This window comes from Rattus norvegicus, chromosome 4 (genome assembly GCF_021556685.1).
Source record: "Rattus norvegicus strain SHRSP/BbbUtx chromosome 4, alternate assembly SHRSP_T2T, whole genome shotgun sequence".
In the NCBI taxonomy this organism is placed as follows: Eukaryota; Metazoa; Chordata; class Mammalia; order Rodentia; family Muridae; genus Rattus; species Rattus norvegicus.
The window spans coordinates 11,773,816-11,843,417 of NC_141537.1; the positions used below are offsets into that span (position 1 = coordinate 11,773,816).

A 69,602-nucleotide genomic window follows, 5' to 3' on the forward strand; every position below is an offset into this window, starting at 1 on the left:
GCAGTTAAGAGGCATTCCAAGGAGACAGGAGCTTGCTCCAGTGTCTTGGTTTTTAACAGCACAATGCCATCTTAAAACATTTTATTTTTTAATTAGCTTATAAGGTACCAGGTTTCCTTATGACATTCTTTTTTTTTTTTTTTTTTTTTTGGTTCTTTTTTTCGGAGCTGGGGATCGAACCCAGGGCCTTGCGCTTCCTAGGCAAGCGCTCTACCACTGAGCTAAATCCCCAACCCCTCCTTATGACGTTCTTATGCATACTTCATTTTGGTTGACACTGAATCCTAACTCTTCCTCTCTCCATCTGCACCTGAAGCCTTCCACAGCCCGTCTGTCTTCCCTTCCACTCACCTCACATGTACTCCGCTGCCCTCCCCAGCTTGATGACTCTCCCCCGCACGGTAACTTTGCCTTTGTATCATCCTCTGAATGAACAGCTCATAGCAACCTCTGGTGGATTCCAACATTGTCTCAGCAGTAATTAGGAAAGGGCTGGGGGAGGACCAGGGTCATTTAGAGGGCAGGGATGTGAGGGTAAGCCTGCCATTAGGAAAGGTATTTCTAAAGGAGATGAGCAAAAGATGAGGAGGAGGCGTTAGAGTGCTAGGTAGGCTGTGGTGAACAGAAGCTTTCACTGACAAACTATTCCGACGAGTCTGTGAGTCCTGAAGGTTCTGTTCACCGCTCCCTAGGATGAAGACGGCCTGCGCTGTGAGGCAGAAGCAGACTCTGCTTTCCCGGACAGTGTCTGTTCTTGGGCTAAATCTGTCTTCTTGCAACTTTTCTTTGTGTTCATTCCTCCTTTTTCTGCTGCCATCAGCCCTGTAAGCCCAGCCCTGGCAGTGACTCAGAAATGTCGGGTCAGGCACATTCTTCAGGAAGAACACCCCCAGCACCCCAGTCTTACCCTGAAGGAGATAATTCTGAGATGCTGACAAGGAACCGCCCAGCAGCCCTGGCAGTGTCCTGAGGTCGCTGGCCTCAATGAGTCTGCGGAGTTGAAGCCATGAGCCACCCTGCGAGGAGGAAATGAGAACCCCACAGGACTTGGGGTGCTTGAGCATGAGACTTAGTACAAATGCTAAGAGACGGGTGCCTTCTGGGCTAGACATGAGTCAAGGAGATGACCCTGAGAAAGAGAAATGTGACAAGACTTGGGGACAGAGTTCCTGGGAAATGGACATCAGAGAGATGAAAGCTGACAGTGTCCACCCAGGACAAGTCAGAGAGCTCGACACTGAATTTTAGTGATGTGAGCAGTCAGGTCACCAAATGTGCTGACCAGTTGGCAGGGAGGGCCACGGGGTCTCATGATAGCTGGGGGAAATGCCCTTCAATATTAGCCACTTCCCTGCATTGCATCCTGGGCTGACCACACAGTAACAGAGGAGAGATGTGTTGGTGCCAGTGTGAGGATCGCAGAGACTGGAAAGGGAACACAATGCTGGTGGGCTGGGCTGCTCGCCTGTCAGTCTAAATAGGTTGAGAAATGTCAGCTGTTGCCCACTTGGTTACCCATGGTGCTATGCACTACGGAGAGGTGCCACTCCTGTCTGTTTTCTGTCCTTGCTTGTTAGTGCAACCCCATGGACTAGATTCTCTTGCAGCTAAGGTCACTTCCGGCCACAGTTCGGGCCAATGCAACGTAGGTCAAAGTCCTTGGGAACAGTTGTTTTGGGACAACAAAACTAAGTCTTGCTAGAGAAAGTGATATTGGCTTTGTGTGCTGGCACGTGCCTTTAATCCCTGTACTGGAAAGCTGGTGAATCTCTGTGAGTTCAAGGCCAGCCTAGTCTATACTGCTAGCTCCAGAATCACAGAGAGCAGAGCATGGAGGAGAAGATGGGAAGTGACCATCTGTGACAATAGTGAAAGCTATGAAAAGGCTGCCTGCGGAAGGAGGTGAGGGGTCTGGCTCCCTGCCTGTCACGAGAGCTGCCCCACCCTGGGCTGCCTCTCACGAACACTGCAGACAGCTAAGCCGTTATCCTTGCAGTCCAGGGCAGGCAGGCTTTTGACTTTTGCAACAGCCAATTCTTCGTGCACACAGGTACCATGTGGGGCTTTTGAGCTAGAAAAGTTGAGAGAGCCTAGACGTTGGTTAGCTCAGGAACACACCCACAGGGTTCTTTGACAGCCTTCTGTGGCGACACAGTTCCATTTTCTCCTGGTCTTGAATATAGCTTGTATACTTTGTGACAAACGAGATGGAACAATGACATTTAAAGAACAAAGGGAAAACACTTAAGCCATTTAGCTGGGACTCCCCATCACTGCTGCCGTGAATAGCCTCAGAGGTTTGTCAGGCAGGTGACGCTGCCTTTCTCACACAAACAGGATTGCATTGTGGGCCTTCCCAGTGACGGCCAGGGGAACTTTGTTGTCAGATCTCATAGGGTCTGCATTGTTAATTGATATCATTACTTCATTGGTTTTAGCAGTCAGTCGTGTCTCCATTTTGTCAATGCACATAGCCTGGTGGTGGGTTATGGGAAACATCTTGGAGAGCTTTGAGGTTCTCACCTATTGGTCAAACTCTGGGTGTGGGATTATTGGCTCAGGGAGAGGTGTGCCGGGTCTCACATTTGCACCAACTGGTGCTGCTCCCTGGCCTGTGTGCCTGTGTCCTGAACTGTGGGTATTTCCAGAGACTGTCTCGTCCTTCTGACTTGGCCTTCTACAAGTCAGACTTTGGGATTCCAAGTGGACCCTGATGACAACACAGCAGAGCTCAGTCTCACTTCCCTCTGTGCTCAAATAGGACTATAGGCATGCACCAATATGATCTTTTGCACTTTTAAAGATAGTCTTTCTTGTGGCTGAGGCTGATCTTGAACTTGCCATATACCTGAGGATGACTTCAAACTCCTGATTTCTCTTGCATTTACATGCAGAATTCTGGGGTTACCAGCATGTGCCACCACAACCACAAATAACATGGTGTGGAGCAGCGTAGCATAGCGGCCCACAGTTTATGCTGGACTGGGGTTGGGACCAGAATTTCCTAGGCCAGCACTCCAGACCTGGGTTAGGTCACAGCTTCCCATTCCTTGTGCCCACAATTCTAACTTCTGGAACCACAAGTCAAGGGAGACTTTCTCCTCTAGGGACTCAAACTCAGTTTCCCATTTGGGTTTTGATTAAGGCAGACTACAAAATGCCCAGTTTTCTCAACAATTTCCTTTTACTTTCCAACCAAGCTGCCGGTGTCCAGACCTCCACAAGTGCTCCTCCAGATATCCTCCTCCCGTGGAGAACACTCTGAAAAGCCGAGAGGCTCTGGTCAGTGCCGCCCTACTCCAGCATTAAGGATATGTTGCTGTGGGGAACTGAGGTCACCCAGGCACTGATTTGCCTTTGGTCTAAGTAAGCTGTGCCCCTTTTTTTCTGCCCAACTTGATTGACAGGGAGGACAATGGATTTCAATGTCCCTGCCTTCATTAGGGGAACTGGAGCTGCTCTCTTTGTTCCCCAATGCGCCAGCAGTAAAGTTCTCCACTGCAACATTGTGATTCAGAACAAAGGACCTCCTGTCCTGTTCTTCTCCCTGGGATACTTACTACCATTTAGTATCTCACCGACTAGGGCATCCTACACTGTGAGGGGCCGGGCTGTCTTAGTGATGGTTATAATCCATATATTGACAGGTGGAGTCACCATTTCATTAGTTTATGGCTGAGAAGGCTGCCAGCTCACCGTTTGCAGTTTCCTTGATGACCCTGCACGCCAGCTCTTCCCCCACAAGAAGAAAGGGAGGGCTGACTTTAAATCTTCCCTCATCCACCAGTACAGGACGCACTGTACCTTTGAAAGACAAATTCTTCCCTATGCAGTGACAAAATGCCTTACCAGGGGATGTGCTCAGCCTCCAGGCCAGCCCTCCTCCATGGTTCCCAAGGACTCCATCTCTCTCTCTCTCTCTCTCTCTCTCTCTCTCTCTCTCTCTCTCTCTCTCTCTCCCACAAACATTACTGCTACCTGTTTCCATCTGCTGTTGACATTTCCAGTTACTGCCATAAAATTAGAGCCTCCTTGGGCTTCTAAGGTGACACCCGTTGGGTCTCAGATTTGTCTCTGCCCACTGCTATCAGCATCCTTTGGTGGCTTTCATTTCTCCTCCTGCAGTGGGTCCATTGTTAATTTTTTTTCAAAACCTATTTTTAATGATGCTTCTTAAGCACTTTAACCTCCCTTGTTGCCCACCACCCACCAGGGGAAGTGAAAAAGAAAGGATATGGGGGGAAGTGGACCTGTTTAGAAATGGTTTTTTGGAGCAACTCCTGTCTGCATTGTCTGGAAATTGGCAGTTCAGCTCACAGGTCAGCAGTGGCAGCTCGATCCATTCGCAAACACCTCACGGATACACCAGCAACCCAGTCTGGTAGAGTCAGGACAGCAAACAGGAATCAGCAGCCACTACCTAGCAGAGACAGCCAGGCCTCAGCCTCAGCTTGAGTCAGTAGGAGGGACCAGCGCCAACAGGAATGCCAGGGGGTGTTCTCAGCCGTGCCTCTTTGAGGGAAGTGGAAGTCAGGAGACCCACAAGCACTGCACAAGTAGCTCTATCTGCAAGCCTCGCTCAGCCTCTGTCACTTTCCGTGGAGTGCTATTCGTACCCTCCAAACATCATGTGTCCTCCATGGGTCTTGGCTCGGCACGCGCATCTGTCCCTTTCACTTCTTTCTTTAGCAGAACATCCTCTCTCCTGTGTCTGCTTCAGCAAAACATTCCCGTGAGTCTGCCTTAGTCTTTCACACCTGTATCCACTTCAGGAAAACACTCCTTCGAGTGTTTGCCCCAGCAAAACAACATGCAACGAACACAACCTGCTTTCCACAGAGCCCTTAGGTTTCCATTTCAGTCCATGGTTCCCTCCAGGTCAGCTGTGGTGAGGGCGGTTCTGTCTCTGGTTTAAGAGCTCAGTTTGCTGCATGACTCCAAGGCGTCTTCATGAGGACAGTCCCTGACCCCACAGCAGGTGGCAGAGAGTGCGTGCCACAGGTGAACATGTGTACATACATGTATGTACTCACATGTGCTGGGGTCTCATGTGATTAGGAGCCAGACTGGTGTGGCTCTCTAACTGTACAGGCTGTCTTACTGTTTGAGAAACTACAAACCTCCATTCACCTCAGAACCTTAGTGCTTTGAGTCCCTCAGGGGACTAAAGGTCCCCTTGTCGAAGGGACCTCGGGACCCACTTGCATCAAGGAGCAGCTGAGTTTACCTTTGGCATTTCCTCTCTCTTTTACCACAACTTAACCTACGGACAGTTCTAAACCTTTATCTCTCTGTCTAAACCAGTCTCCCCTGCCCCCATTTATTTCTTTGTCTCCACAAACTAAGGCTTTTCTCAGATGACAGGCAGTTTGTCTATCTAGTAGGTGTCCAGTAGTTGGTTGCTGACTAAACAAATCCTTCTTAATATCCATCAGGAGCAAATGTATCGATCAGCGTTGTTAGTTGAAGAATATCTTCAACCAAGATCAAGAGGAAAATGATTTATTTAGGAGTCAGGCAAGTCAGGAAGGTGGGAGGAAGCAGATTCAAGCTGCAACTTCTGGAGATGTCTGCCAGCATAGCATGGCTCTAGCCTCTGGGGCAGTCCGGAGGCTGCTAACACAACCACCGGCCCCCAAGTCAGCTCCACTCACCAAAGGTGTGCTAAGCCTGTTACCATCCTCTATGGCAGCTTTGCGTTTTTCTTCTTCCCCAAGGGGCTCGGAAACCTAGACGTGAGGATGTACATGGAGCAGAGCCGAAATCTACTGTCTGTTCCATAACGAGAACACGGGTTGGAAATGGTCTCCACCAACACTCATTTTCCGAAAGGCAATATTCATACTATTGTCTGAGCCTAGGCTCTGTGACAAACAAAAACCAGAGATGGGGTGTTTTACAATGAACAGTACTCAGGAACATGGTTTTGGAGGCTGGGACGCCTAAGAGCATGGCACAGACGTCTGATTGGCTAAAAGCATGGCACAGATGTCTGATTGGTTAAAGAGCATGGTACAGACGTCTTGTTTCTCCATCCTCCTTTCCTGTGACACATGTCCATCGTCATGTCGTCCCCGCCCCCCCCTACCCCCGGCTTTCCCCCTTTTCTTTGTGTTCTATTGATGCCTGGGCAGTGGTAGAAAAGATGGACGCATCCTTTCTTATACCGGCATTGGTTGCATGTTTTTAGACAGGGTCTAGCTACGGAATCCAGGCTGGTCTTAAACTTAATTTTCTTGCCTCAGTCTCATGAGTGATGGGAACACAGATGTGTACACCACACCACACCCAACTCTGAACTGAAGTTCTTAAGCGAAAACATTGATTTTTGTCAGGTAGCTCAAGCCTTGTACTCGTTATTTATGAAATCTCATCCAAATTAATTTCCAGCTATCAAATATATCATTGTGTTTCTGTTGGCTGAATATTATCTTTCACCTCAGGTCCATCGCTCACCTGGAGTCCACCAGAGCATGTGATAGGGCTAACACATTTCTACCCAAATAAAGAACATGTTTCCCCAGCAACCATCTGCTAAATATTGCCCTCCTAAGCTGATGTATGGGACTTGTCCTGTTGGAACACAAGTTTCTGGACATGCACAGGCCTTATGTCTGTTTTGACTTGTGGTACCAGCAATAATAATATTTATGGCAAGGTGCTTATTACTATGACTTTGGGACACACTGATGGTCTAGTGAGGAAAGTTCCTCTTTGCTCGCTTTTTTTTTTGGTTCTTTTTTTTCGGAGCTGGGGACCAAACCCAGGGCCTTGCGCTTCCTAGGTAAGCGCTCTACCACTGAGCTAAATCCCCAGCCCCTCTTTGCTCGTTTTTAATGATCAAATAGTCATCAAATAGTCATGTAGAAATTTTCATTAATCTTTACAAAATTTGGAATAAATAAATATACTGAGTTCCAGATTCTTTGCTTCCACCCTTCAGTGCCAGGCCCAGCTGGAAATAATAGTTCTATCATTGCCTCACATGGTCAAGTATATGAAATGATATAAAAATATAACCACGCGGATGATTTCATTAATTTAGACTCCTTTATCACCTTTAATAGAGGGTAATGGTGTCTTTCATAGAATACTAACTGTATCTTATTTTTTGCTGTCATTAAGAATGGTACCAATAGGGGCTGGGGATTTAGCTCAGTGGTAGAGCGCTTACCTAAGAAGCGCAAGGCCCTGGGTTCAGTCCCCAGCTCCGAAAAAAAGAACCAAAAAAAAAAAAAGAATGGTACCATTAATCTATCTATTTACTTATTTTTGGTTTTTAAAGACAGCATGTTTCTGTGTAGCCCTAGCTACACAACTTTGTAGACCAGGCAGGCCTTGAACTCAGAGATCTGTCCCTGCTTCCTGAGTGCTAGGATCAAAGGCATACACCACCACCACCCAGCAGGAATGATATCTTTTAAAAGCATTTATTTTTAGTTATTCTTTAGATTTTATAAACACACACACACACGTGTGTGTGTGTGTGTGTGTGTGTGTGTGTGTGTGTGTGTTTTGCCTGCATGTGTGTCTGTGTACCACATGTATGGTTGGTACCCAGGGAGGTCAGAAGAGACACTGGTTTTCCCAGAACTGGAGTCGTGGATAGCTATGAGCCACCATGCAGGTGGTAGGAACCGAACCTGGGTCTTCTGTAAGAACAGCAACTGTTAGTAACTTCTGAGACATCTCTCCAGTCCCTATTCTTATTTAATATGCATGAATGTTTTGTCTGAATGTACGTATGTGCACCATGTGCATGCCTAGGGCTTTCAAAGGCCAGAAGAGGGTGTGGAATCTCCTGGAACTAGAGTTAGGATGGCTGAGTATAAATATTAATTTTAATATAAATTTATGTAGTAAGTTAATATTTTTTATCCTGTTTTTCTTTATCCTAGCTAGTTCCTCAATAACGACACAGAGACCAAGATTGATTTTCAAGCTTCTCTTTAATACCTGGGCAGTCGATCGATCTATCTTAGTCCCCTAAGTAGTTTGGCTCCCTCCCAGCCAAAATCTCCACCATGCTTGCACTTAGGGCCTTTCCGGCTTCAGCGAGCTCTTATGAACTTCTTTTGTCCTTCCTTGTGGCTCAATCTGCATCCCTGCCCCAACCCCTCTTTTGCTTGGCTGTTGGAAGTCCCGCTCCATCCATCCTCTCTTCTGTCCAGCCATTTAATGATCAACTTTTATTGACAAGGCAGAGAATAAATGGTAAGGACTATTTATACAAGTCTGAGTCAGGAGACATAACAACGCCATGTCTGGATGGAAACAAGATACGAGGACAGATAAATCAGCATTTAAATAACATAGGGATAACCTTTACACAGTGCACAAAACCATTATTCTACCTACAGCTGAGACCTGCCATGTGAGTGTTGGGAATTGGTCCCAAGTCCTCTGTGAAAGCAGCAAGTGCTCTTAAGGACTGGACCACTCCTCCAGCCACAGCAATAGCATAGTTTCTTTCTGTTCAGTTTTATGGATGCTTATTGTAGTGTGGGGGGAGTGCTATTGACTTTATAAGTTGATGCTACATATATCCAGCAACCTTCTTAGAATTCTAATAGCTCAAATTTCTGTGTCAATTTCCATGTTGTTTACAAACGACACTTTAAATCTCTTCCCCTCAATTCCTAGACCTCTACTTTTGTTTTCTTGCTATGTAGCTTTGGCTGCCATCACCGGTCCTCTGTTACATAGTAGCAATGTAAACAGGCATCTCTATCTGCTGCCTATCTTTCAGTGTTTTGTGCTGTGGGTGGAACTCAGGGCTTCCCAGGTGCTGCCCAAGCATTCTGTCACTAACCTGCACCTGCAGCCCAGCACTGCCAAGCGTCACAACTGTTCCCGCGTATCCTGGCAACTGTGCTCTCTTGATAGTTCTGGTTCTGGTGGGTCATTGGAACTAGCGCTAATTTATCTCAGTGGCTCACGCTGCTCCACTGTCTAACTCAGCACCCTGTCAGGCCACCCTGCACTCATTCACAGCTCCCTCAGCAGGTTGTTACCATGCCAGGGATACACATCCCAATTCCGTGGCAGGCCTGGTGTGTCCTGCCACCACATACTCTCTTGAACTCAGCTAAGTCTCCACATGAAAGAACACGTCACACAACACCCTCTGATCCAATTGATATAATTTGCCCATCTAGATAACACAAAATCTTATACACACTCATCCATTAAGAGTAGTCATAACAACCTGTAATATTTGCAGAGGAATCTTTCTTTTCTGGAGCTGAGGACAGAACCCAGGGCCTCGCGCTTGCTAGGCAAGTGCTCTACCACTGAGCTAAATCCCCAACCCCTCGCAGAGGAACCTTAACGTCTGCCGCCATGTTCTCTCAGCTCCCTCCCTCACTCTGGCCTCCTCAGCCTCTCTAAAACTTTTCTCCTGGGCTGGAGAGATGGCTCAGTGGTTAAGAGCACCGACTGCTCTTCCAGAGGTCCTGAGTTCAATTCCCAGCAACCACATGGTGGCTCACAACCATCCGTAATGGGATCTGATGTCCCCTTCTGGTGTGTCTGAAGACAGCTACAGTGTACTCATATACAAAATAAATAAATAAAAAAAAAAAAAAACTTTTCTCCTGCCCATCCTTCCCTCTCTTCCAATGGCAGGCCTCATTCTACCCTGCACCTGCATAATGACAACAACCTACAGGTTTTTGACTTTCATTCTGAGATGGGGTCTCACTATTGTGAGATTTCCAGAGTAGCAGGAACTAAGACTGTGTGTCACTGTGCCCAGGTCCAATGCTGTTGGCCCTGGTGAGGACGACTCTGAAGTTCCTTTGTTAGGTGTGATTTGTGCTGGAGGGTTTTGGTGTACAGTCTTGTCAATGAGGTGGTTCTGGTCATGTTCTAGTTTTCTGAATATTTTGTGGTTCTTTGTGTTGTAAAGGGATGCCCTTATCCCAGACCCCAGCCTACAGAGAACCGGTATTTCAGTACTCAAACAGCACTGTAGCCTAAATACTGCTATTTAGCAAAGAGGTTGCTATAGGAAGCCCCTTTCTGCCATGGAGGAAGGTCATAGCTCAGTCTAGGCAGAAGGTTGCCACCCCTGTATTGTGCACATATCACATGATGTACGGGTAGGAGTGTGGCATGTAGAAGTCATTTTCTATGATTCAGGATGTTTTGGAGTTTGAATTAGGACCTGGCCCCTACTCGCTGTATGACCATGAATAAGTTATCCAATTTCCTTAACCCTTGCTGTCCTCATCTGCAAAGTGTGGAAAGTGATGGTCCCCAGGGAAGCCTCACATTGGTTAGTGACACAATCCTCAGAAGAAGCACGATGGTGACTCTCAGTATCAGGGGGACACAAAAGGAACAGAGCCATCAGTGTGGTGAGAGCAGACTTTCCGGGGCCATGAAAATGCTCAGATAATGGGTGAAGGGAACCATACATGCAGATGAGGACAACATTTGTGGTAAAAAATGTTTTAAAGCTTACAAAATGAGAGACTTAGGGGAGATAAATGAATATGAGGATTCTTAGTGATTTTTTTAAAAAAAGAGCTCTTTTATACTTTTTCTATGTTTCCAAATTTTCCTGCAATGAATGTATTACTTCCATAAATCTTTAAAACATGTTTTATAGAAACAAAAATCTCACCGTGACTCATCAGGGACAAGGCTGCCACGTGTCTGGCTGTAGTGGCAGAAATGTGTGCCCCTAACGGGCCTGTGTGTCTGGCAGGGGCCCGGCCCCTCGGAACCAGTGTTTTGTTTGTCTCTGGGCATGGGTAGCCATGGGGATCTTAAGTGCCACAGTGGAACAAACTTTAGCCACAGGATTGCAGGAAAGACAAAGGTGAGGAAGGAGGAGGGTGATGTGGAAGGGAGCACTATCAGCACAGAGGAAGAATGGGATGAGAGAGGCAGGACGGGAAGCTGAAGAGAGATGTCAGTCCGAGACAAAGACGGGGTTTGGCAGAGATGAGGCAAGAAAAAGAGACACACTGAGACACAAGGAAATGGAGAAGACGGAGAGGCAGACACAGCGTCAAGGCAGACAAGGGAGACAAGGAGATTGAGAAGGTGAGAGACACATCGATGCCCACGGAGAGGTAAAGTGTAGAGACAATGTGGAGGCCAGGAGAGAAGAGGCCAGGAGGGGTGTGTGCAGCTTTGGGGAGAGGCTTCTACTGCTTCTCTGCTGGGGCTCCGTGGCATGCCGTCCTAGCACAGCCTTCCTGCTTATCCTGAGGTTCAAATGCGAGTCTGTTGTCCTTACAAACCCGCCCACTGACTTCCTTCCATTCTAGGACCTAGGTGAGCCACCTGTCCTTCCAAGGCAGTCAGTCTCCTGGGGCTTTGACCTGCAGTGTCTCAGGGGCTCCAAGCAAGGAGATAGACCTTGTCCAGATGTGAACGAAACCAATGTGCCCAGGCGAAGGGTGGATGGAGGCCCAAGCCAGCCCCGCCTCATCGCTCATGGATTCTAGCCCTTTGGCAGGATCTCGGGTCTGATCTTTAATCATTGGGACATGTCCGCAAGGCTTCCCAGCTCTCGTGTCACAGCCTCACTCAGGCTGCAGCTTTTAGTCACGGCCACCTAAAAGCTACCGAGTATCAGAGGGACCTACACGGGGTGAACAGGAGGCAAACTTGAGGCTTTAGGTGAAAGGTGCAGTGAGGGAACAGCCTATCGTAGCCTGGGTCTTCCTCTAGCTCTTCCTCTGGCTGTGGAAACTTAAAAAAAAAAAAAAAAGCAGTTTAGGGAAGTGTCTCTAAACCTGAAATCCCTCAGTCTTCAGAGCTGCATGTCCAGGGAGAAGGCTGGAATGGAGCAGAACGGGAGGCCAGCAGTCCCTTGGGCTCCATGTGTCAGGACATGGAGGAGGAGAGACCAAAAGGAGTCCTAGACCCGAGTCTGCAGTCTTGGAGGGAGGGGCAAACCTGGGGAAAGACAAGAGCACACCCAGGAGGGTCATGAGGATCACAGAGCTAAACTCAGTCTCGAGGAGGCACAGAGACTGGGAGAAGTGTGACTTAAACCATCACAGATGATGACAATGAGGATGTGCACAGCCCTGGGGTGAGGCCACTGCGGGCAAAGACTGTAGCAGAGGTGACAGCTGCACGGTTACAATTTCAGTGTTCCCACCGGCCCGTGGATGGGATGTTTCCTTCCTGACTTTTGAAGCTGATTCCATGGGAGGCTGTGGAACTTTTAAAAGATACCTTAGCTGGTGAGAGCAGCGGATGACTCCAAACCCTGGCTGTGCTTTCCCTTCTGGGCTCGGCAGACCCATTTCCTGTCTCATGCTCCCCGCTGCCGCTGTGCAGATCTGAGCCTGGAGGGCACAGGCTGAGAAGTCCAGGTTCTCCTGCCTCTGTAACAGTGCATTGGACAGAGGCAGGGGGGTAGCATCGGGAAAGAAGGTTTAGTAAAACGAGCTTAGAAATGGGTCAGAGCTGGACCCGGGTGGAGGCTTCAAGAGGTCAAAATGGGACCCTATGACCTTTGATAGGCCATTTACTTATTATACTCTCTCTCTCTCTGTCTCTGTCTCTGTCTCTGTCTCTGTCTCTCTCTATCTCTCTCTCTGTCTCTGTCTGTCTCTCTCTGTCTCTCACTTACTCTCCTTCCTTCTCCCTCTCTCTCTTTCTATGTGTGTGTGTGTGCGTGTGTGTGTACAAGTTCTGTCTTGTCACATGACAAACTCAGGGTCCAGGCAGTGTCCAGTCTTTCTCTGCTATTGCTTCCCCCCATGAGGTACCTAAAGCAGTGCCACCAATGTTAGGGGCCAAATGTCCAAACCTATGCGCCTGTGGGGCACATTCCACATTCAAACAGTAGGAGCACTGAAGCTTTCAGGTTGGGGGCATTTTTGAAGAAGAACAGGATGTGTTTGACATTGTCAGATGGCCCATGATCCTTTTGGGCAGTGGTTCTCAATCTCCCTAATGCTTTGAGCTTTTAATACAGTTCCTTGCGTGCCGACTCCAACAATAAAATTATTTTCACTGTTATAGCATAACCGTAATTTTGCTGCTGTTTTGAATAGTAATCTTAATACTTTCGGAGATAGAGGTTTTCCAAAGGGGTTGCAACCCACGGGCTAAGAACCGCTGCTTTTGGGGGTGCGGGGTGTGATTTTGACTGTTAAATGTTCTCCGTAAGCTCATGGTCGGGCCCTGTGTTTTTCATGCTGGGGATGTTGTTTTGGAAGGTTATGAGGCTTTTAGAAATTAGGGCCGAGCTGGCAGAGTTGAACAGATGTCTTTTGCCACGTTTTTCTGCCACCATGATGTTCTACATGGGGCAAACAAGAACTGAGCCACAGTGGTACAATCACAACTCACACAGATTAAAGAAATGTTGTAAACTCCACACTGGGTACAAAACATTATGCTTATAGGCCAATGACTCTCTGGATAAAGTACTTCTCACCCTGGCTTTGTGGAGAATGAGCACAGAGGTAAGCGTCAAAGGTCAAATATTTCTGCCTGCGTTTTGCACTATCTCCCAATCTGGCGGTGAAAGCTCACTGTCAAGCAGGTGTTAAAGATGAAGGAGAGCGAATACAGGCTACAAGCCCAGCCGTCACTCACTGCTGCTGTAGGCTACTGGGGCTGTAGTCGAGGCGCTTGTGGAAACCAGTTCCCATACGGCATGGCTTTTAGGAGCATGTAAGGAGAGGTCCTCTCCTGCAGAGCTTGATAAGTCTTGGTAAAGGATTTAGATTGCATTATTCCCTGAGAATGGTGGGAGCCCTGGGGAGGGTGGCATAGATTGATCCCTTACAATCAAGTGAGACTGGTCTGGTGGAGGTAAGCCTGTGCTGTCTTCAGACCTGGGATGAGGAGCAGCAGGCCACTGTGGAAAGGAATGATGTCATAGACCCCAGGGACATCCCAGGGACACCCCAGGGACACAAAGGAAGGCTCAAACTCAGGAGGAGTTGCTAAGAAATGAGGCCACTCCCACAGCTTTGGGATTTTGGATGGGTAAGCATTTCCGATGTGTGCACAGGCGTGATGTATGCTGCTTAGCACCGTCCCACATGGACATGGTGTCACACGCATCCCTGCGCTCCTACACCTTTGCCTTTGTGTTGTTTCAGTTTCTCACGATGCACTTATTACCTCCTAAGGTGTAGTGTAGAGGACAAAGGTGGAAGAGGACACAGGAATGAAGACAGGGGTCAGCTTTCGCTCCTATGCTTGGCAAACAGGGACATTTTGATGGTTTGTTTTGTCCAGCTGACACAATCTAGGATCCTTTGGGAAAGAATGTCTTAATGAAGTATTATCACAAAGAGTAGCATGTGTTTGGGGGAATTACCTTGGTTACATTCACTGATGTCAGCCTGCCAGCATGGGTGGCAACATCCCCTCAACAGGAGACTCTCATCTCTGTGGTGGACAAGCCACAGCAAGCCAAGCACAGGCACGCATGCCTTTTACTCTTGACTGTGGCTGCGACTAGCTAGATGTCTCCGGTTTTTGTACCTTGACTTCCTTGATGCTATGGGTTGTAGCCTGGAATTGTGGGCTGAAATATACCCAGTTCTCCCATAAATTGTTTTCGCATTAAAAAAAAAAGTCTATGGCAGCATGCAATGAAACTGAGAAACAATTATGGCTTTTCCATTCAGGGAGCACAGAACTGGTATGTGGCTGAGAGCTGGCTTAGACACATTGGAGGTGAGATTCTCATGGGACACGGAGACAGATGGTGACGTTCAAGTCTGGAAGAAGCATCAGAACACAGGCAGGCAGGGGAGCGGGGCCTCAGACGTGGGGAGCTATAGGGCTCAGGAAAACTGGCGGCAGGCACAGGCGTTCAGTGACCTCAACAGTGAGGTGGATGTTGGTGCTTTCCCAAAAACTGAACCCTGAAATTACTTGGGGGCGTACTTTAGATATCATATATATGATATCTATATCTCTATCTATCTATCTATCTATCTATCTATCTATCTATAAATTTTGACTAGGAGACGTGTCTGCTTCTGACAGCACCCCCTCACACTTCAGAGAAGATATTGAGCATCATTACCTCCGATAGGAGTCACTTCAATTGTGGCAAGCAAGCCACTGGGTAAGAAATACCCTCATTCATTCTGCAGACAAATGCTGTCCAGAAAAGGGCAAATCGGATGCCGGGTAGTTTACTGTTAAGCTCTGCCAAGACAGGGTAAGCTGAACTTTCTTAATTCCTGCTTCAGTTAAGGTCTGTCAGATGTTCTGGGCCAGAGGCTGAAGACCAATGCTCCAACATTATAAGGGATACTGGGGACTGTCCAGGCAGCTCTGGAATCTATGCTTTTGTGCTTCCTACATAGTCAGTTAATATTTAATTCCTTCTCAGATCTCTGACGGGATTGAAGACTAGTTATAGTCTCATAATTGAACTTAAGTTATCTAACATTAGAGAAGAGGTTCTAGATTTGAAAGGATAGTTTTCAGATGGTATTACAATTAAACAGATTAAAATTAAACAGAATTCAGGTACAGAATTTTAAACTCTTTAAGTTAGGATAGATGATAGATAGATAGATAGATAGATAGATAGATAGATAGATAGATAGATAGAATACTTTATCTAAATTGCCAAAGATGATGGACTGGATGTTATAAGCGTATACATACTTTATAATGTGCACAATTGTTATAATCGTGTCCAATTTATGTCCGAGAGAAAGGAGTGTTTTTAATTGGAGAGAACGGGAGAAATGTAGTGGGTTTGGCCTATGCTGCTTGCATTCTAATGTTAATTTGGGCCCCCAAATTGTTTGCACGATCGATCGTCTGCATGTCCGCAGTTAAGATGCTGAGGAACCCTGTCCCCAGTTGGTTCTGGTTGGTAAATAAAGATGTCAGCAGCCAATGACTGGGCAGGGCAGACAGAACCGGGACTTTTAGAATTTCCCAGGCTTTGGGCTAAGAGGAAGAAGGAGAGGGAAGATCTGCCATGACAGGAGAGTGTGGAGAGGAGAAATGCCATGTCTGAGAAGAGTGAAGGACAGAGAGGCATGGCCACCATGTGAAGGAGCTGGGAGAGCGCGGCCCAGAGCAAGGCCCAGTTGGGTAGCTCTCTGACTCCAGAGCAGCCAAGACAGAACACAGAATTTAGTTAAGTTGTGACTTGGAATTATCAGTAAGAGGTAGACTCTATCAGTGGAGGTTAAGCAGTAGCCCAGCTATTGTGGTGACTAAGACATGTGTCTTTCCTTTGGGAACACAGACCATTGAAGTGGATAGAGAACCCGTAGCCGGGACTTAATTATTAATTATTTAATTCAGCAATGTTTGTGCATAGGACTCCAGTTCCCAGAGGCCTCATGTGGCTGGGTTACAATTCATGATTTATAGGTACAGATGATGTCTGTGGACCTCCTTGCTTGGTTTTTGAAATAGGGTCACAGTTGTAGCTTCGGCTCACCTTGAATTTGTGGTGATCCTCCTGCCTCAGTCTCCCAAGTGCTGAGATTATAGGTATGTGATGCCTTCCCAAGAGGTGCTTGAAAAGTCTTGAAGTGGGGGCCTTGCCGTCCTTTGTCCTCTCAGATATGGTGTGTGTGCTCAGATGTTGGTCTGGGAGGCTGTGAGGGAAACCTATACCAGCCAGATCTGAGTTTTACATAGAAGTAAAACTCCCCCGTGGAATTCGTTGTTAATTTAGTTTCTCGTGACATTCACATGAACTTGGTCTAAATGAATGCAGGATAATTCTGCGACATTTGGTCATGCTTCTGCCTCCCACCTGGGGGCATAACATCTCGGCACTAATCTGTGAGAGATTAACAGGGCTCCAGCCTGGCCCGGTGATGTTAGCAGTTTGAAGCGCTGGGCGCCACCTGGTGGCCACATGGCACAAAGCCCTACCCTCTGGAAGTCTGTTTCCTGTCGTTTGCGTCTCTGCCCCAGCCCATCCTTTAGTCAGCACCCCAAGTCTTGAACGTCAGCGGCCCGACATGGAGTCCAGGAATTTAAGACACCATCGAGCTTCCTAGCTGCTGTGGGCTCCGGAAATTGAAAGGGAGCTGTTTCTAGGAAGTGTCTGGCTGTCCTTCCCCTCCTGCCAGTTGGGAACCGGCTACTAAATAAAGACGCCATGTGACCTCGCTTCTGCAGACTCTCGGGTCTCAGAGCCACAGTTAAAGTGGAGAGGAGGAGGCAGATGACTCACTGATACTCCGGAGCAGGAAATCAACACCCAGGGAGCCTGACCTGGCAGCGGCTCGTACAGAATTGATTGGCGGTGGTTTGAGCCGTGGGTGGAGTGGCTTTAATGTAGCTTATTAATACTTCCTTCTGCCGACCTTGGGTACAACCCTGAAACCGGACTGGGTATGGTGGCTCAGGCCTGTAATCCCAGCTCTCAGGAAATTGAGGCAAGAAGCGCTGCCATGAGGTCCAGTGAAGCTTGAGTTCTAGAACAAAACAAATGTCCCAAAGAAACTCTGAAATGGCCGATAACGGCTCCCACCGGCATTCTTCAAGGTTTAGAGGATGGCAGAGAGTCTCACCACACTGGGCACACACGCTGCCACCCACACTGGCCACTGCAAGTGATGGGCTGTTTTCTCTCTAGGGGACCCTTTGCTAATGGCTCCCTGGGTTCTGGGACCCCTCGGCCCTCAGTGTAACCACCCTTCGGACTAAGTGCGGCTCCAAGCCTCAGAGACAAGATGGCAGAGACCCTCAGAGAAGCTGCAGCTGAAAGTAACAAGGAGGCAACTTCTTATCTTCCAGTCAGGAGCAAAAGCTGAAATCCGAGATGCCAGTGGTCTGCAGGCCTCTTCATGAGTGTGTGGGAGGAAGGCAAGGGTTTGCAGGAAGGGCTGGTCTGAGAACTGCCATGCTAGGCTTTGCCTTGCTAGGGGGTCAAGGAAGTAGGTGAGGTGGGGAGGCGGTGGCCAAGCGGACGAACACCTGAGGACAGACAGGGTGGCCATGGGATCATGGTCTGAGCTGACACCGAGAAGCCAGGCCAGGGACACGAGGAACTACTTGCTGGCAAACCTGGAAAGAGCAGGCTTGAAAGTCAGCTAGACGTCTTCCTGCTATAGAGAGTGGGGCCTCAGAGGTCATGTGGCTCCTACGTGACTATGCAGAGCTAGGTGGCGCCAGACTCCTACCCTAGCAGGGACTCCTTCCACAAGGCTCGGGGTCCAGGTCCTCCTTCATGGAGTTAGGTCCCAGACAATCCCCAGCCTCTGCTCCAGAATGCTCCATCTTGTTCTGTCCTTCAGACAACCAAGTTTGTGTTTGTCTGTCTCATGTCTTGGGATAGATCTCCATGTTCCTCCCTCTGGGAAAGGTCCGTAGAGAGCCCCTCTGACCCTGGGCCAGGGCTTTTGTCTGGGAGAACAGAGGACAGGTGGTCACAACCTCCTTCCCTTCCCTCTCCCAGAGGCCTCTAAAGCAACAGGCTCTCATGCCCACATGGCTTCCTCTTCCTTATGTAAAGCAGCTTTCGTATTTGCATCCCCACCTGGCATCGGAGGAGCCACAAACAAAATCACACTCTGCTTTACATGGGGCTGGGATGGATCAGGGCGGCAGAGAGGCAGGTGGGCGGGACACACCCTTGCTCATGTCCTCTGCTCTGTCTTCTGGCTGGGACGTCTGTGGATCTTTGCAAACATGGCTCAGGGCAGGCAGGGGGAGCTCTCCTCAGACCCCACGTTCCCTTCAGTTTGTATTCCCACGCTTTTGGGGCTCATGCCGGAGTGTCTGTGCAGGGGCAGAGCGTCTCTGTTCCTGGTGAGGCACAGGTGGGTGGTTGGTTGAGCAAGGCTCTTCCTCCTGGGAATGTCTTCTGGTCTATAAACACACACACACTCATACACACACATACATACAGACATACACACACATACACACACACATACACAAGCACACAGACACATACAGAGACACACACATACATATACATATATAGACACAGACACATACAGACACACATGTATTCACACACAGACACACACAGACACACACAGACTACATACACACATACATATACACACACATATACACACACAGACACACACACATATACACACACAGACACACACATACACACAGACACACACACATACACAAGCACACATACACACACAGAAACATACAGAGACACACACATACACACATATACATATACAGACACAGACACATACAGACACACATGTATTCACACACATATACACACACAGACACACACACAGACTACATATACACACATACACACAGACACACACAGACTATATACACACATACATATACACACACATATACACACACACACACACACACACACACACACACACACACACACGTGTCCCAGGTAACCCAGGTCTCTCCCCTGCTCATCCACACTCTGCAGCCTGGGAGCTGTCAATTCAGGACCATCATCAAACCAAGTCTGCCACCCCAAAGGACTTGGCCAGAAGCACACCCCGACCCCCATCCCCAGAGCCTTTACCCATGGGTGTGACTTTGTTTCCAGACGGATGTTGTGTCTGTCTGAGCCCAGTTGGTCTGGGGGCAGATGGCCCTGAAACTGCTTAAGGAGCAGTAGTGCCTGTGGTCAGAGGGGACAGAGGCGTCACCTTTCCCTGACCTTCCACCAGGGTTACTGGGTCTGTTTACTAAAATGATCCAGGAGGACCTCTGGGGTCATCTGTGGCATGGTGCCCAGGTCCTTTGTGTCTGGAACAAGGACCTAAGCAAAACACAGAGTGGCAGCGGTGGACTTACTAAGAGGGAGGACAGGGTGTACTTTACGCGGCAGGGGGTGTCAGGTGCGGCACGGTTATGAACACGGCTGCAGCAGAGGGCGTGAGCAAGCTTGTGGCTGCATAGGTCTGGGACTTTCCTTTATACACAGGAGGGGCAGGCGAGTATCCCTGGTAGGAGTGGGTGGACCTTTACTTGCAGTAAGTGATTGATTTTTCTTTTCTGTTTGCACACTCCCTAGAGGTACAGGGCAGTCCAAGGAAAGGTTTCTCCGTCTCTCTCGGTTGCTGGGTACCGAGTTAACCTTCACAGTCACGTGTGCTTGACTGTACCTTCAGAACTCTGGACTCTAGGACCCCACCCCTCGCGTCCCCTCGTTCTGTTTCGGGGACAGACTTCTGCAGGTCATGTCTCTCCAATTCCAGGGTCTACAGCAGGATGGAAGCTGGTTCCTCTCGTCCCCTTCCAGTTGTGGCAGCCTGGACCGCAAGACAAGGTTCCAACTTCCCTCGGTGGCCCACCACTGGCCTTGGGGCACCTCCCCCTCTTTCCATCCCTTGCTCTGTTCCTCAGCCGTGATGTCAGTTCTGGGATGCAGTCTGTCCCTGACTCCTTCTTCTCCTGAGCTACCAGTTTCCCTAAGGTCACATGTCTGCATTAAACACTTGGCAGCTTCTTTTCTCCAGACCCACGCATGCTCACACTCCTGAGGAAGACCTTGGGCGTCTCACTGTTGATACTTCATTCCCTTGGGATAAAGTCTCTCACTGAATCTAGGCCAGCAGCCATCAACACCAGCCACACAGGCCTCATCTCCACACCCACACAGTACAGAGGTCACAGACATAAGCGGCCAGCCGGATCTCTATGGGGATGCTTGGCGACAAGAGAACTCAGGCCCTCAAGCGTGTGTGGCAATTGCCGCTACCCACTGGGCCATCCCTCCAGCTCCCCCTGGCCCCTCCTTTTTGACTATGAACCTGTCGAACTCACAGAACCCTCTTCGTGTTTGACATCCACTTCAGTTTTACTTTGCTTCCTATGTAGCCTGACCTGGGCTCCAGGGTTCTGCGGGTCAGTCCCTTCCTTCCCTACAATTGCCAATGCCCCTGGGACCGACAGGTATGGGGCGGTTTGGAGGGGGTATCTGTTTTTGTTCACACTGCTCTCAGCTCTACTTGATTCTTGCAGGGCATCATGGGACCTGGAACTGCATGGCACCCAAGGACCTTGACACCTGCCTCTTGCCATCCACTCTGCAGCCCCTAACCACACAGCCTCTGTCCCTGCCAACCACTAATATGATGTAACGTATTAGCACCCTGTGGCCACCATTACAGGGTGCCCAAACTGGGTGTCTTGTAAAAACAGGAATTCATTCTGTCAGAGTCCTAGTGTTGGTAGGGCCTTGCTCTTGCCAGAGCTTTGAGGGGAAGACCTGTCATTGTGCCCACTGGTTCCTTCATCTCCAGTTTAACTTTCATTTTTCTTTTTAGATAATCGCTCAGTAGGTAGCTGGCGTTGGGATCCTGCCTCAGCCTTCTGAGTGTTGGGATCATAGGGCATTCGCCACCACACTTGGCTGTCGCTATCTTTAAACACGTTTTTTTATATTTATTTCATTTGCATGTGTGTTACCTGCATGTATGTGTGTACACCGAGTGTGTTCCTGGTACTGTGGACCTTGCGTTACAGGCACTTGTGACGTCTGTGGGTGCGGGAATGGAACCTGGGTCCTTCTGCAAGAGCAGCCAGTGCTCCTAACTACCGAGCCATCTCTTTACCCCCTTTACATGGACTTCTTTTGTATATGTTTCTCTCTGTGTCCTTTCCTATTGGAAGAAAGGAAGGAAAAGAGGGAGGGAGGGAGGAGAAAAGGAAGAAGAGATAAAGACGGGGGATGAGATCAGAGGGAGAAGTTACTGCAGTCGTGGGTGGCCCCCAGGAGGCCTGGCAGGCCAGGCCACTGTAGGAGCGATTTATAGCCAAGAAGTAATTGAACAGATTCATACTTGACCACAAGCCCAAACAGAGTCCTGGATTCTTGCTGTTAGGGAAGCTCATTAAAAAGAGGAATGAGAAAAAGACAGCAGACCGGGGAATGGAGCTCTCTTCAGAATCCGGGGATTTTCCTAAAACCCAAAGTCAAGGGTGTCCAGCATTTCACCCTGTGAACTGCGGTAAGTGAGCATCTGGGCTGTTGTCAGACATGAACCCACCGGGTAGAAACTCCGCCCACGTCTTTCCTGATCAACAACAGAACCTGCCTCATCGGGTCTCAGGCCTGACTCACCTTGTCTGGAAACCATTTAGAGGAGCCAATCCCAGTTCTCCTGTTTGACTCGGAGGCCCACCCCCTTGCCGCTGACCAGCCTATTGTCTCCCAAGGTTGCTGGCTCGCTCTGTTTCCAGCGAGACCCCACCACCACTCAGACCCTCCCACAGAGCGTTAACTAGCTGTGTTTGGTGGCCATTGCTGTGTGAACTTTGTGCTTGTACTAGTTAGTGTTGGGGATTCTGTCCTCACGGGGTGAGAAGGACGCTCTTTGGACATCCCACATTCTTTTTTTTTTTTTTTTTTCCGGAGCTGGGGACCGAACCCAGGGCCTTGCGCTTGCTAGGCAAGCGCTCTACCACTGAGCTAAATCCCCAACCCCAGACATCCCACATTCTAAGCAGCACACTAGGGAGCAGTTTTAGCGTTCGGGTTTTATTATGAAGTGACCTAGGATCCCAGTCCCCCTCTAATCTCTTGGAGCAGCAAGAGTTCGCTGATGTGAGGGAAGAGGTCACTGCATGCCCTAATTCCTCTCTCCAAGGTTAGCTAGGGACGGCCATCTAGGCCGTGACCCTGAGAGCCTGCATGTGCCCGCTAGAGTTACGAATGAGGAAGATCCTAAACCCTGGAACTTGCAGGGTTATGAAGCCTACCTGATCTTGAGAATTGAAGACTATGTTTGTCAGAAATTTGAATCAACTGGAGATACAGGCAGGGAGATCAGCTTAGTATTGCTTCTCTCCAGCTGTAAGGCTGCTCCCCTGTCCAATGGTGGAGGACTCCAGGGAACAGTCTGTCCTGGATTCAGTTGTGTCTGTCAGCCCATGCTTCATACCTGCCCACCTTCTCTGCCCCCTCCACCACCACTTAAGGTAATTTGAGATGTTTCCAACAAGGACAAGACAAGAGGAAACGAACCAATAGATTAAAACAACTCACGAGTTCAAATGATTGCCGTTCCTTGCTATCAAGACACACATTTGCATTTTCCTGTTCTTTTGACTCAGAATTGATCCAGGGGCGGGAGTGGGGTGCTGGTAGCACCCGGGAGATATCAGAAGAGATGGAAACATGCATTCACAGAGGGCTGGAGAAGGTTGGGGGAAGAAGAAGGACTCGGACAAAAATAACACTTGTTTCCTTGGGGTCTCCAGAGGAGACACAGAGTGCAGGAAAGCCGACCGGAAATTGTTCACTTTTTAACCCTTGATCCTCCCCAGTGTCCGGTCTGGGCCTTAAGTTTGAAGCTTTGGTAGTGGTAGGAGCTGCAGAAGTTGGGCGCACGCGCTCCACCTACTGTCCAGTTGACGCTGGTGCAGGGAAGGCCTGCTAAAAAAAACCCGAGAGGGTGGAGCCCGGTTCCCCGGTCGGGATGAGAGCAGTCTGAGCTCATTTTCTTGGTGAGAAGCAACACAGATCCCTGAATTTATGTGTAAATGGCACGTGGATACACAGGCCATGATGATCTGCTACGTGTTTACAGATTTAAAAACTGCGGGGCTGGAGAGCTGGCTCAGCAGTTAAGAGCACTGACTGCTCTTCTGGAGGTTCTGAGTTCAATTCCCAGCAACCACGTGGTAGCTCACAACCATCTGTAATGGGATCTGATGCCCTCTTCGGGTGTGTCTGAAGAGAGCGACAGTGTGCTCACATATATAAAAAAAAAAATCTAAAAACCAACCAACCAAGCAAACAAACAAAAAACCAAAAAACCAAAAAACCAAAAAAAAAAAAAAAAAAAAAACCAAAACTGTCTGAGGCTGGGAAAGTGGCCTGGTATGTAAAAATACTTGCACACAACTGTAAGGATGTGAATTTGGATCTCCAGAACACACACACACACACACACACACACACACACACACACACACACACACACACACAGAGAGAGAGAGAGAGAGAGAGAGAGAGAGAGAGAGAGAGAAGCGAACAACACTCACCCAATTCACATGCTCTTCCTTTCATTCCGCCAACGGTGGTGTTTAGAGTGAAGGAGATGTCTCTATTTTTCTAAGATTCACATCCTGAGACCATCACCCCTACAGTGACAGCATTGGGAGGAGGACCCTGGCGTGACTAGGTCATGAGGGAGTCTTCACAAAGACATCCTCATAAAGCAGACCCTAGAGCGTTTTCTTGTTGTTTTCTTGTCCACAGGAGGACACAGCCGGAACGAAGCCGGGGTGTGTGAGCCAGGGCACAGGTCCTTCCCAGATTCTGAAGCCATTGGTGCCTCCTGACTTCCAGAACCATGTGGAATAAGTTAAATGCATTCCTGTTGTTTATGAATTGCTTACTGCGTTGGAACCGATACCTCGCATGTATGGCAGAGAGGGGATTTCTTACATTGCCTACACCGTAGGAGCTGGGTATTAGCTCCTTTTCTAATACCCTGTGATAAAACACCATGACTGCAGAAGCTACAGCTGAGTTTAGCTTGGGTGAAGGTCCAGAGAGCTCTATAATGACAACAGGTATCAGGAGTAGGGAGCTGAGAGATCACCCTTTGGACCACAAACCTAAAACAGAGTGAGTGAACGGGCAGTAGGTTAAGTCTCAAGTTCTCAAAGCCCACCCACAGTGATGACATGATATCCTCCACCAAGGCCTCTCCCAAACCCTCAAGCAGCAACGACAACTGGGGACCAAGTACTCAACCACAGGAGACTCTGGGGCACTTCTCATCCAAACCCCTGCAGCAGCCAACAGTGGCTGTGCAGAGTGGAGAAGCCCAGAGCCTGCTCCGTGGAAAGGGGATGCTTCAGCTGTCCCAGCTGAAGATTCCCGGAAGTTTGCTGGTCTTCAGGCCGTTCTGAAAGTTGAAGCTGGATGTGGGCCAAGTACAGTGGCCGCAGAGAGACCCACTCACCAGTGAAGGACCATGGCCTTTCCTCAGGCCTCTTTACGTTGAACTGCACCACCCATGAGGAATGAATCTGTCTCGTTTAATCCTTTCTGGAAATGTCCCCGTAGACCACCTAGGGAGGTCTGCCTCATAGTTGATTCTGGATCCTGTCAAAGTGACAATAAGATTAATTATCACAACTGGTGTGGGGTACAGCTGGGGTACAGTGTCAAAACCAGAAGAAACACGTTAGTACAGACTTCAGAAGTCATGTCAATTTCATTTCTCTCACCCCCTCTTCCCCTCCCCACCTCTCCTCATTCCCTCTTGCTCTATCTCCTCCTCTAGTTAGTTTTAGGCATTTTTGCCACCCCTGAAGATTTATTTAACTCCGGTTTCAATTAAGATACCAAACTGCTCCATTACTGAGAAAGAACTCTATCCGGCTGCCTCCTTCACTCACCTCCCTGTCTATCTCCCCAAAACCAGTAGGCTCCACCCAGCCCTGCAGTTCTCTCACTGGGAACACGCTGTCTGAATGACGTCCTATGAGCAGTGGCTGATTAATGGGCGCATGCGTAGTGCTGTCCTTAACGCCCAAGAGTAGCAACCGTGTTTAACCTGCTGTCCTTTCATACTGCTTCTCATCTGCTGTATGAGTAACGGCGCTGTACCAGTAACGCTGCGATGAACTCTAGTCATAAGGCTTTCCTGGGAACATAAGTTTTCATTTCTCTGGGATAAATGCCCAAAATGTGGTTATAGGACCAGACGATAAGTGAACGTTTAGTCTATAAGCTGTCAGGTTCTTTCTGTTTATATTAGCAGAACACAACAGACCCAGTTCCTCAGTACCCTCCTCAGCTGATGCTATCACTACTTTTTCATGGATATGGTATATGTGTATAGTGTACATGTGTAGTGCATGTACAGTGCATGTGTGTAGTGTATGTGTGTGGTGTATGTGTGTGGTGTATGTGTGTAGTGTACATGTGTGGTGTATGTGTGTGGTGTATGTACAGTGCATGTGTGGTGTATGTGTGTAGTGTCCATGTGTGGTATATGTGTATGCATGTAGTGTATGTACAGTGCATGTGTGGTGTATGTGTGTGGTGTATGTGTGTAGTGTACATGTGTGGTGTATGTACAGTGCATGTGTGGTATATGTGTGTAGTGTACATGTGTGGTGTATGTGTGCGGTGTATGCATGTAGTGTATGTACAGTGCATGTGTGGTGTACATGTGTAGTGTATGTACATGGTATATGTCTATATTTGAGTATGCGTGTGTGTGTGTGTGTGTGTGTGTGTGTTCATACACAGAGGCCAGAGAGGATGGACGTCAGGTGTCCTGCTGTTACTCTCTGCCTTGATCCTTTGAGATGGGTTTTCTCCCTGAGAGCCTATGGGTCCCACTGATCCTACCTCTGTGCCCTACAGTGCTGGGACCTCAGGCCCATGTCCTACTTTTTACGTGGGCACTGGGGATCCAAACTCAGTTCCTCATGCTCATAACTAAGCACTCTTACCGGGTGAGCCATTTGCTCAGCCCACTACTTTAATTTTTAGACTATCTAATTGATGTGCTTTGGAATCTCATTATGGTTTAATTTGTATTTTACAAGCGTGTGTGTGTGTGTGTGTGTGTGTGTGTGTGTGTGTGTGTGTGTGTGTCTGTTTTCAGTGAATGCTTCTCACTTCTCTTTGGTTTCTGGATGAGGTTTCTATCTTCTACATGGCCCTAGCCATGAGTGAGGAGCAGGACTTCTCTACTCCCTGCTTCCTCCCCATTCTTTGCTTCCGAGCTCCTCCGGACACTGGCAGGGACTTGGTAGGTGGAGTCAAGTCTTCTGGCTCCCCAGGCCAAACTTGATTTCCTTTTCTTTAAATTTCCAGTCTTTAGCTCCCCAGAAAATCTAACCCCGTCTCGGAATCTCAGCGTCTGCTTTCTGGAGCACTCCCTGGCACTTGATGGTCCGTACTCAGTACATCTGACTCATCTGTTCTCTCAGGCTGGATCTGTACCTCCAACGCCCATGACACACACTGTCATGAGCAGCTTCTCGTCTCCCGAGAGTCCTGGTGGGGATTTTCTTCAATCATGTAAACCTCAGATTGTGAGTTCTGAGTTTTATGGGCTGTAGACATGCTCAAGTTCATAACATATATAATTATGGGATCGGATTGTGTTTCAGAAGATCTGCACCAGTCTGTGTTGGCACCCAGACGTCAAACTCACTTCTGTCTGTCTCCAAATACCTTGCTTATATTTGACCGTATCTGTCTGACTTTGAGTCTTCCTCAATGTACTGGTATCACTGTGGTTTTCCCTATAGCTCGTGTAAGCACTTCACCATTTATATAGTGTGCTGCTGGCTTTTTCTTACTGATTTTCAGACATTCTTCATATAGTTTAACTCCTAATCCTCTTTTGACTCGAGGAACAAGAAGCATCTCTTTTCTGTCCATCAATTTTATGATCTTGTTTTGTTGAATAGAAGTTTGTAGTCTTTAAAATGTTTTTAATTTATTTTTTCATGTATATAGGTGTTTTGCTTGCATGTTTGTGTGTGTGTGTGCAGTGTCTTGGAGAGGGAGTTGGACCTGCAGGAACTAGAGATAAGGATCGTTGTGAGACACTGTCTTAGTTAGGGTTTTACTGTTGTAAAGAGACACCGAGACCAAGGCAACTCTTATAAACAACTTCTAAACGGGGTTGGCTTACAGTTCAGAGGTGCTGTCCATCATCATCATGGCAAGATACATGGCACCCCGCAGGCAGACATGGAGCTGAGCGTTCTACATCTTGATCAGCAGGCAGTGTAGACCGCGCCATGCTAAGCATAGCTTGAACACAGCAGACCTCAAAGCCCACCTCCACAGTGACACACCTCCTCCAGCAAGGCCACACCTCCTCCAACAAAGCACACATCTCATAATAGTGCCACTCCCTACAGACAAGCCTTCAAACACAAGCATTCAAACAATAGGGCCAAACCTATTCAAACCACCAAAGCTACCAGTGAGCACTGGGAGCCAAATCCCAGCCCTTCCTTCAGAACTGCAGTTCCACAGCCTGACCCCTTCGTTTACTTTGGGACTTAGGCCTTTTTAGGTCTTGTTTAAGAAAACTTCCATTGTTAGACAGGGAAATGTTTTCCTCCATCTTGACTGACCTTTCACACAAGGCCCTCACTCAGCTGGGGCCCATTGTTCTGTTCTTTGCCAGACTGCGGGAGCTTTTCTCATTATAAGCTATCATGGTATCTGGTTTTTCCTGGCCGTTCTCTTACACTCATGGTTTGAAGTCTGATGCCTCTCCTTGCTTCCATCGTCCTGCTGGCCTTTGTTTGGCTTTTGAAGAATTCTGCAGCGTTATTGTATATTTAGCATCTTATCTTATAGGATGCACTCCATTTCGCTATTTCTTCTCATCCTTCTTAGAGTGAGCTCACGAGAGCCATTGACCACCATGGCCAAGGCTCAGATCAGGGCCTTTCCGTGAGAATCAGATGGTCCGTCCCATCGAAGGCTCCCATCCCATTGAATCCCTTCGTGATCATTGGCTATTTCAGAGCATGCTCTGTGTGTCCTCAAACTTTAGAGTCTGAGACTTCTTTTACAATCATTGTCTGTCCACTTTACTGGAACACATACTGAGTGTGTGTGTGTGTGTGTGTGTGTGTGTGTGTGTGTGTGTGTGTGCGCATTGTTAATCTGCTAAGGGCGGAGGCTCATAGGTTAGTTTGCTTGCATTAAGTGCCATTCAGAGACTCTGTATCTCAATCACACTGTGGGTTTCTTTCTGCTCTTATCCTGGAGAATACGTTGTTAATCACATGTGTCCCGCATCTTGGTCTCTCGCTTCTTCTGTAGAAATACATCTTGCCTATCTCAAGCAATAAGAAAAGAGAGCAGAGGACGTAAGGAAACTCCTGGACCACCATCCACTTGACAGGCCATGGCTATGCTGTTCTGTGTTTTATAAACTCTTCCCTCCTTAAACTGAAGTAAATGACAAATATTTTAGCAGTAAATACACTAGACTTTATCTGTGAAAGACAAATAATTCTTTTAAGAACATAACCAGAATGCCGTCGTGCCTCAGAAATGAGGTTCCTGAACAGCAGTGAGTGTCGATGAGTGGGGCTTCGCAGCTGTCTCACAAGTAGGGTTCTCTTCACTTAAGTTAGTTTGGATGAGGTGTGTGCACTGCAGTCAGGCGATGTGCCTCTCACATCTGCTTCCCTTTGGTATTCCTTCTATTAATTCTAGTTTCCCATGTTAGGACTGCTATCTTGTGACAATTAAGCCCTCTCAGGATTTTAAAGGTAATATCTGAATAAATGATTATAAAGTATTGAAACTCACACGAATGTCATCTTTTATTTATGTAAATGGAGTCACATGGTGTTTGCTGTCCCGTGACGTGCCTTTGTTACTGAACAGTAAATATCTCAGAGTACTATTACCTCCAATGAATGATAGCTTTAGTAAGATATAGTTTGCACACTATGACACTTACTCTCTTAAAGCACGTGCATATCCAATGACCTTCAGCCTGCCCAGAGTGGCGCTCCTATGAACACGATGAAGTCTGAGCATTTTCATCAATTCATCTTAGTCAAAGGTTTAATTGCTGTGAAGAGACACCATGATATGGCGGCCCTTATGAAAGAAAGCGTAACTGGGGCTGGCTTACCGTGTCAGAGGCTTAGTCTGTTATTGCAATGGCAGGGAGTGCGGCAGCATATGGTGTTGGAGAGGAGCTGAGAGCTCTACATCCAGGTCGGCAGGCAGCGGGAGAGAGACCCGGGCATGGCTTGAGCATTTGAAACCTCAAAGCCCACTCCCAGTGACACAGCCCCTCTAACAAGACACACCTCCTTGTTCCTGTCAATTAGCTCCACTCCCTAATGACCAGGCATTCAAACGTGAGTCTGTGGAGGTCATTCCTGTTCAAACCACCACAGACGCTGAAAGGAAATCCCACTAGCAAATCCTTGTGGGCCCTCCCAACTCCAGATGTACGTTCGGTGTGCTTTACTGTGTTTACTGTGAAGAGAATCATTCAGTCAAGTTCCCTCATGCAGCAGCCTCTGTAGTTTTCCACCTACGCAGTGCTCACACATCAGTTCCTGGCCACTTGGTTGTTCCCATTTAAAATGCTTTAAACGTTATAGTAAAAATGTTAGTGACTGTGTACTTATAGGCATTAAAATAAATAAATGGAAAGGAAACAATGGTGTAAGTAAAGTGATGTCACACATGAAATTAATGGAACCCAAAGACCATACAAATCAGCAGCCTTCGGTACAGTTAGAACAGGAGCAGCAGTGCTTCGTGCTGGATTTTGCACTTTCGCTGGTGAGTGTATTTTCATGCACTTATCCACAACCCCAAAGTGAAAACTTCAGGACAGAGTCAGTGGCGGAAAGACATGTTGCTTTATAACTTTTATACCCTGCATTCATTGCCTGCGTTCAGATCTTCTTCCCCTCACCCCCCAATCTTTCACATTTTTGACTCTTGGGATATCGCTGCTATAAACATACGTGAAAAAGTTTATGTGTGGACACATGTTTTTACATTCCATTGTTGTGTGTGGAATCTTTGTAGTATGTGATAGCCGTGTTCAACGGCTGAAGAACTGGAATGTTCATCAAAGTGGCCTTAACATTTTTAAATTTTCTTTAGATTTTTCTTATGTCTATGCATGTTTTGCCTACATATGTAACATGTGTATGCACTTCCTGTGGAGGCCAGAAGAGGGTGTCAGATCCCCAGGAGTGAGTTACAGATGCTGTGAGCTGCCAAGTGGGTGCTGGGAACTGAACCCAGATCCTCTGGAAGAGAAGTTATTCTTTTTTTATCTCTGCGCCATGACTTCAACCTCACCTGCTGTTCTCCCAGTATTTTGTCTGCTTTTTAAAATTATGGTGAAAATACTGATTTATATTTCCTTTGTGATTAATGACACAGAACAGTGTGTTCTCATGCGCTGTTGGCCATTTAAATACGTTTGTTGGAGAAATATTTATTCAGAAAATTCTTTAATCTTAAATTGGGCTGTTGGCCTTTGTATTGCTGGGCTGTGAGAGCTCTTTATATATTCAATCACACCCTTTATTACCAGATGTGCAGTTGAAGGTATTTCTTCCTAACCTGGGGACTCTGGCTCTGTCTTGGACCTGGGGATTTACCCCAGAGCCCCAAGATGCTCAGCGACCTCTCTACCACTAAGCCACACCCAAACCCTCTTCCCCTCTTTTATTTTGACTCAGGGTCTCACTAAATCACACAGGCTGTTCTTGAGTTCCCTGAGGCTCAGGCTGGCCTTGAACTCGTGATCAGCCTGCTTTTGCCACTCTAACAGCTGGAATTATAGACCTTCAGCACCAAGCTGGGCATACTTTCTTGAAGATGTCCCTTGAACCATTAAGATTTTAAAATGTTGACGGAATGCAGTGTATCTGTTTTATTTCTTTCCCTGTCTCTTTGGATGTCTTATCTCAGAAAGCATTGTTAATCCCGGTTGTGGGCTTTCCTTTTATTCTTAGTTCAGCTGATACATTTAGGTCTTTGATCCATTTTGTGGTTATTTTTATATATGATATGAAGCAGGGCCCAGTTCTATTCTTTGACATGTGAATGTCTGGTTGTCACAGCTCTGCTTGTTGAAAATGCTTTCCTTCTCAATTGGGTTATTTTGGTACCACTTATAAGTATCAATTGGCTGTAAATGTGGGGCTCTATTTCTGGACTCAGCTCTGCTTCATTGATCTGTTTGTCTGCTCTTTGACACATTGTCTCGATTCTGCAGTAAATTTTGAAATCAGGAGTTACTGGTCCTTTAGCCTTGGTTACTCTGAATCCCTTGAGTTCCCATATACATTTTAGCTTGCGAGTTTCTACCTACAATCCAACAGAGTTTTACATTTTTATTTTATTCTATTACCGGAAATTGCTATATATTCCAGGCTGGCCTTGGACTCGTGGTCATCCAGCCTCTGCTTCCTGAGTACTAGGATTTCAGGCATGATTTATACTTGATGTTTTTGATAGAAATTTTATTTATTTATTTACTAACTATTCATTTTTTTAGTTAGTTTTGAAACAGTCCTAGATTTTTGGGGGCTCACCATGTAGACCAGGTTGACCTTGAACTCACAGAGATCCGCCTGACTCTGTCTCTTGAGTGCTGGGATTAAAGGTGTGCAACACCATGCCTGGTAGGAGCTGTATTGAATCTGCTCATCAGTATCACGTATCTTGTCATCTCTACAATGTTATGCCTCAGAATACTCACTGTATACTTTTCTTGTTAAATTATTCCTAAAGGTCTTATTATCTTGTGTATTTAAAAGTGACTTTTGACTATAGGGGAATCATGGGAGTTAGACTCTTAGCTTTCTGGCCTCTGCTATCCAGAAAGATGCATTCAAAGGACGGCAGAATGAAGCCCATAGAATGTCTGATACTGGCCAGGTTCGGGGTGGGGCACTGGCCCTTCTCAGTCCTGGGGACTAACTGCGATTCTACGTCCACCTGTCCCTCCAAAAGTCAGAGGTGTAGGGAGGATTTGTGTCATGGGTTGAATTGTGATCCTCCAAAATATATTCGTTTCTAACCGCCTAGTTCAGCAGTTCTCAACCTGCGGGTCACGATTTGTGTCATGGGCTAAATTGTGATCCTCCAAAATATATTCGTAACTAACCGCCTAGTTCAGCAGTTCTCAACCTGCGGGTCATGATTTGTGTCATGGGCTGAATTGTGATCCTCCAAAATATATTCGTAACTAACCGCCTAGTTCAGCAGTTCTCAACCTGCGGGTCACGACCCCATTGGGATCGAATGACTCTTTCATAGGGGTTGCATATCAGATATCCTACGTATCATATATGTACATTATGATTCATTGAAGCAAAATTACATTTATGAAGTAGCAATGAAAATAATTTTATGTTTGGGGGTTCACAACATGAGGCTCAGTACCTCTTGGGACTGGAAGCAGTGGCACTGTTTAAGGTGGTCTGGGGCTTTTCTTCCTAGGAACCTCCCCTTTTTCCCTCCCTGTGCTGTTCTCACCCCACTTCCCTCCTCCCAGAAAATCAGAGCTTTGCACACTAAGGAAGCTCTGTCACTGAGACTCATTCCAGCCTGATCTTCATAATGAATAGATCCCACAGTGCTAGAGGCATCTGGTGACTGGAAAAGTCTTCTTTGCTTAGCGCTGGGATGACTGAAGAGCTGAGGAGCAGACAAGAACAGCTACGTGCATGGTGGGGAGGATCCGTAAGCTCCCTGGTTTCTGGGCTGTGGTTGGGGCCTCGACTGGGAACAGCGCATGCGTCTGAGGAGGGCTGACAGCAAGGATGTGCCGCCTTCCAAGTACGCATGGTTCTCAGGAGGACTTGGTTTGCTGTGGATTGGAGAAGGACGTGGCTCTCACAATAAAGAACCACAGGAGCCCAAAGGCCAAGCTTTGGCTGACCATGTGGGGTCGCTCGCAGCTCTACAGTCAGACCATGTATATACTTATTTAAAAAAATTAAATCCTAATGAACAAAAACTCCAGGAGATAAGAGTGTGAAGATACCCACCTCAGTACCACAGCACCCCTTAGGCTTCACGCCAGGGTCCTTCAGACCTTTCTCTCCATGAGATTGTGCTGCAATCTGTGAGGGAGCATTCGCACGTGTGTTTCCTGTGTTAATGGAGAGATTCTGGGAGCAAACCCCAGACAACGGTCCTGAGGAGTGAAGAGGTTAGGTTTCCCCATAGCAGCTTCCTTAGGCCTGCCCTTCACTTAGGCAACAATTCCCCTACAGCTTCTCAGATAGAGATAGACAGATGATAGGTAGATAGGTAGATAGATGACAGATGATAGATGGATAGATTTTATATATATAATATGTGATGGATAGGTGATAGATCATCATGGATAGGTAGATGATAGACAGACAGACAGACACCTGGCAGCAGACTTCTTCATCTGGATGCTGTGTAGATATTTTCTGGGGAGATAGAAGCAAGCATTGCCGCTCTCCAGGCACACTTCTCAGCAGCATAGCCTAAACTAAGACATTAGCCTTCAGTTCCTGAACACCAAGGTCCTGGAACACGTTAGCGTTGCTGCTCCGGGTCCACGCCTGCTCTGACGAAGCCATCTGCAGTACCGAGATGGCAATTGCCTAGACTGGGGCCAGACTGTGGGATGCCAGCATCACACATCTGGAGCTCAACAGGGGACAGGAGAGGGCTTACTTACTTTTTCCTTCCAGGTACCATCTCAGAGTACCTCATTCTTAAGCTGGTCATTTTTCTATTGCCTAAGCTTGACTGAAGCCAAAACTTGGCCTGGATTTTTTTTTCAAGGTCCCTAACATGTACACTCACCTATCGCTTCTCTTCTCTGTAAACCTCTTACATTTTCTCTCACCTACAAAAATGTCCATACCTCGTCCTTTCCTGGGGGCTATATCAGTTGGGACCTTTCCTCAGCCAGGACCACACAGTCACCCAAGGCTTGGCCCTCAAGGCTGTGTGAGCTAATGCGCTGGTGAGGCAGGGCTGTGCTGATAGCAAAACTACTTTTTTGATGCAAGAGATTACCTTTTAGGGAGTCACACTTCGGAATTCAGTATAGACGGTCAGTGTACATACCATTGGTCAACTGCCTGGCCGACAGTTCTGGAAACTGGTGTAACTAAGGGCTAGCCACCTCACGGTGACCATGCTGCTTCAAGTCTTCCTGGTCTCAACTACGAAATGGGAAAGACAACAGTGGTATGTGCCACACACAGCAAACCCTGGAGAGGCTGAGAGGCGCATGTCTGTGCGTGAATATACAACATCTGGGACAATGGCTGCCTTCTGGAAACTCAGTGTCTGCTCTGCTTCTTTTAAAGTGAATCCCGATGACAAAATCTGGATCCCAGCAAACTGGAGGGTCTAAGAACTGCTGAGGCTAGGTTATAGGGTAAGGACAGAGACAACACTGTCTCTCTTCTCCAATCTGGCCTCCCGCCATGGGATGCTCAAGTCAGTGTCTGTATACCGCTAAGGAACCCCGCGGGGGTCATTCCCGACTGTGAGTCAGGGAGACACCCCCTTTCCTATTTGGGAGAGAGCATGGCTGGGATCTGCACCTCCTGATTCTGACTGAGGCTACCAGTAAGATACTGCAGACAGGCCAGGGCAGGGTTGCTTGTGATGCTGGCTGTCTTGGTGGTGTCTCTCCACCCTCCCTCTTTGCTGGGACTGGGGCCACCTGCCAGGATTTACTGTGTGCAGAGTTTCTGGAAGACCTTGGCTCTCCGGTACATCTTGGCTGCTGTCTTACTCACCAGGCCTGATTTTTCCAGACTCCAGCCTGACCTTGACACTGTAGGACCTGAGCAGGAAGCCCTTTCGTGAAAGGCTTCTTTTCTCTGTACTGGCACCGGTGCAGTGTACTGAAATTGCCTTTGCAGCAGGGGCGTTTTACTCAACGGCCCCTCCTGGTTTCCAGCGCCACTCCTCACACCTGTAGGTGTGACTTGCTTGGACTGTGAGTGACTGGGGGGACTCTCAGAGGACCTTGCTGCCTGTCATAGGCAGTTAGTTGCCCTGACTGGAATTGTTTGGGAGAAAGCTGGTCTGAGAAGTTGGCTCCATTCTCCCGGCCTCCCACAGGGGCTCTCAAGCTTATTTTAACTCATGGAAATGGCTCACTCAGGAGCTCTCCTCGCCTGGTGTCATTTTGCCTCTCAAGCAAACCCCCAGACCCACATAGCCTTGTGTTTCACAGTCCACAGGAGCGGGTGAGACAGGGGCTCTGGGTGAATCTAGAGCTGGCAGGAGGCTGAGATCAATGCTGGTCTTTCACATTTTGACTAGTCCTCTGTTTTTCCTTTAAGTTTTTTTTATTAATTCTTTGTGAATTTCACACCCCGCACCCCAATCCCACTCATCTCCCTGTGCCCTCATTTCCGTCCTTTGGTGTTGCAGTCCACCCTGCCCCCTAAAGAAAAAAAATCCCGTTGTGGAAGCTGTGGTATGTAAAAAATTAAGGTTTTCTTCCCGGTTACTCAATTCCCAGAAACAGTGACTCTGTGACTAATTATTTATTAACGAACATCTAGGTCATAAATGTCAGCTCGTTCTCTGACTTGCTCGAAACTTATTATCCCCTTTTTCTTAACCTGGGTCCTGCCACGTGGCTGGTTTCCTCTCCTTGACCTTTTACCTCCTTTCCTCAGCGTTCCAGGGTGAATCTCTCCTTTTATTCTATCCCGGGTACCTGCTGGGCTACATCCTTCTCATCAGCTTTCGGGGCAAATCTCCTGACTATTGCCCAGAAATCTCTCTATCCCTGCGGGATATCCCATCTCCTGTTTCAGCTTCAGCTCATTGGCCATAAGCTCTTTTTAAACTGACAGGTGAAGCTTATAAGAGATTTTCTCTACAGTAGTCTGTTGCAGTGTGTCCTAAAGTGTAGGCATACATTTTTCTCAACCTACTTTAATAAACATTCAACACCTTTCTAGCCCACCACCCAGCAGAGGGAGTGGAAGAGAAAGGTTATTAGGACATGGGGAAGTGGACCTGTTTAGAAATAGTTCTTTGGGAGTGAGTCCGAGCTTCACTGTCAGGATATCAGCCGCCCAGTCCCATAGCAAACATGGCGTACAAATCGGCAGCTGCAGTCCAGTCCTCTCTGCAGACACCAGACACGAACCAGCAGCTGTGGTTCAATCCTGAAGAAACTGCAAGGCTCACCAACCTGCCCGGGCTGCAGGAATCTTATGAGAGGCTCTTTGGCGAGTTTCTCTCTAAGGCGTCACCACAAGCCGAGCTCAGCAGTGCAGTGACACAGCAGTACACGTGTGTCATTAGCGAAGAATAGCAAGGCGAGGCAAAGTAGACTAACGTTACATCTCCCACTGTCTGTGGAGTCAGTTATACTCCTTCATCACGTGTCCTTTCTATAGCAAAACATCCTTCCATCTGTGTGCCCCGGCAAACATCATTTGACATAACCGACTTTCCAAAGACACCAGAAGTTCCCACGTCACCATTTGTTTATACTTCTTTACTTGAGAATGTCCATGGCAGTGAGTCCTTGGTCTGGTTCTATCAATACTGGATCCTAACTGGGACTCCTCTTGGATATTCTGTCAATGCCCTGTGTCACAGAGATCCCTGTAGCTTCGGATCTGCAGGACCAGCTCCTTCGTGCACTCCAGTGGTTCACTGATGAGGTAGACATTAGAGTGGGTCGACTGAAAGGCCTGAATCTGGGTATGGGGGGTAGCTGAGCTGGACAGCCTGCCCAATCTTCTGCACCCACACCACCAGGGGGCGCTCTCTAGCTAGCGCTGCCCAGGCTAGCTCACCCAGTGCTGCAGCTGGCAGAGAGCAGAGTCATCTCTCCTGCTCTCAAGCCCTTGGGGCCGGCTCACCTACACCCATGCCAGCAGGGCCAGCTCTGCTGTGCTGCCCACGCAAGGCATAGGGCCTGCTCTCCTGAGTGCCGCCTGGGGCAGGCTCTCCCACTTGCTGCAGGTGGCAAAAGGCAAGAGGTGGGGGGCAAGTGGCAGGGCCAGCTCTCCAACACTCATGCCCTCACAGCTGGATCGCTCAGTACTCCAGGATCAAGGTCAGCTCTACTGTGCTTCCTGGTTGAGGTGCAGGACCTGCTCTCTCGATTACCACAGTTGTTGAGGGGTGGGGTTAGCTCTGCACAGCCCTCAAACATCAACATGGCCTCAGATAGCAGCCCAGACCAGGGATGTCTACTGGCCTTTGTAGGTAACAGAACCCTACTGCTACAGGGCCACGGACCCAGGCCTGGCCCTTGGTGGCAGCATAGGTCAGGACCTCACCAAGGCCTTAGGGGGTATCACCGTCTACTCTTACATCAGGCTAGTCCTCACCTCTCTTTCCTCATTGTGCCCACATCCTTCTGCTTCTTTCTCTAATATCTCTCCACCACTTACTTACTCATCTTGGTGATGCCCAGGGCTTCTATGTGTCTGGGGTTGTCTCAGGAGTACTATGCCCTACCCATGCCTTGTGGCTCTGAACAGAGGTTGTCTCGGACATGGTCTTGGGTCCTGTGGCACTAGGTTATGGGTCATTCCAAGCTTGCTTCTTGCCAGGGCTGCATGGCCCTTTTTTTTAAACAAACAAACAAACAAACAAATTTATTTATTTTAATGTTTGTGTTGCGTGGACATCAAAGAATAACCTAAGGCAGCCTTCCTCTGGGGACATCTACTCCCTCTCCCTTAATTTTGCTTTGAATCAGGATCTTATGTGACCCAGGCTGGAGTCAACTCTGTCACTGACTGGTTCTCCTGTCTCCAACTCCATGGCGCTGGATTACGGTGTGCACATTCGTGCTGCCACGCACGACTTTTTCTTCCTTCCATTTTGACATGGGGTCTAATTTAGCCTAGGAGGTGACAAGTGATCTAGGTGCCCTGCGTCTGCCTCTCAGCTCTGGGATGACCTGGGTCAGCTTGTTGTCCTGTGCGTTCTGTGGAGCAAGTTGATGTTCTCATTTTTCCAAGACCAGCACTTACACAGATGAACTCTGTCCAGTGTCTAGAGCTTATTTTGACTCTTGCTTTTATATTAATTAGCAAGCTCTTATCATGAATAATGATGGATTCACACGGGGTTCTGACCACATTTGCTCATGGATTCTCTGACTGTATTTCCACCTGTAATGTGTTTTCCTTACCCAGCTAGCCCCTTCCTGCCTCTGGGCTGTCTGCTTTCTTTCTTGTGGAAATGATCGTGTGTGGAAGCATTGCCCGTGAGGGCGGAGGTCAGTACTGTATGCCTTTCTTACTCATGGTCCACTTAGTTTCTGACGGTCCCACTGAAGCTGGAGCTCATGGAGGCATTCTGCTAGCCTGGCTGGTCACTGAGCCACAGGGATGCCCCTGTCTCCACCTGTCCTGGAACCCAGTGCAGGAGTTGCAGACATCTGAACATTACATGGGCGCTGTGGATCTGCACTCAAATCCTCCTGCTCGCACAGTCAGGGATTTACTGAATGAAGCCATGTTCCAGCTCCAGATCTGCAGATCTTCAGGGTGTCCCTAACGGAGGCAAGACAAGAAAGTCAGCTGCTTTATCCTTTTGAGATTTCGAAAAGTACCTATATGCCTTCTATCTGCAATTCCTGAAAAACTAGATTTTAGACTCTTCCCATTTAAAAACTATTTTTTATTTTCAGCTTGTATGTGTGTGGTTTGTGCACATGAGTGGAAGGACAACAGAGGCCAGAAGAGGGCGCTGGTTCCTTGAGGCTGAAGTTAACAGGCACTGTGAGCTGCCCAATATGGGTGCTGAGAACCGAACTCAGGTCTTCTGCCAGAGCAGCACGTGCTTTTAATCTCCAAGCTCTCTCTCCACACCTCCCCTCTTTTCATTCTTTTTTTTTTTTTTTCCCGGAGCTGGGGACTGAACCCAGGGCCTTGCACTTGCTAGGCAAGCGCTCTACCACTGAGCTAAATCCCCAACCCCCCCTTTCATTCTTAAACAAAGCTAGAATACTATACATGCTATCATCTGTCATTTCCTTCTATTTAACATGCTCTCCAGGGTTCCCCTACAGTCCTCAGGCTGAGCTCATTTATGCACACATTCCCTCACTCGGCAACTCTGTGTAGCGGTACCCTGACTTATTGAACTGCTCCTCCTACAGACAGAAAGCTGCCTGTGTCCAGATTTTGTTGTTACAGACTGTGCTGCAGAGAATCACACACACACACACACACACACACACACACACACACACACACACACACATGTTAGTCTACAGAGGGCCAAATGGAGTGGACACTGAGAAAGCTGCTCGCCTGGTTCTGCTGAGACTGATGTCAAACTAACAGCCCCAGCCTTCCTCAGTGGTGTCACTTTTTAACCAAGAAACACACTGAGCATCCCCAGGTGGGCTGTGGACAACTTCAAAGTGCTGGGTGGTGAGTGTTTCTTACGGCCATGAGATTTCCTCCTCCCCACCCCACCCCCGCCCCTCGCCCGCCCCACACACACGACTCCATTCAACCCCAACAAGAGCAGACACGAACCTCACATTCAGGGTAACCCTAGGGAGACCACCACTGTTGTCAGACGTGTGAGATGTTTTGCTTCAGGTGGATCGAAGCTGATTTTTATGTCAGCCTTAGTTGCCTCCTGTGGATGACATTATGAGAGGGAAGCAGGTGAGGGAGTGGGAGGTCTGCATGCATCCCTCATCCAGGTCAAGTTGGTAATGCTTTGGGTGGGGGTAGATATTTCTAAAATGGGTGTGCAAGTGGGTGCTGTGGCCAGCTGCTCAGGATTTTGGAAGGTGGTGTGTATGTAGCTGGTAGTGCGCAACTAGGCCCCTGCCACTCCATTAAGGTAGAATAGATATTCCCAAATATAACTGAAGTAGACTGTCAGGGCTGACCCCAGCACCTTTGTGAGTCCCCCTCAGCCTGGCAGGGATGTTGAAGCCTTTTGTAAAGCTGGAGTTAAAAGGGGCGCCCTGTGGGGATCTCAAAGACACAGAGGGCTCATTGAGAGTAGACAGGACAGCCGATGTCAGAGAAGTTGGCTGTGTCTGGCCAAGCGATGCCAGGGGCTAACTGGCAAGTGACACGGCCTAGTCCCCAGCTCACACCCATGTAATTGGTCTGCATGCCTTTAGTACAGTGCCACACCTGCTTGCATGCTGATCTCATAGGTGACAGGCTTACGTCTAAAGAATACATTAAACGTCTACAGCCACAGAGGAGGCTATGGCTGAGAGGAGGTGCTTTGGTCTCTGCAGAGAAGGAAGGAGGAGCTGTGGTGTTTATTGAGTAGCATTGTTTTAGGTTGTAGCAAGGAACGTTGGGCTGGACCACTTGAGGACCAGTCTCCCTGATGGAGAATTCAGCACAGAGCGTGGAGGCAGAAAACCGTGGTCTGTGCTCTGTGCTCTTGGGCAGTGGGTCCTCAAGGATCACTTTTCCATCTACATATTTCTGATCCAGTTCCCCGGGCTGTTGTAGAACTTGCCTTTGTTCCAGATGGTTCCATAGTGCACTTGCTAGACTCCTCTGCATGAGGGGTTGCATGAGTGAGGGTCAGACAGCAGCCATACAGTCCTGTAGTGAGAAGCCACTGGTGTCTAGAAAAACTCTGACAAGGCCTTGGGGGCCTCCTGCAGGGCACAGGGCAGGGGGTGCAGACTCTGCTTTGGATCTGTCTGGATGCCTAGGACAGCCAATACCCCAGCCTGCAGTCAGTTCTCAAATGTAGATGGGCTGTGGCAGGGACCTCAGCAAACTTGATAGCATTAGGGTGCTCCTGGGCACCAGAGAAGATGGCAACATGGGTTTCCCACATAAGTGCAACTTGTTCCTACATTTTTCTTCTTGGGCAGCATCTTGATGGGAAATACAGAGCTTTAGCCAAAGTCAGCACCTGGACGGTCTCAGCTGCAGCTCCTTCTCGCTCATCAGGGTGTTCTACACACACTCCAGCTTTAGGTTCCAAAACACACAGGTCTCGTCCTATAGGGTACATCTGGACACTCTGTCACAGCCATCTGTAGCACCAGGTGGCAGACACCCAACCCAGGGCCAAGCTCCTTCTAGCTGGCCCCTGACTCTGGAACACAGCAGAAGGGGAGAGGGGACTCGGCTATTTCTTTTTTTTTTTTTTTTTGGTTCTTTTTTTCCGGAGCTAGGGACCGAACCCAGGGCCTTGCGCTTCCTAGGTAAGCGCTCTACCACTGAGCTAAATCCCCAGCCCCGGCTATTTCTTTCTTTCTTTCTTTCTTTTTTTTTTTTTTTGGAGCTGGGGACCGAACCCAGGGCCTTGTGCTTGCTAGGCAAGCGCTCTACCACTGAGCCAAATCCCCAACCCCAACTCGGCTATTTCTTTCTCGGAGTTCAGTGACCCAGCCAAACCTCTTTATCATGTTACCGACCAAGCTTCTCCGTTCACCCTCCATGAAGCCAGAGACAGTCTTTTGGGTTTCCTCTATAGATTCTAGCACTGTCCGGGCCTCTGTGTGAGTCTCTTCCTGACTCATTGTGTTTATGTGTGCATATGTGTGTTTGTACCATCTCAGTGTTTGTACGCACAAGTCTCCCGTGTTCCCCCCGTCCTTTCTTTCAGTGTTATTTCAGTGGGGAGCGCTCTCAGCCAGAAGCACCATAGGTCACAGCGGCCCACAGCTTGGTCCTGAAAAAAGTGCTTGTGTTCTGGTGGGGCAGAGGGCTGTGCAGAACAGCAAACCACATTTTCGATGCTACAAATTACTTTTTAGGAATGTTCAGTGTGTAGTCTCTGGGCTCAAGTTGCCTGGGATCAAATCCTGGGGACTCACAGAGCTAAGGACAACCTGTGTGACTTTGGCCACGTGTTTAAATGCTCAGGGCGTCCACTGCCTTCACCTGTGAGGTGGAAATGACAGCCACAGCATACATGTCCCCAAGGCTGAGATTCTGGGGACTTTTCAGAGGGTCTATAATGCTAGGGCCCTGAGAGGGGTGGAGGGTGGGGGAGGGTGGTTTGTTGGTTGTTGGTTCTAGTTTGTTAAGTAGTCATGTGCAAAGAAGAAACAACAAGAAGAGGAAATTGGATGTGCTGACTACAAAACTCAAACTTGCTCCAAAGAACTTGACAGCCCCAATCAGCAGGAAGTCGTCTTATGAGAACATCGCCCCCTTTCCACCCCTGCTACCCCTTTTTCTCTCCTGCCTAGTGTTGGAGGTTGAAAGGGCAGAAGAAAGAAGACCCCGAAAAGTAGGCAAAGACAGTTCCAGGTTATGGCCCACCAAGCCCTTCTGTGCCCACAGTTCCTGGGAGAGCTCTGCTCCTCCACAGATGGCGGGCAGCCGGGACACTCACCAGCTCTGGGTGCGCAGGTTGTAGCTCAGGCTTTATGAAGTTGGGCCTCACTGAAGACCACAGCTGTGGCATTTCTCCATATAGGGTCTGCCATGTGCCTGTCTCCTCACGCTGGGAGCCTGCCTGTGGGGACAGTGGGCTCCTTCTCAAGGATCTCTCTGTGATGCTGGCCTCACTCCTCATTTTAGTAGGTAGGGGTGAGATTCAGAGTCCTGGCTTATGGCCTAGGCCTGTGAGTGGGAGAAGGACTCCAAGTGGACCTTTTTGATACAAGTAATTAATTCCCTTTGATTCTTTTGTTTGAGAAATACAGAGGAAAATCTCTTTCCTGTTGAGATAGAGGCGCAAAGAGGGGCCCAGATATCTACACCGCTGGGCGTCCTCCATTATCGGTGGGTAGGGGCGGGGATCTGGGTGAATTTCACCTAATGTGCGTTGCATAGTAATATGTAGGCAAGGGAAATTGTGTGTACTAGTCAGGCACGCCAGGGAGGAAATGAGCCCCAGAACGTGATATTTCATGTTGTTGGTTTGAAAACGTGTTTCCTTGTTGGACATGTGCCTTTTCTAAGAGTTGGAAAACTCGCTGTGTGTACATGCGGAGCCCAAATTTTCTGGCAGATTCTTTCTTCCAGAGAAGCTTTCTCACTTAACTCTGTGCCAGGTTTATACCCTATCCCTTTTCAAAGTTAAACTCTTACCCCACCAAGGAACTTCCTGCCTTGGTCCTGGACATGACTCTTTCTCCGTCCCACTCACACTGGAATTTAGACGGCACAGAACGAGATCTCCAGATTGTGAAGGTGGAAGCTGCAGGCCTTACCTGCCCACAGCCTGTGAGCTGCTGCGCTGCTGAACCTTAGTTCTGTCTTGCGCCTGCAGACCCTGGTGCTCACTGTCAAGGCTGAACTGAGAGAGTCCCTTTGCCCTCTCCAGGCCTCCTTCCTGTGGGCTATCATGGCTGTCTGACTCAATGGGCATCATGTCCTCTGGGCACGCCTCTCTCCCCTTGCCTTGCGCTCTGTTAGCCACGCCTGTCCATGGCTCCACACTTTCAGGCTCCATCTTGGCAGAAGTGGGTAAGACAAGGGGCTCTGGCCAAACCAGATGATCCTGTAGAACTAGAGTTTCATAAAGGTTACTCATTGTCAGAGCCCGAATGTGCAGAACTAGAGTTTCATAAAGGTTGCTCACTGTCAGAGTCCGGATGTGCAGGGCCAGACGTGCCTGAGGGAGAGCCAGAGATAGGACTTGCCAAACCAGCTATCAGCCCCAAGGACACTGACCATCCATAGCCACCCCCTCCCCTTCCTTCACCCCCCTGAGTGAGATGAGCCACCCTACCTGCCTGCCGAGCTGCTAGATAACACATACTCCTTGCTGATGTCATTTCGCGCCGAAAGTAACCGTGCACCATTTGAATTGACCAATCATGTGTAACCTCGAGAATGCCCCTATATAAACCCCCGAGTTTGGAAGTTCGGGGTCGATTCCTGTCTCCTGTGTGAGATACGTGTCGACCCGGGATCCCGCTAAGACCCGGGATCTCGTTAATAAAGCTACCTCGTGCTTTTACATCAAGAATGGCTACTCGTGATTCCTGGGGGCACCCCACCCCGCGATCAGAGCGAGAGACGCAGTTCCCCATTTTGGGGTACGCTCTTTCAATCCCTAAAGCAAGGAGGACGGCATAAAGAGCATCTGTAATGGTTACATTTGGTCAGGCTGTGTAGCTGATGTTTTCAAAAAGTGTAGCCATCCCTTCCTCTTCTGTTGCTTGATCTACAGTACTTGAAATCAAATTTCCCATTCTGCAGAGCCCCGTGTCTGGGGCCACTTGTAACCAGGCCTTTGCTAATTTGTGGGTTCTTCCTTCCAACCTTTCAAACCCCTAACCCAAGAGAGCAAAAAGGACAGAGGGGAAAGGAAAGGGATCCCTGAATAAAGTTGGGGATGGGAATGGGGCGACCACTTCCTGCTGATTAGGACTGCAGGATATCTAATTTCTTCTTGTTTTCTTTTTGCACATGACTACGTAACAAACCATGGCCCAAAACAACCAGTCAACCAACCACCCTCCCACCCACCACCCTTCTCAGGGCCCTAGCATTCATACACCTTCTGAAAAGTCCCCAGAATCCCAAACATCATACAATCACAGAAACTACATGCACCTGGCAAAATCACACCCCTGCCAGAGCATGGGACAAGTCATAGTCAGCTGTTGTGGACAATCTGAAGTGACCTTATAACCCACACTTGTGACTCAATGCTCTTATATTTCTGTGTTTCTTTAAAGAAACCAAAATTCCAAAATTGACACTACGATGCCACTCTTTCTTTTTCTTTCTTTTTTTTTTTTTTTGGTTCTTTTTTTTCGGAGCTGGGGACAGAACCCAGGGCCTTGCGCTTCCTAGGTAAGCGCTCTACCACTGAGCTAAATCCCCAGCCCCGATGCCACTCTTTCAAAAAAAAAAATGTATAAACTGGATTTCACTTCTTTCTCTCTGTCTCTCTATTTCCATGTGTGTGTATGTGTGTCTCTGTGTCTATCTGTCTCTCTGTGTGTGTGTCTTTCTGTGTATGTCTGTCTCTCTCTGTCTGTCTCTCTGTCTCTCTATCTCCGTGTGTGCGTGTGTGTGTGTGTGTGTGTCTGTGTCTGTGTCTATCTGTCTCTGTGTGTGTGTCTGTCTTTCTGTGTGTGTGTCTGTATGTCTGTGCACTGTTGTGAGTGTATATGTGTGTAGGTGTGTTAGTGTGTGCTGGTGTATGTGTGTATACTGGTGTACATTTACTTTTATACATGTGTGTTGGGGTCAGGAGACAAAGGAGTTGATTTTCTGGCACCATCTACATTCCCCCTTATTTGTGCTCCCTTTCCTTACTTTCCTTTTCTGTAGACAGCATCATGGGGCTCAGGCTGGACTCTAACTTAGCTTTGCTTCTAATCCTCTTGTCTCTCCTTCCCCGGTGCTGGGATTACAGCCCAGTTCCAACACTGCATTTTACTTCCATTTTTGAACAGGACTTCTCCTTGGTCAGGAGCTTGACAAGTTCACTGGGGGGCTGGCCAGGCTGTTCCAGTGTATGTGTGTGTCTCTGGCTCCCCAGGGCTGGGCTACAAATATACACCACCACATCCTCCTGGTTCTGGGTATCAAGGGGATTTCCTTATTCTGTAAGGCTATCTCTTAATTCTGTCTGTTTAATCTCTAGACTTCAATTAGAATTTTTGTTTTGTTTTGTTTTGAGACAGATTCTCTGTGTATCCCTGGCTGTCCTGGAATTCGCACTGTAGACCAGGCTGGCCTCAAACTCAGAGATCTCTCTGCCTCTGCTTCTGCCTCTGCTTCTGCCTCTGCCTCTGCCTATGCCTCCCAAGTGCTGTGGTGAACATCAGTATTTAGAACGCTCTCCTATGCCCTAAGTGTGAAAGCACAATGCCAAGGGAGTCACAGGGCAAGGGAGAACTTAGCTGCTGGTGACCCTCCCTGCTGCAGATCAAGGCATGTCCACTCCCCATAACCTGTGGTACTGTTTGTGTCCCCTCAGAATGCCCTAGAGTGACCTTTTTGTTTCTCTGTTCTCCTGGCTTTCTTGCAGCCTCCTCAGTGTCCTAAACCATGGATCTCTGAGCTGTGCTCTGGCTGCCTCTGCTCCCACTCAGCTAGAATCACTGAGTTTCACTATATGCACAGCACCATCAGCCAGCTAGGAAAAGACAGTATAGAAAGAGCACTGGCTTTCAGTCACACCACCCATTATGTGGTTGGAGTGGCAACAGATGCACAAATGCATGCACACATACATGCACACATACACACATGTACATATACACACATGCACATGTGTATGCACACACATGCACACATACACATGCATGCACACATGTACATACACACATGCACACATACACACGTGCACACATACACATGCATGCACAAATGCACACATACACACATACACACATGTGCACACATATATGCACACACATGCACACATACACATGCATGCACACATGTACATATGCACACTTGCACACATACACACATGCACAATGCACACATACACACATGCACACGTGTATACACACATACACACGTGTATACACACATACACATGCATGCACACATGCACATATGCACACTTGCACATACATGCTCCTGCAATTTCACAGCTTCCTTAGGCATACAATTATTGAGATGGGAAAATTCCCCTACAGCTTTCATGAGAGAGACCCAAACACAGACATGAAAAACTCATCTGACACAAAATTCCCTACCCTATTTGGCTTCCTTTGCCCTGGACACTAGAAAATGATGAATCCATCCCACAGTTGCCCATCTGAGTATGTGGCCAGTGCCCTCTACAGGCCTCAGGCATACTTGGTGGAAGCTGAAGGATTTACTGTCTGCCCTTGGGTGGGTGTCTCTGTGGCCATTAGAGAAGGGTGGGGCTGACACAGGGTTGTTTGTTCCTCTGAGGTTGAGAGGAGATATGAAGTAGACCTTGTGCCCAGGGATCCAGTGTCTCATAGGACTGTACCTGGGTGTCTTTGAGTGACATAGAAGAAGTTGAAAGTTGGAGCAAGGAACTTATGGAGTTTCCAGGTGAGATCATGTTGGGGATAACCTTAGAAGGAAGCTTGTTCAAGGAGCCCACACTCACTCAGACCTATGGAGAGAAAAAGGCTTTAGTGGGCAAGGAAGTGCTGACTATGGTCCTACTGAGGATACCTTGGCCGGGACATAATTAGATGTATCTCTAAATTTCTCCAGATAGCCTCAGCCTCATTGGAAAGAGGTTGGCTCATCTTTCATGACCTCTGAACTCACACTCCACCCACTAGCCGCACTCCTAGGACCAGGGACAGGTCAAGTTAGAGGGCAGAGACAAGGCCAGGGGAGGGAAGTGAGGGACTGGTCTAGTACCTGGTCTTCAATACTTCATCATCCTCAAAGACCATGGGAGATCACAGGGGTGGCTCTGGTTGTAGATGTTGGCGTATGGGGTGGGGCTAGATGAAGTCCCAGATGTAATAAAATTTATGGACTATTGAAGTTGTTTGTAGTACAAACATGTGTTCATTCAGTCCCTCATATGAGTTGGATTTGCCTTTAAATCTGGTATTAAGGATGGACTTCACAGGTATTTATGGCCTTCTCAAAGATGAAGAGGGGCCACAGATGGGGGGAGAAGGTTATCTGTGTCATAGAGGATGAACTCTAGGAAGGTAGGTATCTTTGGATAGCTGATAGCACGGGGCGGGGGGATTCATGGGTGACACTGCCCAGGCCCCAGCCCATATCCGTGGTCTTGGTCAGCTATCCTGGAGGTGTGTCTTCACTATGCACAGCCACAGCCTCTTGAACACTGACCTTAGAAGAAATATGCTCACTCCCAAAGGGAGCAGCTCCAGCCTTGGTAGATCACAGTGTTGTCTCTTAGCCTGTATCAGGGACCACTGGCTCGTTCTGCATGGAGGCTCGAGTTGCTGAGGTGCTTTGAGAATTCTCCACCAAGTATCATGACTTATCTTGGACAGTGGGTCCTTGAGGGCCACCATGTCTACTTCTGCATGCTTTTGAGCCAGTTCCTTTGAGCTGTTGCAGAATTTGCCATTACACCAGCTTTCCTTCTGTAGGATTATCATACAGGTGAAGGCAGGTAAAGATAGAACGAGGCCTGTCATTGGATGAGAAGGAAGGATGGGCAGAGGGAAGAGGAGGAGACTGGAACAGAAGGAGACGGGAGACTGGAGGAGACTGCAGGAGAAGCTGGGGAGAGAACATGGAGGCTGACGTTAAGATTCCACTCTGAGTATTTACAGGTTGTTATAAATGTTCTTAAGGGATGGATGTGTACAGGGCTTTGTATGTTTAGGTGGGCAATTATATCTTATCAGTTGGATCAGACGTTATTGTGTCATGTGTTCTTTCATGTGTCGATTTAAGTTCAAGAGAGTATGTGGTGGCCAGAGACACTGGGCTGCCACAGAGCTGGGATGTGTGTTTCTGGCGGTGATATGGGATGGAGGAGAGGGTGAGACGCTTGCTGACTGAGATGAAGATATCTGTCAGATATCTTGGGGCACTGCGGTGCTGGATCTAGTGGAGGTAAAAGACACCATTTTTTTTAATAATATTACAACATCCTTTACTCTAATCTTGGACATCTGTGTTCCCATGATCTGTAAGGGTCTGCAGACCCGTGGACAGTAGATAGTCTTTCACAATATGCTGAAAGAGAAACCAGGTGGTCAGATGACTAGATTCTACCCTACAGGGAAGTACATGAGTGAAGGGCAAACACCAACCGTTGTCCTCTAGGGAGAAGAAGCTTGTGGTGTCAAGGATGAACAAATGCAAGGTCACGGTGCTCCATGCTTCAGTGGGGAGTGGAGAGGAACCATACACTACTCTTGACGTAGGTCTGGATCACTGGATTGATGTTTCTTTGGCCTGGGGACAGTTCTCTTACGTAGATGGGCTGTGGTAGGGGCCCTCAGGCACACTTGATGACATCAGGGTCCTCCTGAGTACCACTGAATCCGACAACATGGACTTCTTGTACAGGACATCTTGTTACTTATCCAGAAACTCTAGAGTACCCTTCTTTTGGGGCAGCAGCGTGTCAGCGAGGAACACAGAGCTCTTATCTAAGGTCTGTGTGTTAGATGTTGCAGCGCCAGCCCCATCCTGCTCACCAGAAAGCTGTCCACAGCCTCTATCTCCTGGATGCTTAGGGCTGTGAATATCTGGTCCTTGCTGTTCAACATCCAGTTAGCGTTCTCTGCCATGGCCATCTATTGAACAAGATGATGCCCATGAAACCCGGTGCCAACCTTCTTTGCGCCAGCCCCATAGCTCTGGAACTCAGCAGAGGAGACGAGAAAATGGAGGTGCGTCCCTCTCCAAGCCAGAGCTCCAGAGCACCTTGTCTCTGAGGCCTGTCTTTTCCCGCTGGCTGTGCTTCCTCTCTTATCCACCTGAAGCCAAGGTTTGAATCTCTGGGTCCTTAGAGTTCACACTTCCTCACAGATCACACAGTTCACAGTGCTGCCGAAGCCCCTGTGTGTATCCATTCACCCATTTTCTCCCTCATCTGAAAATCTCTTACAGTTTTTCTTATCTAGATATCTTCTACTGCTTTTTTTTTTTACTTTTCTCTTTTTAATAATCAGAGAACATTCGTGAGCAAAAAGCACCATGAGTCACAGCAACCCAAGGCTAACCCAATAAGGGTTACAGACCATAGACTGATGTGTATATACAGGTGAGGGCAGGCACAAGATAAGGCCAGGCCTGTGACTGAGTGGTGAAAAAGTAAGGCTGGCACCGGGTTTTGGAGAGGGGAGAGAGAGAGAGAGGAGAAGGGGAGAAGAAATGAATATGGAGGAGGAGAAGGATGACCCACCCCCATGTGGCTTTAAATAGCCATAGGTAGTTATGAAAACATATAAGGGATGGATAACTACAGGACAAGTTGTCTTATCTAGGTAGGCAGTTTATATCAGTATTGGCTCTGAGTTTATTGTGTGGATATTTTATGGAGTGAGAATTTACTGATATAATTCTGATTGACAAATTACAGGCTTCTAGAATTTTGATTTTGCCTGGATACTGGGAATTATGACAATAACCATGGGGGCGGATGCTGGGGCTGTGAGCAGAGTTCACAGCAGAGAGTTGCAAGAGGCCGGCTGCTGCTGGGGTCAGAGAGTAGCTGGCGACAGCACTGAATGGAAATTGGAAACTTGTCCAGTCGAGCTGAGATGCTGATTAAGATGAAAATATTATGGCCCATCCGTGCCAGCAATAGCGTGGGGTGATGTCTCAGTTTTTATTTATAATATTTACTACAACAGCAGACTGCTTCTGTTCCAGTGGGGCTGAGGACTTTGGGGACAACAAAATTCCTTTTACAGCATCATGTTACCTTTTATGTGCCTTGAAATTTAGGTTAATGTTTGAAGTATAAGAAGGGAGTGATACAGAGGGAGGAAGGAGACATTAGGGTGTTTGAAAGGGGAAATATTATTTTATATGCTTACTGAAAAGTAAATTATATTATATAGTACATACTTAGACAATGTGGCTATGCCACACGGGATGATTTTGCTACTCAAAAGGTCATGAACAAAACTTCTAGGGGCAGCACAATGTGCCAGCTAAGTTTTGTTTGTTTGTTTGGTTGGTTGGTTGGTTTTGGTTTTTGTCAACTTGACCCAAGCTGGAATTATACAGGGAGAGGAATCTCAATTGAGAAAAATGCCTCTATCAGATTGCCTGTAGGCAAGTCTGTACAGTGCATTTTCTTGGTTAGTGATTAATGTCAGAGGGTACAGCCTATGGGCATGGTGCAACCTGTAGGCAGGTGGTCATGGGTGGTATAAGAAATCACCTGAGCGAGCCAGTGAGCGTCACTGTTCCGTGGACTCTTTCACTTCCTGCCTCCAGGTTCCTGCCTCGACTACTCTGCGTGAGGAGCTGTCAGAAATAAGGTGAAATAAACCCTTCTTTCCCCAAGTTGGGTTGGGCTATGATGTTTATCACAACCATACAAGCCAAACTAAAAAACATGGGAAACCATCCTTCCAGTTGTTGGTCAGGGTGGTCCTAGAGACTCCCAGAACAGTATAGGGACTATTGCTCTTGGTGGCCATCTACAGCATGTTGTGGATGAAACCACTTTGGACACAGGGCTTAGAGGAATCGAGCTGGGATAGACCCAGAAGCCTCGCTCCTGAGGACTAGCTTTACAGAGTCAGAGGCAACCAAGCAGCCAAGGGAGAAGAGCAAACTGACATCCTACCCAGCTGTAGAGCCTATGGATCACAATGGTGACCAGCCTGGCAAGGCCTCCCTATCTCGGGTAACCGATAACAATCTGATTGGACTTAAGGTTCTCTTGATAGAAGTGGATTAATGTTTGGTGTTGTACTCCCAAACCAATTACTCTTGGCTTGGAGGTCGTAGACCCTAGACAAGAACTTATTACTGCCATTAAAAAATCGACATAATTTCTAACTGTATTCTAGGTACTCTTTGACTCACCAAAGAAACTTCTTTTTGAAGCAGATGGTAACCAGTACAGACAACCACAACTGATCAAAATGCAGAGAAAGATGTGATCTGGGCTTGCCTATGCCCAGCTGGTACATCTACAGTACAACTCCTAACTTTTGGGAGAGAAAACTGGCAACAGAGGCACAGTGAGGGGCTCAGGGGTCTGTGTCGCTGGGCCCGTTCAGGGAACTGGGATGCAGTCAGCAGTCCCACGGGGGTGAGGACTTGGGTACATTTCAATTAAAATGCAGTTGTAGAATGGGAATTAGGCAGAGAGGCGTAGGCACTCAGCAGGGACATGTGTGTTCTAATGTCATATGTCCCACTCCCAAGTATGGGGAACACAGCCCATGTGCTCAAAAACTTCTGCTTTCCTGTTGACTTCTGTGCAGGGAGTTTCCTCACTTGGCTATTTATGCTGGGTTAAGATCCTGTTGCTTTGGTCAAAGTTGGGTAGGATCCTCCTCTACTAAGGGACTTTCTGCCTTGGTTCTGGACCTGAAGCAGAGTCCCACTCACTGCCCCTCAGTACTTGCTATTGTGGTGGTTTGGATAGAAATGGACCCCATGTCCATTTCCATGTGTTTGAATTTTTGGCCAGGGGAAGTGGCATAATTAGGAGGTGTGGCCCTGTTGAGGTGGGCGTGGCCTTGTTGGACAAAGTATGTCACTTTGGGGTGGGCTTTGAGGTCTCATATATGCTTAAGCTCCACTCAGTGTGGAGAGCAGGCCTCTGCTGCCGCCTGCAGATCTGGATGTAGAACTCAGCTTCTTCTCCAGCACCATGTCTGCCTGGACACTGCCATGCTTCCCACCATGATGACAACAGACTAAACCTCTGAAACTGTAAGCCAGCCCCAATGAAATGTTTTTCTTTGTAAGAGTTGCTTTGGTCATGTCATGGTGTCTCTTTACAGCAATAAAACCCTAACTGAGACAGTTGGCTAGAACCATCCTCTATCAAAGGGACTTTCTGCCTTAGTCCTGGACATGACTCTGTCCCCATCCCTCTCTCTGCCCCTTAGCACAATGGTATTTAGTCTGCAGAGAATGAGGTCTCCTAACTCTGGCAGTGGAAGATGCATGTGGTACTGGCCCCAGCCCCTGTGAGCTGCTGGGCTGCTGGGAGCCCCAGCTCTTCTGTTCTGTACTGGTCAAGGCTGCTCTGAGAAGCCTTGTGGATTTTCATGCTTGTTTGACTCTGAGGAAATGCGTCAGCCTGAGACTTCCTTCCACTGGGCACTCATGCCTTTTAGAGTTGGCAGGCAGGGCCTGTGACTCACAATCATTATGATAGAAGCATCCAGTCTGACAGGAGTGGGCAGGACAAGGACCTTTTAGGCAGCACAGACTGAGCAGGACACATGCTCAGCTCTGATTCTAGTATTTAGTTTCAAAAAGATTTTGAAGAGTTTATTTTACCAGTATATGTGTATGCCCAAGTGTATGCATATACACCACAAACATGAAGGTTACTATGGAAAGTAGAGGGCATTGGATACCCTGACACCGGAGTTATAGGTAGTTGTAAGCCTCCGTGTGGGTGCTGGAATCAAACCTAGGTCCTCTGCAAGAGCAGCAAATGCTACTGACATCTCGGTCATCTCTCCACCCTTGAAGTCTGCCTTGGTTTTCACATTTGATTTTTTATAAACACAGTGAACTTCAGTGTGTGTGTGTGTGTGTGTGTGTGTGTGTGTGTGTGTGTGTGTATTTGCTAAGGTGCAGTGCTTCTGGGCACACGAGTGTGAATTTCAGAAGAAAACAGTTTGTCATTTTTTCAGGGGCCATCTGTCTTTCTGGCCCTTCTCTTACCCTTCTTTCTCCACTTCTTTTGTTTGAAACAAGCTCTAATCTAAGCCCATCGGGAATCAGATTGATTGCATAGCTGATGATGGCTTGAGGTTCTCATCCTCCTCCCTCTACCTCCAGGTTCTAGAATAACCGGTGTGGACCACTTTCTCCCTCGTGGGTTCTGAGGACAGAGAACGAGTCCTGCTGATTCCGAGGCCAGCACTTACACAAATGAGCCACCTATCCTGGCTCTGGATTTTTTAAAAGATGATTTTTATTGGCATATATTGATTGATTATAAACAATAGCACATATTTTCATATGTATACACAATGTTTTGCTCATATTTATCTGATGCTGTCTCCCTTCTACTCCTGCTAACCCACCAGTGATGGTCATGTCTCCCTCCCTTTCTTACCCGGTGAGTTTTCTGAGTGCTGTTTACTTGAGCGTGCCTCAGGGGCCATATACATGAACCTGACATAACGGTCTTTTTCCTCCACTGAGCATTTTATATCTCTATAAAGCCTCTAGGAGGGGAGGGGCCACCTGAGCCCCTCTCTCTTCCATAACAGTGTGCAGACAGACTTCATCTGTAGACTCATTTGGGGAGGCGCTTGCCTGTTCTCTTCCTGGCTTTGCATCTTCCCAGCATCCACTGGTCCATGTGCCACAAAGGCTGAGCCACAGTGACACCCCTTTGTCAACCCAGAGCCCATACTAGACACCAGGGTTCCTGTCTGCTGTGCATCCAGAGGATCATGACAAGGGCGTGTGATAGGCGCCTGCCACTGCAGTGTCAGGGAGTGTTCCTGCCCACCCCAAGTCCTCCAAACTCTGCCTGCTCTTCCCTCCCTGCAGTTGTATCCAGGCTGTCTGCTGATACTTTGTCTTTCTAGAGAGCACACCTCTAATCCTACAGTAGGCAGTGTATCTCTTGTGTGTCCTGCCCTTCATGACTGGTCTGCTACTTTAAAATCTCACAAGATGCAGGAGAGAGGCTTAAGACCCTCTGTTGTGGGACGCCCTGGTTCCCAGTTGAGGAGGCTTGAACCTCAGAGACCCTGAGGGACTGCAAGTGTTTTACCTGACTCCCAGGAAACCAGGAGCCCTCATAGATTTGTGACCATCAGTCACCTAAAGGCAATGCCCCAAGCCCCTTCACAGGTCACAGGTCAAGACAGATCTCCATTATAATGAGGTACCTAAAGGCCTGGAGGCTTAGCCAATGAATTTCCCTTCCCAGACACTCCTCCCTGCAAAAGGTATTTAGTCTCATGCCCAATGAAGTGAGGTACAGTTTTACCCATCCACTTTCTGCCATGACAATAAATGTCCTGAAACCATGGACTGTCTCTCTTCATGGGATCCAATCTGGGGAGCCGTAGAGAAGCCCTCACCCACAGAGCCACCACCACATCTCCCCCAGAAGGCTTCCCTGCATTCCCAGCAGTGGCTACCACCAAGCTCTAGCCCATGGCCATCCAGCCAAGAGACTCCTGGCAGGACCAGCTGGAGCCCACCCCCTGCCCCTTTTCTCTCTCTCCCTCCATGTCCAGGGCAAAGAGAGCCAAAGGAGATACTAAATTTTTGTGTTAGATGAGTTTTTTTTACTGTCTGAGGTGTTCAGGTCCCTGTTATGGAGGCTGTAGGTGAATTATCCCATCTCAGTGATTGTGTGTTGTATATGTATATATATGTGTATGTATGTGTGTGTGTGTATGTACATGTGCATGTATATGCAGTTTGAAGCTGTATATGTGCAACTGCTTGTACATGTGTGTGTTTAGTGCGTGTCTGTTTCAGACAGAGACCTAGAAAATATGTGTATGAGAAAGAGACACAGAGAGAGTATGAATGTGTGTGTGTGAGAGATACACACACACACACACACACACACACACACACACACGCACACACGCACGCACACACGCACGCGCGCGCGCGCGCGCGCGGGGGTGGTGGTGATGGATGTTGTTACTCCTGCTAGGCTGAGAGTGGTAGCTTGGGGACAGAAAGCCACCACTCACTTGGGTTCCCGTGCCTTTCCCTGGCTTCTGATCGTGCACCTCACTTACTTGCTACTGTATATTTGAGTCAAGGCTTTTCATTGAACTTGGAGCTCAAAAGCCCCTGGATCTGCCTTTGTCTACCAACCCCAGGTCAGCTTAAAAATCACGCTTCACTGTGCTCAGTTTTACGTGTGTTGGGATCTGAACTCTGCTCCTCATGCCGGGTGGCAAGCACTTTAGCAACTGAACCCTTGTCCACATCCATCCCTAGAGTTACCCAAGGTTGTGTTCCTTTCCTTTGTTGTTTCGTTGGTTTTGTTTGTTTTTGTTTTCAAGACGGGGCTTCTTTGTGTAGCCTTGGCTGTCCTGGACTTTGCTCTGAAGACCAGGGTAGCCTAACTCAAGAGATCCTCCCAAGTGCTGGGATTTGAGAGGACTTTGACTGCTGGCTTCTCATATTCTTCCTATTCTTCCCGACTATTATAGTCTGTCAGCGGGAGGTGCCTGGGGGGAGGAGCAGTGCCGTGCAGATCCTGTCTAAGACGTGCTATTAAATGTGTGTTCTGGCCAAGTGCCTCTGCTATCTGATCTCCCAAGACTCTAGAACCCACTTTTGCAAATGAGGAAACGGAAACTCAGTGAAGCCAACTCTCTAGAAGCCCAGCCTAACAGTTGGCACGAACTCAATTATGTCCTACTACAAGCCTCGGCGGGAAGGATGAGATGCCAAGCTCCCCCCCACCCCCCCCCCACCCCCGTCTGCCTGCTCTCTGTGCGACCCGTGCGAATTCCTGGCCATCTATATGGTTATGCGCTTCATCTGGAGAAACCGTGCAATCACAAGGTCAGGTTTCCCCTCCCTCCAGGAGGGCACCATACCTAGACACATGGGGAGTCATTCTGTCTGCTGTTTCTGTTTGAAGTCTAAACCCACAACCATAGCCTCAGAGACAGAGGTGGAGTCTCAGATGGGGCGCCCAAAGTCTAGGCTTTGAGTAACCGGGGCGGGGTTGTATTGCAGCTGGGACACTTACCCACTTGCCTGGCTTATCCCGGACTCAGGGTCCACAGTGGCTCTCTGCGTGGCCTGGGATCCACCTCAGCCAGGACAACCTAAGAGCACCTGGCAGGGAAGGTAGGTGCACTTCTCCTTCGGAACGGTCTCAGGCTAAGGCGGCATTGGGGTTAGATGGAGTTACCGGCCAGGCGGCCACACTCCGGCTCAGGGTAGGTGCTGGCTGTTGGGTTTCAGACCCGGGACAAGAAGCTAAGGTGCGGGGTTGGGGATTTAGCTCAGTGGTAGAGCGCTTGCCTAGCAAGCGCAAGGCCCTGGGTTCTGTCCCCAGCTCCGAAAAAAAAGAAAAAAAAAAAAAAAAAAAGAAGCTAAGGTGCATATGAAAGTGGACCTGGCCTCCAGATTTTCCCATCATCCCTCATCCCTCTCTATTTATTACAGGGCACAGCTGGCATACTATGGGGGAACTTCCCAGCCTAGGGTCTGGACTTCCTTTCCTCCAGAAGCTCTTCGCTGTATAAGCCAGACTTTCTGGCTCTTGTTCTCTCTCCCTCTGCATTTTCTGTCCCCCAGTGTGCACATGCTGCTGTTTCTCTCTCTTGCCCCTCTCCTCTGTCTCCCTATCCATGGCAACTACCCTGGCCTTGTTCCTTGGAACGAGTGATTTCGCCCGAGAGCCCCTCCCCCCAATAAACCTGCCTTTACACTTTAATTGAATTGGCTCATTTCGCAGGCAGAGGACAATTTATCACTGGTCCTGGCTGGTCCTGGGTCCTGGAAGTGAGATGGAGTGGCCCTTCTCTTCCCCTGGCTCGCTAACTCTGTTCGTAACCGGACAGCTATATCCCAGTGGAGCATGCGGGAGCACTGCTATGCACTGGCTCACAGAGCGCAAGAACTGCTAGACCAAGTCACCCAACTCTGAAAGACTCCGCTGCCACTCACTGGGTAGTGTTGTTAGTAGGGCTCTTGCTAGAGCCCTCCCACCGTGGAGCCTGCGCTTCTGACAGTATCCACACCGGAAAGGCTGCTGCAGTCGCTTGCCTGGGGTGAGCAGAGGGTGGGGCGAGGAGTTCCACAGTTAGCTATAGAGCCTCATTTAAAAATCTTCCTGTGGGGCTGGAGAAATGGCTCAGTAGTTAAGAGCACTGTCTGCTCTTCCAGAGGTCCTGAGTTCAATTCCCAGCAACCACATGGTGGCTTACAACCATCTGTAACGGGGTCTGATGCCCTCTTCTGGTGTATTTGAAAACAGCTATAGTGTACACACATACATACTATACATTAAAAAAAAAAAAAAGAAAAAGAAAATCTTCCTGTGAACGGAAAGCAGCATAACAGAGTGGTTTGGGAGATTTGCTTTTTTTCTTGGGGTATGGACTGTCCTCCCCTTCCGGTCTCAACCTGGCCAGAGTATAAAGTTTCCAGTTACCTCATAGCTTTTGTTCTCTCTGAGTCTAAAGCAAAGAATGCAGTCCCAGTATTCAGAAAAGACCCTGCTGCCTGCGGACTCCCCTGCCTACAACTTCACTCCAGGGACCCGGTCCATCGCTTGAACCAGCTAGTGCAAGCACTCAGGGGGGACAGGAGTCATGCTTGGCTGCCAGGAGCAGCAGTCCGGTAGCCGGCAACAGAAATCCCAGGCCCTCAAGAGACTTCCCACACTGTGTCTGAGCGCCAATCAGGGTTGATTCTCACTCCCCAGTCCCATCCACCCAGAGTCATGGCTTCAGCCTCCTGTGACTGGCTCTGTCTTTGAAACGCTGGGAAATGCTGGGCCTGGGGAAGATCTTGTGATGTTCTAAGCAGTGTGGCTCGATCTCTCTAACAGCTAGCGCTCACCACTCATTCGCCTCAGGAGAGTATTTATGAACTTTGCGTGAGGTGTTCTCATTCTGTGATCTCACATTTGCTCCTCTCTTTCCTTTTTTCTTCCTCCCGCACCATCTTTCCTAGCTTAAAGGGGGCTTCCTAACATCCTATTCTGCCACTCTTCACCAAAAAAAACTTGGTTCTCCTCCTGGTTATCAGTGATCTTTGTGGTTCCCGCCTTGTGTCATCTCACTGCTCATGTTGACAGCCTGCCCCCCACCCAGCAGTCCCCTCCTCTCCCCGACCAGATACCAAGTGCCATGCCAATAAGATGTCGTTATGCTGTACATATATGGATGCCAACATTGTGTGCTATGTCAAAAACTGTGAGCTTGGGGCAGCCCACAGGCTTCAAGCAGTGGCTAAGTATAACTCAAGCTGTTTATGACATAACCATACTCAACTCTATAGAACATTCAGAACAAACTGCACTGCTCTTGGTAACTGCTCTCAACATCTATGTGTGTTATATCATTTCAGGTGAATTGTGGGAAGCACACTTCATAGTACCATTGTAGCAGGCATTAAGGGTAAACTTTACAACCGTCTCTGGAACATAAATGCTATACACTTGTCATTTCTGTTGTAGACTGTGTGGAGAGGTGGCACTGAAAACCTCTCAATGGTGTAAAGGGTCATCACTGTGTTCTGGGCATCACTAAGAATGAGCTCCTTCAATGCCAGCACCAGGGACGCAGGCACACCCAGATTCCTGGAGTTCAAGGCCATTCTGATCTATATAGCAAGTTCTAGGCCAGATAAGGCTACACAGTGAGACCCTGACTCAAATGAAACCAAAATCAAACACAGAAAAAAGCTAGCCTTTGTGCTGGTCAGATGCTTTGGTGAGTAAAGGTATTTGCTGTCAAGCCTGGAGACCTAAATTCAATCCCTGGAACCTACATTATAGGAGTTGTCTTCTGCTCTTCATACAAGAGCTGTGACAAGAGCCTCTACTCCATCCCCCAAAACAAATGAAAAAACCCAAACAACAAACGAAATTTGGGCAAACCTCCTGGTAACACTTGAGGTGTTAGTGCCCTCTGCTGCTGACATAGTCTGGCTTGCATTTTGGTGAGAGGAATGATCTTTTTCTTTAAATAAATGGGACATTAAACTCTTCTGCAACAAATCTCAGTTTTGTTTAGGAAGCTGCAACAAATTATCCTCTTTTTCCACTAGGGAGGTGGTGGACTGTAACAAAAAATGGGAAGTTCTTTTCCTCCTCCTCCTCTTCCTCCTCCTCCTCCTCTTCCTCTTCCTCCTCCTCCTCCTCCTCCTCCTCCTCCTCCTCCTCCTCCTCCTCCTCCTCCTCCTCCTCCTCCTTCCCCTATTACCCTTCTCCTCTTTCCACCTACTGTGGGGTTTGCTTAAACTCAACACCAGGTCAATGCAGATAACAAAAATTATTGTAATCAAACCGCTATTGATTGATTGATCAGGACCACAGAATAGACTCAGGAGCAGAACTATGACCCTGAAGATATGCTGTCAGCATATTTAAAGGATGAAATCATGAAGCAAGGGGGGACGAGGTGGGTTGAGTACTGTCCAGTCATATTTTGACATAAGTGGTTGAGCAAGGGAGTTTCTAGCCATCAGGATAGGAGTAGGTCCCTGGGCCTAGGAACATGAACTTCGTTTGACCCCACCAGCAAGATGGAGAAGTTGGACCTGAGATGTCTGGACTCAGACAGCTCTTCCCTTACAAGCTGTCCCTGAGATGTTTGGATTCAAATAACTCTTTCCTTATAATAGAAACTGTTCAACTATTGGGAATTCCCTAATTCCCCTAGAGCCTGGAACCTTAAATTTAATTTCTCCTTCTCCTGAGAGCTTGGGTTCAATTCCCAGCGTGCTTGTGGTGTACCACCATTCATGAAGGGAAATGACTCATACATGTAACAATTTTGAAGAAAGTTTATGATTACAAAGAGCAGTAAATTTAACAATCTGCTTTTGACAAGCCAAAACTGGCAACATGTGATACCTACGGTTGGGGCTATTGGGGAGACCGAATGTGCACACTTTTTTTTTTTAAAAAGAATTAATCATTTCATTTCATTTGTTTACATTTCTTTTTTTTTTTTAATTTTTTTGGTTCTTTTTTCCGGAGCTGGGGACTGAACCCAGGGCCTTGCGCTTCCTAGGCAAGCGCTCTACCACTGAGCTAAGTCCCCAGCCCCTAGGTTACATTTCAAATGATATTCCCGTTCCAGGTTGTTGTTGTAAAAGTATAAAAAATAAAACACTGTGTTTTATCCCACTAGATCAGGCACCACAGTGCCCTAAGATGTCTGCTGGACATCTTCATCTCAGCAAAGCCTCTCACCCGCTCCGTCCATCCCATATCACACTGCCAAAGGCCTCTCTCTGAGCCTGGCAGCCATCTCTCTACCCATCTAGTTCCCAAGGCAGGTTTCCATGCCAGACACACACATCCCGACTCTGTGGCGGCCCAGATCAGCCGCCTTACACTCTCTTAAATCTGCACATGAAAGAACACACAGCACAATAACCTTTGATCTAATTGATAAGATATAATTGCCCACCTACACATACAAAGCCCAATACACATCCATCCCTTAAAAACATTCGTAACAACCTGTAAAGGTGCAGCGTGGAGTCTTAACGTCACCCGCCATATTGTCCTGCCACGGCTTCTCTCCCTCTCCCTCCTGTCTCTTCCTCCTTTCCGTTCCAGTCTCCTCCTCTTCCTTCAGACTTTTCTCCCACCCATCCTTCCTTCTCGTCCAATGACAGGCCTCCTTCTATCCTGTACCTGCCCTCACCTGTATTTTACAAATTAAATAAGGAGAAGGTTCTGGTGAAGTCACCAGAGTCCTGAGTATGTGACTAGACAGCTGTCCTTGAGGCAGCGGAATTACCATCAAAATACAGATAACTCCAGGGCAAACCACATTTCCCCCTTTTTGTCTAGTTAAAAGGCCTTTTCACTTATATATAAATTGAGTACAATTATTACCATTCTACAATTTATAAAACATACAATACACTCAACACCCAGTCCATCAATTTTGTCCATTAACTAAAGCACCTTGTCATCTATCCTAAAAGACTATAATTCTATACCTGACATATCCTGGTTTGAGATCATATGCCATCTGAAAAAACACCCTTTCAAATTTATTATCCTTCTCAATGTTAAACAGCTTGTGTTGTCTACAAGACTACCAGTCTTCAACCATGTCAGAAATCTTTGAATGACCAAATATCTATACACATAGGAAGTCTAACGTGGCTTCCAGAACTGAGAGGTTGTAGAGACAAAGCTCTATTAGCACAGTCCCCTGTTAGCAACACGTGAGCGCAAGTCTTCAGCCTTCTGGCCCAAAATCAACAGACAGACTCTAGAAATGGAGATTTTTGAAGGGCTGACCATCCTGTCTTGCCAGAGCTTACCAGTCAACTATTCTGCATAATTTGTCCTTTTCTGGACAGTATTAGTCTGCAGATGAAACAGGCAGTTTTGTCCAGTGGCTGCCTAGCCACAAAGTATTGCCTCACCTGGAGGTAGAGATTTCAAATTCTTCATTAAATCTGACAAAGAGGAACTGTTAGGAGCAGATATGTCTCAACAAAAGATAAATAGCTTTAAATCCCAAATCTTGTGGATTTCTGCCGTTTTTGAAAAACATCTATCTATATAAAGTAATCTGGACTGTTGTTTTTATATCTTAATAGTATCTTGAAAGTACTCTCACAAAGTCAGAGCCATGAATTTGCTATTTGGCCCTTAACTCATATGTGTAATCAACTCAGAAGTGTAATGACAACAATAGAAGGACTGGCTCTAAACATTGTACTTTTAAACTATTTTTGACAAATAAATTCTATTCCAAAGCAAAGATAAGATTTTAGCTTAGTTACCAAATGAGATCATGACTATACCACTCAATCTAGCTAATTCCTCCCTGTTAAATTACAACCATTTCTAAATTTCTCATGAAAACAACTTTAGAATAACCACTTTCAACCCCTCAAAAGTCCAGGGTTTTGGGGCGACGACTCCTCCATAACTTCTTCAAGCTGTACATGGTGTTGAGATATCCTTGGGGGGAAGGGGTAGGAAGAATGAAGCAAATGCTGTAGCTGATGTGTCCTGACTGGACCCAGCTGAAAGTCCTGACTGAACCTAGCTGAAAGTCCTTGAGACCAGGAATCCAAGTAGGCACACTCTGTAAAATACAAGTCTCAAGACAAAAGTTTAGAATCGGGGTATCTTTTTGTTTAATTCTCCTGAATCTAATTTTTCAGGCGGTCTACCTCTATCAAATCTGATCAGTATGACTCTGAGGTTTCCAGAACCTAATCACACTTTTTAAAAACACCAAAGACAAAATCTTTCTCCCAAAATACTGTGCTCCTTAGTCTGTAACCAGAAAAGCTTGTTGTATCTTGCACTCTCTCCCAGAGTAATAATTATAAAACTCAAAGTCACACCCATTATGAAGATTAAACAATTTTTAAAAGAGGAAGTAAGCTAAGCAATGAGCCTGAAGGGCTTTTGTACTCTATGATATTAGGAAATGAACCTAAAATTCCCGTGGAGCCCAGGTTAAGAGAATCTGAGCTTCCTGTTGTGGTAAATATCAAAAATAACCACAAACCCTCGCTAGCTGGCATCAACGAGCCGTACGGCCTTTAGCGGGGTAATTCATACAACAAACCAATACCTTCTATCAATTCCAATATCAATAAGCAACAGATCAAACCAGGACTTTAGCCCAAAATATACCCATCTGTTAAGCTCTCTACCCAGAGCCACAGATTTTTATTTAACCTTAATAACTTGTAAATATCACAATACTCTACTTGGAGTCAGTGACTAATTTTTCCCTAAGTTCTGAACCATGGATGAAAATCCCCACGTGATTCGGGTAATCTCTGTACTCTCCTTAAAACAAATTTAAACACCTTCTATCAATTCTTAAACCAATAAGCAACTTAAAACTCAGGACTTTAGTCCAAAATATATCCATCTGTTAAGCTCTCTACCTGGAGCCACAGATTTTTATTTAACCTTAATAACTTCTATATGTCTGCATTCACTCCGCCTGGTGTTACAGACATTCATCACACTCTACTTGGAGTCAATGACTAATTTTTCCCTATCTAAGTTCTGAACTGTGGGTGAAAAATCCCCATGTGATTGTGATTCAGGTAATCTCTTTATTCTCTTCTTTCTAAAAACAAACTTAATCACCTTCTAATAATATCTGTCATTAAGAAGTAGCTTGTCTAACTAGGATTTCAACCCAAAATTCCGTTGGAGCCCACGTTAGAAGGAATATGAGTATCCTGAAAGACTTTCTCAAGAACTTTCTCTAAAAAGCAGCTTTTAATCTCTAACTCTCTGATCTGCCATTACTTATCACACAGTAGGGGACCTACAGCCTGCCAGCCCAGGCAGCTTCCCCGTTTCTTTGTTAAATTCCCACCCTTGAGATATCACATGACTTAACATGTCCCTGACCTCCTCTTACTTAGAAAATAAAAACTTTGTCTTAACTTTTAGGATTTCTAGTGGATTCTTGTCCATCACGTTGGTTCACCATCTACTGTTGTAAAAATATAAAAAATAAAAAAAATATGGTTGTCTTTTATCCTCACTAGGTCCGGCACCACATGCCAAGATTTCTGCTGGATATCTTAATTCTCAGTCACCTCAGTCAGAAGCCTCTCACCCGCTCCGTCCATCCCATATCACACTGCTGAAGGCCTCTCTCTGAGCCTGGCAGCCATCTCTCTACCCAACCAGTTCCCAAGGCAGGTTTCCATGCCAGAAACACACATGCCAACTCTGTGGCGGCCCAGACCAGCCGCCCCACCTTTCTTTCACTTAAATCGCTACATGAAAGAACACACAACACAATAACCTTTGGTCCAATTGATAAGATATAATTGCCCACCTACACATACAAAGCCCAATACACATCCATCCCTTAAAAACATTTGTAACAACCTGTAAAGATACAGTGTGGAATCTTAACATCACCCGCCATATTGTCCTGCATGGCTTCTCTCCCTCTCCCTCCTGTCTCTTCCCCCTTTCCGTTCCAGTCTCCTCCTCCTCCTTCAGACTTTTCTCCCACCCATCCTTCCTTCTCCTCCAATGACAGGCCTCCTTCTATCCTGTACCTGCCCTCACCTGTATTTTACAAATTAAATAAGGAGAAGGTTCTGGTGAAGTCACCTGATTCCTGAGTATGTGACTAGGCAGCTGTCCTTGAGGCAGCGGAATTACCATCAAAATACAGATAACTCCAGGGCAAACCACAACAGTATTCAGCTTATTTTTGAGAGAAAAGTTTTTTTTTTTTAAATTAGTCAAAAAGGGTGGAATGTGGGATAATGTCACAGGTGAGGCAGGTACAAGATAGAATGGTCGAGTTACGTTTGAGGGAAGGGGAAGAGATGGGAACGGGAAGGAGGAAGAAACAGAAGGAACTGAGAGAAGCCGAGGTGGGAAAGAGGTGCTAAGAACAAAGAGAGTACAGCTTCCTACTTGCAAGAGAAGCTAGATAGGTTCTGGAAAGAAGGTCACTAACAGATGTGATGGTTTGAATAGGTTTGGCCCCCATAGTCTCATGTGTTTGAATGCTTGGACCACAAGGAGTGACGCTATTAAGAGGTGTGGCCTTTTTGAAGTAGGTGTGGCCTTTTTGAAGTAGGTGTGGCCTTATTGGAGTAGGTGTGGCTTTCTTGGGGTAGGTGTGGCCTTCTTGGGGGAAGTGTGTCATTGTAGGGAGGTCTTTAAGGTCTCCTATGCTCAAGCTACATCCAGGGTGACATAGTCTCTTCCTGGCTGCCTTTGTATCAAGTTGTAGAACTCTTGGCTCCTTCAGCACCGCGTCTTCCTGCGCACTGCCATGCTTCTCACCATGATAATAATAATGGATTGACCTTCTGAAACTTTAAGCCAGACCCAATTAAATGTTTTCCTGTATAAGAAGGAACCTTGGTCATGGTGTCTCTTCACAGCAATAAAACCCAAACTAAGATGTTGGTACCAGGAGTTGGGTATTGCTGTGAGGCCTGACCATGCAGCAGAGTTTGCAAGCTCAGGCACATGATTCTGGCTTTAGAGTCACGGATAGAAGAAAGGAGTTATGGAATTGCCCTCTGCGACTGAGGAAAGTCTCTGAGGCCAGGTGTATGGCAGGGGTGTGCCTGCATGGAAGCCTAGGAAAGGTCATTGTGTGAGGCTGTGAAGAGAAAGCCTGGATTGCCTTGAAGACCCTAAGAAGTTAGAGATGCCACAGCCCTGGGATAGCCAAGGAGAGCTGCTAACAGGGAGTGGAACCAGTTCAAGAGAAAGACGTGTGCTGCAGTCAACAAAGCTGAGAGGGGTTGGAGATCTAAAGGGCGTTTTGACACCAGACATGGGGATTCAGAGTTTGGAGTTTGCCCAGCTGGGTTTGTTCTTGTTTTGGTCTGGTCGTTTCTCACTGTTTCCTACACTTTGGAATGGTAATGTATGTTGGAAGTATGTAATCTGGCTTTGATTTGATTTTATTTTATGTTTGCCTGTTGCGTGTTATTTTATAAACATGCTCCCACCTTTGCCCGGACCGCAGCCCGTGCTTCCTGATTGGCTGCCTCCAGCCCCACTCCTGACATGTCAGTTCCTCCTGGCTTAACTCCACCAATGACCATTCCCAGCCCTTCCCAGCTTCTCTTTTGTTCCTCCCGGCCAAAGACTACCACCAGCCCCACTCCTGGCTTGGCAAAGCCATCGATGACCTGGCTACTATTTCTGCCCACCTTTACTCCAAACAATGAAAAACATTCAGACAGTTTTATTGTTTAGAACTTGCCAGACAGCACAACTGCTGGCCGCAGAATCTCCTGCCCTACACTTACCAGCTAACCTGTATCAGTTAGCCTCTATCAAGCAGACTCCATGGGTGGCTGAGACCGCTGGGTGTAACTACCCCAAGATCTCCCATGGTTGAGGTGTGCTTCTCTTCTAAAGTCTGGTCAAAAAGGCCTTTCTCTTCCTCCTGGGACCCGGAAGTCCCCCCCCCTTTACCCTTTGCTCAGCAATTAGCTCCTGCCTTCTTTATTAACCAAATCAAGAATCAATTAGGGAACCAGACTTTAGAATCAGCTCCTCCTGCTACACTTGCCTTTATAAGAGTTGCCTTGGTCATGGTGACTGTTTACAGCAGTAGAAATGCTAAGACGTGTTTTCTGTAGATCTGGGGCTTTTCCCTCTGACTTCTGAGGAGTAAGAATTTAATTAGAGGTAGCCAGGGCCAAGTTCCTGTCACAAGTAATTGGTTTACTGGCCACTCCCGCCCTCGGCTGTCTTGTCTGACTCCAGCACTCTTTGGAGTGGAAATGAATCCTGCAGAACTCGAAGCTTTTGATCAGTGTCTTGCTCTAGATAATGGTTCAATGTCAACTGGGAAGTAATCATCTCTCCAGCAAGGAGCTTTGGAGATATAAAGTCCTGTCTACAACTTCAACAATTTTAAACTGTTTTGAAATATCGTCAAAGGCACAGACGAGTTACAAAGTATCACGAGAACTGATGTACTCTTACTCAGACCGACCGATTTCACGATTTCACCGTATTTCAACACCTAGTGTACATGCACGCACACCATTTTTAACGAACTGTAAGTTGCAGACAGCATGCTCCTTCCCCTCATCTTCAGGTGCTGTTCCTGAGATGCAGGATGTCCTCTATGTTAGCAGAGCACAAATGGCAACGTTGGGGGACGTAACGTCAATACAGTGATCAGTACAGCGATCTGATATCGTCACTCATTTCAATAACATATCACCCCATCCCTGTCCCAGCCATGATCCGATCCTGGGTCATGGATCGTATTTGGTTATGTGATGTCTATCCCTTAATCTGGAACATTATTACTGTAGCCCATTGTGTTTCTTGACATCACCAGCGGTAAGGGCAAGATTTTGTAGAATGCTCCTCACTTTGGAGTGGTACATTTATTTAGGTACATCTGGGTCAGGAAAACCACACACACGATTTTTACTTCCTTTGTAGCACATTGTATATCTCAAGTGCCTTTGTATTTTGTTCAATAATTAAATATTTATTCATTTATTCATTTATGTATTTATTTAACGTGTGGTCTCATGTACCCTAGGCTGGTCTTGAAGTCACTTCTGTAGCTAGAAGTGAAGTGTTTACTGCTTTTGCTGGGTTTTATTCACTGCTGAAGATCATACCTAGTGCTTCCTGTAAGCTAGGCACACATTCTGCAAACTGGAAAAATATCTATGGTACAGGACAAGACAGAATCCGGGGCATCACTGCTGCCTGGTTGCATCTCGGAGACTCTGTCAATAAGGATGGACACTCAAATTCTTTTTATACAATATGTTCACTTTTTGTGATCGTCAAACTCAGCAAGCTTACTCTGATTTCAGTACATGTAGGGACTCTGAAAAAGTGTTTAAAGTGTGATTTCACGGGGAGATCCTTACAAAGTGTAACAAAATATACTGTAGTTCACATACAGAATAACACCTTCATTAGCAGAATTCTGGAAAAGGCATTGTACGTGGACTTTTCTCTGGGGTGATGGCCACTTAGCCTCGAAATTTATGGGGTTGTTCTTTCTTCAGAATTTCAGAGCCTAAGCATAACCCGGGTTGTAAGTTATTCCTGGTAAACTTGGAAAACTTACAATGACTGTGTTTGCTTCGGTAATGTTCCCTGAGACATGTAGATCTGATAAGAGATTTTAGTATGTGGAAACTGATCCACCTTTTGAAACAATCAATAAAGAGCAGTCTGTGAAGCCTTCGGTCCTTGAGAGACTGATCCCGCTGCTGCTGAGAAGCCTAATTCCTCCTGCGGTATATCTCTCTCTCCGATCAATTGTCTGGCACACCCCGGAACACCAACACTCCCTTTCTTGTTCTAGCAGGCCACTCCCATAAAGGGCACATTGTACAAGTGTTCTGCCTGCTCTCTACTTCCCACATGCTTTAGTTCTCTGGGCTGGAATAACTGTCTTGTATAAGTGTTTACCTTCTTTTTTAATAATCTTTTGCACATAAATCTGACAGATCTTTAGAGCTAATTGGTATATTTCCAGTGGTTCTTTACAGGGTGGAGATAGGATGGGAGTATTTTCAAGGCTTTTAAGTTTTGGCTAGATATGGGTATGGAGGGCAAAGAAGCCCATTGGCTGGGGTGCACATGCTGTGTGGACTGAATTCAGGTGTGCTGCAAAGCAAAGATTTCTGAACAGAGTGGGAACTGGGGCCAGGCATCACCTGCACACCTCGGATCCTGCCAGATTTGCCATAGAACCCTTCCGTGCTGCCTCATTTCTTTTCTTTTCCATCCCTTCTCTACAGATGAAAATTCTAGTCAGATCCCTCTCTGTGTGTGGTGTGGTGTGGTGTGGAGTGGGGTGGTATGTGTGTGTGTGTGTGTGTGTGTGTGTGTGTGTGTGTGAGAGAGAGAGAGAGAGAGAGAGAGAGAGAGAGAGAGAGAGAAGAGAGAGAGAGAGAGAGAGGCAGAGAGAGACAGAAAGTGGCAGAGAGAGAGTCTGTAGCATCTTTCCCTCCCTGACAGTTCACCATTACTTCACAATTTGGCCTTTTGGAGTAAATTCTGAGGACAATGACAACTTCTTGACTGGAAGAGAGAGGTTTGATCGTCTGTTGCAGGATCTCTGGCCTCCAAAGGGCTTTGGGTTCTTCTCTCAGGTTGTTAGTTGCATTGAGAACTATTAACTGAGTCGTGATCACAACTCACTCAGGGCTAAGTTCTTAAAGGCAAGCCCACTGTTTCATGGAGAGAGAACAAACAGAAAGCTTTTCAGCATCCCGCAGTTTTAGAAGGGCTTTCTGTGACAACCCTTAGAGTTAACATTTAGTATAGTCTTTAAAACCATAATGCATTTTTAAAAACTTTTTAAAGATTTGATCAGGTTTAATACGATGCAAATATGGTTTATTAAAAAATGATGGACTTATAAATTCCAAACTAAATTATTCAGGAGTAAAAGAAAGTCATAGCAAAGGGCTTTTAGACTGACCGAGGCCAGAATTAGCACAGAAGCTTGTACAGTGCATGCAGTATTGGCTTAATGCACTTAACATTT

General features: G+C 47.4%; 1 long non-coding RNA gene and 1 pseudogene across 2 annotated transcripts; one reads left to right on the plus strand and one right to left on the minus strand.

Annotated features, from left to right (window-relative positions):
- The first annotated feature begins 10,784 nt into the window (after positions 1–10,784).
- Positions 10,785–29,202, plus strand: LOC108350647 (uncharacterized). Of its 2 annotated transcripts, XR_015686294.1 has the most exons (4): positions 17,463–17,778; positions 20,136–20,206; positions 20,902–21,890; positions 24,146–29,202. It is a non-coding gene; the product is annotated as an uncharacterized LOC108350647 (long non-coding RNA). The 2 variants fall into 2 exon arrangements; XR_015686293.1 differs by lacking the exons at positions 17,463–17,778; positions 20,136–20,206; positions 20,902–21,890 and adding an exon at positions 10,785–11,055.
- Positions 29,203–48,882: 19,680 nt separating this feature from the next.
- Positions 48,883–49,585, minus strand: LOC147994679 (diamine oxidase [copper-containing]-like; annotated as a pseudogene).
- Between the last annotated feature and the right edge of the window lie 20,017 nt (positions 49,586–69,602).